General features: G+C 31.8%; 1 protein-coding gene, 1 long non-coding RNA gene and 2 other non-coding genes across 5 annotated transcripts; 3 read left to right on the top strand and 1 right to left on the bottom strand.

Annotated features, from left to right (window-relative positions):
• Window positions 1-1,066: 1,066 nt before the first annotated feature.
• LOC132729520 (uncharacterized) lies at window positions 1,067-11,394 on the top strand. 2 transcript variants are annotated; one of them, XM_060715296.1, is made up of 7 exons: window positions 1,067-1,187; window positions 8,845-8,912; window positions 9,500-9,649; window positions 9,787-9,876; window positions 10,133-10,295; window positions 10,855-10,875; window positions 11,240-11,394. In XM_060715296.1, exons 2-7 carry the CDS (start codon window positions 8,856-8,858, stop codon window positions 11,323-11,325), a joined length of 567 nt encoding a protein of 188 aa, XP_060571279.1. In that variant the 5' UTR covers window positions 1,067-1,187; window positions 8,845-8,855; the 3' UTR covers window positions 11,326-11,394. The 2 variants fall into 2 exon arrangements, with proteins under 2 accessions (XP_060571279.1, XP_060571278.1); XM_060715295.1 differs by lacking the exon at window positions 1,067-1,187 and adding an exon at window positions 8,283-8,390.
• Window positions 11,395-24,167: 12,773 nt separating this feature from the next.
• Window positions 24,168-29,415, top strand: LOC132729519 (uncharacterized). Its single transcript, XR_009625634.1, has 3 exons — window positions 24,168-24,294; window positions 27,858-28,012; window positions 29,014-29,415. It is a non-coding gene; the product is annotated as an uncharacterized LOC132729519 (long non-coding RNA).
• A 32,172-nt stretch (window positions 29,416-61,587) lies between these two features.
• Trnad-guc (transfer RNA aspartic acid (anticodon GUC)) lies at window positions 61,588-61,659 on the bottom strand. Its single transcript has one exon. It is a non-coding gene; the product is annotated as a tRNA-Asp (tRNA).
• Window positions 61,660-63,127: 1,468 nt separating this feature from the next.
• Window positions 63,128-63,199, top strand: Trnad-guc (transfer RNA aspartic acid (anticodon GUC)). Its single transcript has one exon. It is a non-coding gene; the product is annotated as a tRNA-Asp (tRNA).
• The last annotated feature ends 8,890 nt before the right edge of the window (window positions 63,200-72,089 follow it).

Below are 72,089 nucleotides of genomic sequence, written 5' to 3'. Positions count from 1 at the left end.
TTTACGACTAGTTAGCTCAATAAAATTGTTTCAACCATTTACTTAAAGCTTACACTCGTCAAAGCCAACACATTTTCATTCGACCTTATCGAATTCGAATCGTCATAGCTTTTCAAATGCTGTGTGTTTAATGATCCATATTTGGCGTATATTCAGAAGAAACATGATATAATTATATGGGCTATGTTAATGAATCTGTCCCTTATAAATGAGTTAAATGAAAATATCTTTTTCGTGTAATTCTTCTACATTTAAAACGCAATAATTTACTAGATGAATGTCAGTTTTAAAACGGATTCACAAGATATGTTGTTACTTCATGTTACTTTTTGTGCCCCCACTTAAGGGGGGGGGGGGAGAGAGAGGCATTTAGATTTACCCTTGTCCGTCCGTCCTTCCGCCCGTCCGCACTCACTGGACAGTAATAATGAGGCTAGAGGGACAATAGGTAACTGTTCTTTCTTTTTGATGTAATTCATTCCGTAATGTATTTATCTGGCTATTTTCTTTTGTGTGGCTAAAAACAAACAATAGAGAGAACAATAGAGTAGCCACATAATTACTCTCCTGTTAGAACTTCCGTCCTTCCGTCCGTTCTCTTTTGTGTCGCACATAACTCAGAAAGTATTTGATCTCGAGTCATGGAACTTAACAGGATTTTTGATCAGCATGTGCAGTTGTGCACCTTGGTATTTTCCTGTGGATTTATTCAGTATTTATAGAGTAATTGCCCTTGACTTAGTAAAAATTTGCAATTTTCAACTTGTGTCGCACATAACTCAAAAAGTATTTGACCTAGAGTAATGAAACTTAACAGGATTGTTGATCAGCATGTGTAGTTGTGCACCTGGGTATTTTTGTGTTTATTTATATGGTAATTTATTTAGTTATTGCCCTTGACTTAGTAAATTTTGCAATTTTCAACTTGTGTCGCATGTAACTCAAAAAAAGATTTGATATAAAGGTTATTGCCCTTGACTTTGTAAAACATTTGCTGTAAAATATAGGGAGTGTTTCATATAATGCAGGTTAAATCTGCAGGAAAAGGAAAAACTTTCAAGCTATCACGAAAAGTACAATTTAACTTCTATGGTAATCATTCCATCTTAATCAAGTCTCAATATACGAGTACATGTTAGAGGTGTCCATTTTGAAATTTAAGGGAATTAGTACACACAAGTAAACAGGTAAGCAAATATAACCAAAATAATTTTAAAGGTGTTCCTTCATAACAGGAATAGCGGTTCAGTTTTCAGGAAATAGTATAACAAGCACAAATAATAGTAATACTTCGTTATTACAACCTCTTCTACACATGAAACATCAATCTTGAAAAAATTAAATTAAATACTTGCTAAGGTAAAAAGCTGTAATAATAAGTATACTCGGGATACGAACGAATATTTTTTGTCGTCTGATTAAACGAATACTGCGTATGACGAAAGAAACATTTACAATCGAGAAAAGTCGAATAAATAAACATTTGTGGTCTGCTAGGGTTGCGCATGATACTATTGACTGTATACGAATGTATCCTTTAGTATATAAATATCATTTATACAAGGAACGATAAATATATAAATAGGATCCTTACATTAATGTACTAATACGAACATAAGCCGGTCGAGTTGCCATCTTGACATGTATCCTTCTTTATTTCAATTGTGGAATAATTAACAAGAAAACACATTTTACTTTGAAATCAGTAATGTAATTTGTATTGAAAATAAACATTTTAAATGGATTAAATCCTTCATTGAACAAGTGTCAATACAAAAAATCATTACCGTTACGCAACAAAAAATAATAAATAAATCATGTTCAAATTGCATTATAAAGAATTAGTTTTTAAAAAAACATTAATTCTAAAGACACAAAATCGTAAATAAATGACGAGATATATCTAATATTATTCTGCAGTCTATGGGGCATGATGAACTTATCAAAATTATAAATTCAGCAAAAAAGGTAGTGGAAGATTTTTTCTGTCAACACACCAAGTAGTCTCTTTCGAAAAAAAATCAAATTAAAACATATTGATCCAATCATTTGCAACATAAACGCTTTAAACTATGTAATAAGTGCATCTGAAATTTAATTTGTAAGGGAAAATATCATACGTGACGGTAATGATTTAACGTAACGGTATTTACATAGCACGTAACGGTAGTGAAATCAACAATTTAAACGAAACTGAAGCAATATAGCACATTTAATGTCCAGTTGATTATACATTTTAAATGTACACGTAATCAACCTAGAGGAATGTTCATTTGATAATTAGATTTTTTTTCACAGATTAAGCTCTTTCGCCACTAACTTCCACATTGTTGGTGGGATTTGGCAATGTCTTGATGTAACATGTTCCGGTTTGTCCGTCAGAAGTGTGAGAACTTGTTCTTTGTTATACCATAAGACATCATCGATCATAGGCCAAAAATATCTGTTATTACCTACTCTGTGCATTGCCTGAAGAATAAATAATATGAAGTATAAACATGTACATACATAATTATTACGTAATTTAGAATTATGTCAATTATATAAATAAGACACGAGCACATTTTGGTGCATTTTGGTAAATGAGAATTTTGTACCTTAACTTCTATTTCGTCCTCATCAACATCAAGAATAACTCCTGGGAAAGGGAGTCCATCGTATTGTACAACAACATATCGACCAATTAGATTTTCCTCAACAACAGATACTTTGTTCAGCTGCACAACATCAACATTTTTCTCTATGAGTTCCGACATTGTCACCTGAAGAAAACATGATAAAATCATAAAGCGCTGGTTGATGTCCAACAAACGTATATAATCATGACAACTTCATATTGGGACTTTGTTTGATAACTTGAGTTTACATGTGCAATGCTTTGCAAGCACTCTTCATTCTTCCTTTACAAATTCTAAAATATGTTTGTAAAAAAGTTAAATATTTCACAATAAATTGTCACAATTTTTTCTATCTTGTTTTGTCATATCTTAATTTAAAATATATACCAAATAATTGATCATACCTTAAGCTGAGGTACAGTATGAACATCAGGTTTGAAGCAATTGCACTGTAATTTGGTCGGGTGTTCACAGAAACACGACAGCACTCTAGATGTGAATGAATGTGGTTCCTCCAATACAAGCTGTAAATTAAATTGATTTTGTAAGTATACTGCATAAAATGAAAATAAGTATTACTTTATTACTCATATGCAAATAATTTACTACTTATATTGTTTTGTATTATTAACAGATTAGTTATTGCCATAATTAAGCTACATATGTATGTGTGTGTGCGTGCGTGTGTGTGTGCATTTATAAGTCTGTGTGTGTTTGTGTGCTATTGAATCATCTAATTTTCTAGTCCTTAGATATTCAAAATGCCAAGTATTTGAAAAATTAAGATATTTACCTGGTGAATTTTCATAGTGCCTTGCAAAGGGGATAGGTTTTCTGGAACATCTTCATCTATCTCACAGATCTTCTCTTGAGGTATAAGGAATAATTTAACTGACGTTGTGTCCTGTATTAAATTTATGAAATCTTTTGCACATGTTATGTCTAATTCTTTAACAATTATAGCTTGGTCAGCAGCTCGCTTCACTGCTGCCCCAATACCATCTGCAGGTCCCTTGCCATGTGCAGCTTCTAAAAAGTTCCATGTTGACATTTCAAAGCCATATTTTTGAATTTTTGTTGTCCAAAGATAGAAATTCTGTTTATTTCTATATTGGGTTGTAGGCCCGTCACTGACAAAATGGATGCGTTTGTATTTTTTGCCAGTAGTAACATGATTCAGCACTGGTTCAAGGTGTGCCCATATTGCTGCTGGGTCATGTCTAGGGCTATCAGCTACAGTGCAGAATGGTATTATGTTATCTTTAGTGTAAACAACACCTGTGTGAAGTGAAATGAAGTTTCGTGAACCACCGAAATGCATTGCTTGAATTTCGTGTGCGTATTTGCAAGCGTAGTTTTCAGAAAAATCAATATGTGCTATCAATTCTTCATGTGTAAGGTTTCTTCTCAGATAATGTAGTGCTTTGTACTGATTTCTTATATTAAAAATGTGCCTACACGCCCTTTGCATTTCGTCGTTTATTTCCTTTGCAAGAATTAGTCTGGTACCTTGCTCTTGCTGTTTTACAATTTTTGTTACAATTTTTGAGTTTTCATTTTCATTGACTTGCTCTCGCTTTGTCTTCCATTCATGCCAGGTGGTTTGCTTATATAGATCTGTTTCCTTCGCCATGGCTAAAGGTATTTTAAGATCTTTACATTCATTGCATTCTCTGTACATGCATTCTTTGCTTGTATCCTGGCATACAATCGTTTTGATTAAAACGTTTAGTTCTTTTGTCTGGACTAAGCCATCTTTGCATGCAGCGTGTAATTTCAAGTTTAAGTTATCATGAATTTTACACATACACGTTTTTCTATCCTTTTCTCGGGGTTTGATTACCCAGAATGGTCTAAGCTTGCAAAACAAACTGTATGACATTGAATTATTCTCCGATAGATACTTAGCGTGCAATGTTTTCAGGTCGTCAGCTAAAAATCTGATCTGTTTCTTTGTCCCGTTTCTAGTGATGGTTGCATTTTTATCAGCAGTAATTCGCGAAACATCATCTCTTTCAAAATACTCGTGTAATTTTCGTTTCATTCTAAGAGTTTTTATGTTAGGCTTACGAAGAGGTTTTTGTTCAAGATGTCTTCGAGATATTGCTAATGTTGTATTTGCAAATGTAGTTAGACCATATTGCTTTAATATTCTTTTCCTTGTAACATACCCTGCTATCAATCTTTTTTCTTTATTTGTCTTAGCCATTTTGTATCGTTGTCTTATATTGTTAATCATTGTATTGTACAGCAGGAAGGCCTTCACAGGAAATTTATTTTTTTCTTTATCATTTCTTTGTATCGGGTCATACTTATCAATGCCATGTACCTTATGTTTAAGACGGTTGTATCGTTTCTTGTATTTTTCGGTAAGGCGTTCCTGAAACTTGAGCTTTATTTGTAATGTTTTGTTTTTACGATAACACTTAGCTTTGTCATTTTTTCTCTTTCGTGCATATCGTTTTTTCATGCTGCTTGATCTGTTGTTTTCAAGATTTTCCGCTCCTTGGTCATTTTCATATAATCCATGCTCAGGAGAAGTTGGCGGAGTAATCAAGTTATTTGTAACATTTCTTCTTTGTCTGTAATATTTAGAGTTTTCCCTCCAGCGCTTTCGTGTGAGCCTTTTTTCACGAGCTGACATATCTTCTATTGTCTTTAACTTTCCCTCTTCTCGACGTCTTTTGTTACGCTCTCTCTCTTTTTGTTTGTATCTGGCATGGGCATCTGGGTCTGCCCGCTGTTTCTCGCGCCAACGCGCCATACGCTCTTTTGCTGTGAGTCCCATTGATGCAGTTGTTTTGTTTTTAATTTTATTAAGTCTTTAGTGTCTGCAATACAATCAGCTAAGTCGCAAACACGTTTCCCCCAGTAAATATCCTTTTCCTCGTCTCGAAGATTTAATAAGCTGTAGAAAATGCGCTGTGTGTTTCCTAAATACCGGTCAGTGCTGTTCAATATCACTTTGAACCCTGAAAGTATTGATGATATAATTTAGGAAGAAGGTAAACGTTATTTATTTAAACTTGTGTTATTTTCTATATCTATATTTATATCTGATTATCATTACCGTTACGTCAAATATCACTACCGTTACATACTACTATCACAATTTCTGTAACGGTAGTGATTGTAACGGTAGTGAGTATAAACAAAATATTCCCCGTTGTAGAGCCTCTCTATATCACAATGTTTACTATTATACTAGCTACGAGTTTAATTCGGTATGTTCAAACAACAGTAGCAAAAATATTATTATGTTACTAAAGCAACGATCTTAAACATATATAACGGTAATGATATTACTAAAAAGCACGTTTTATATGCATATATTTACCTTTAATTTTGTCATCTAGATCGTCCGCCATTCTGGTGGCATCTTCTCTGCTTTTAAAATATTCGCGCCAATAAACTTGTTTACGTCATCAAATGAAGAGTTATGAAAAGGGAAGTTACTTTGAGGTTGTTCTTTGGATTATTGTAACGGTAGTGACGCGTATTTTTTCTTGAAAGGGACATTTTCCCTGAACACTTTTTAGAATATTAGCGTAAATATATCATTTTAATCTCATAATATTCGTAAAATTTGTTGATAAAACATTAGAATTTCAACTATATTTCACGTTGACATTGTATATGCACAAAAATACAATCATTTTAATTTGTGTATTTCTAAATCGGGACATTTTTTTTCTATATGAAAAAAAGTATGAATGTTCACAATATTGTCAAATTCTTAAAATAAAAATATTGAAAGACATGTAAAATATTATCTTTCAGTAGAATTAGGATTACAAATATACCTTTGAGAATTTAAGTATTTATTTTTCAAATTATATATTTAAGGAAGATCAGGGACATCAAATGTACGTTTTTTGTATATTGACCGAAGCACGGAGAAATTTATCGTAACATTTTAAATAGAAAACAGGTAAAGACCATTTCAGCAGTGTACACTCGTCATAACACATGTGATCGATACGGCTTCGTATACGTAGGGCTGGCACTGATTAAGGAAGCTTAAACATTTATATTTATGCATGATTGTAAACTGTTTTATAATGTCAAGGTAAATGATTTTTCATTTATGATTTAAGTGACGACGGAACGAATATATATTTCAAGCTGTTTTTTTTTCTCTCTTATAAAAGCAAATGAGTACAATAACCATTTTAGATACAAGTCTGTATCCTATTTAATATTATTGGCTGGATTGCACTGGTGCAAACCCAGGTTATAGTATGGTGAATGTCGGGGCGGGCGTTGGGCGGCGGAAGGGGGAAAACTTTTCGTAACAGTTTTCTCAGCAACTACTTATAACAGCCTTTTAATATTTGGCATACAGCATTGACATGTGGTCCCATACCGTGGGATTTGATTTTAGGTCTGTTGCTCGTCCACTTCCTGTTTACTGACTTAGTTAAATTTTCGTCATTAATGGTCAATGGTAGGAAATTTTCGCAACAAGTTTTCTGAGCAACTACTTATCACAGCCTGTTGATATTTGGCATACAGCATTGACACGTATATATAGTTCCATACCTAGGGATTTTATTTCAGGTTTGTTGCTTATCCACTTCCTGTTTACTGACTTAGTTTTATTTTCGACATTAATGGTCAGTGGTAATTTTTTTCTTAACATCACAGCATCATGATATTTGGTATACAAATGCAACCCGGCCTTTTCTGTCTTTGACCCATTTTTGTAAAAAAATTAAGATTGTAAAAAGTAATGACCCCCTTTCATAATTCGATTTAATTTAGTTACGTCAGTTGTAAGAAATAATATATCACAAACTGTGATTTTATCGCTCAATAAAATCACTGTTTGAAATTCGGATGCAAGGAATTATATCACGAGGGCGTAACCCGATTCATATAATGATGCGCATCCGAACGATAAAGAGTTATTTTATCAAGCGATAAAATCACCGATTTGGATATATTATTTCGATTCTAACACGACATCAACAAAAAAAGCTGCCGTATCTGATTGTGATTTGTTTTCGTACTTGTTTTCAGCGCGACAAAGTTTTAGTGGTTACGTCACATGTATAAAATGATTACGTCACATGTCTAAATATAGAACGTCGACAGTGATTTTGTTACATAATAACACACACTTTCAGTTCTTCCATGTTCAATGGGGAAAATGCGAGTTGTGTTAGAATTTCTCGTATAGAATATGCATAATTTACCTCCCTCTAAATTGAATGAATGATCCTATCAACTCTTATTGAATGTTTCATTGTAACAGCTGTATGAAAACATCTACGGATTTAATTGAAATTACATTTAAAGTACTTAACATTAAGTATATTGTTTAACACTTGATCATTTTATTTAAAGAATACCAGTGTAAGATCGAATAATTTCCTGTTTTAATTCTATCTAGTTTAATATTCAGTTAAAAAAGGCAATTTATTAAATAAAATAAAGCCAAAAATAAGTGTTTATAATTGTGGTATTTCATATTTAATAGAATTTGATGGCATAATATACAACGCATTAATTATCATAACTAATGATGGCGCGTGTGAATGCGTGCTTATAGTAATTAGGTAATAAACACACTGGATTGGCACGTATACAGCTATGCTGCGATATTTCATGACTTAATCAGATGTTCCAGTCATGAGTTTAAGTATGGGCACCGAATTCTGTTAAGATATGACTTACAAATTTAGAATGTGGTCCTGACCCTTTCTGTAAGATAAGAAATATTTGTCTGTTTTGGCTTGAGTGTGAAAGTTACTCTTATAACAACTTTTGGTAAGTGCTTGAATAATATTAAACTAAAAAATCAAGCAAACTAAATTAAATACATATTTTATGCAACGTCTGTCACATAAGAAGAATAAATGGTTATAGGGTCCTGTCTGCTAATGTTTATTCACGGACATATTATTAGTTCTATTTTGTGAATTAAACGGATATCAACGATGCAACAGCAGGAAACACATAACCCGATAAAAATTCATTTTATAAGACTATATCACGTGCTTGACTAGATATCAATGACAAGTCTATTATAAATGAAAACATCATTTATTTGTAATTAAGACCGTTTCGAAGGATGCAATAACAAAATGACTAGCAAAAACGTAAAACAATTGAATATATATTGTATCAGTTATTTCGGTTTATAAAGACTAAATATAAGATAATTAATTTACAATCTAAGTCAATACATTTCTTACTCTCGATGTTATCGGTTCCTTTTCAGTTTGTCAACAGATGATGAGGCTTTCTGTTCTTACGGCTTTATTTGTACCTTGTCTCTCGCTTCAAGAGGTAATTAAGTCATCAAAAACTGTGTTATGTTAAAAATTACATACACACAATTCTATCACGTTTTTCATAAGTCGGTTGCGAAGCAGTAGACTCTTATATTATTTTGAATAAATGCATGAATAACTGCGGAATGAAACGATTTATTTTGCGAGTCGTCAATAAAAATACAAGTGCATGGGAAAATTTCTTCCACGAAGCTCAACAAAATTTAACAAATCCTTTTTTAGCATATTGGATTTTGATGCCTAACGGCCTTCATGATTATTTACTACAATTTAATGTTGAAACAGGCGTAATGAGCTATTTTTAATTTAATGTGAATCAACAAGATTGGAGAGGGTGAAAAACACGGTGTTCAAGTTAAATGTTGACCATGTGGTAAATGCTCATAGATTTTGAAACAAATTTTGCATTTTTGTTTTTATAGTAAAGAAAAGAAAATGTAAAGAAATTACTGATAAAAATATTAAGAGACATATAAACGTTCCTGTTAATATTACAAATTTGTTTATGCAAACTTTTTTTTCAGATTTGTAAATTAAATTTAGGCGGCTTTTGTATATTTCTACAAATATCTTGTTTTACAGACGCACCATTTTCTTCTGACGGATGATGGAAAGTCCATTCATCAGGATGTCATATACAATCAGGAGGACAATACTGTTTTGGTCATCGTGGGAGATGTATCCATGTACAAGAATACAATCCCAACCATCAATTATCATGATTATGATACGGTAAGAGAGCACAAATACCGTTTCTTATAAATAAAGTATAAATACTGTATAATCAAAATTGCATTATCAGAGAAGTAAGTTTAAAATTATACCAATCATTGCATTAACATATGATTATGTCTGAAACGTTATTTTAGGGATATGTTGTTTTCAAAGACATCAAACATCAAATGTGTTCATTGTCAAGGGTACCAATTCCAAAACCACCTCTTGAAATTTATAGACAGGTACGTATTTGTACATAAGAAAATTATATTTATACATTTTACTCACTTTGAATATAATATAGTTACACATATAATATTTGTGACATATTTTATAGGTATTTCTAAGACAAAATGTACATGTCCTACAGTTTATTATATACCGTTTATTTTGAACATTATGATTTTTTGTGTAACAAATAACAGTAAAGTCTATATTCGAATTATTTCCCTTATAAAAATGTTGTGATTGTTTAGTTAAATAGACATCTATTTATAGGGTGTGTCAAATGTAACACTGCGATTTACCGCAAAGCATGACCCAACTTCTCTAACGTACTCAGAAGTAAAAGAGAAAGCTGGATTAAAGATTGCGGAATTTTGCAAAGATTATGTTACATTTTACCAAACTTTGATTCCAAAGAGGAAAAACAAAAGAAGTGGTAAGAAAAAAATAGGTATTTTTTGAATTTATTTAGTGAATTTTATTGTTTATCTTTATTTTGTAAGGCGTATTTTAGTGGAACAATGGGCAATGACATGCGAAAACAAAATACTTTTTAAAACTGAATGAACTGAAATAAATGCTGTACTGAAATAGATGCTGAACTTTTGATAAAAATGTAACTGTATAAACCGAAATAAATGAGCACTGCAATTTTGATAAAAGTGCTATTGTTTGCACGTACATATAGAAAACATATGATAACGGAACAAAACTTTGCACCCGTAAGCTGTACCTTTTTATATATAATTTGCATTTTTAAAGCTTTTGAAAGAATTGATGGAACCAAATAGAAAAGTTATAATTTATACTTTTTAAAATTGGCTCTATCGGTAATATTAATTACGTAAAACACAACGCGCCGTATAATGTATGCTGTGGCAAAATTATGCTTGGCTTTATCATAATGATATGATCTTCCAACTTGCGTGCCATTACTTTGAATAGCCTGAATTATTTTTAAGCCTAATTCGATACTTTGCACATGTAATTTTCAGAGAAAATTGCAGAGTCTCCATGTAAGTACACACTATGTACATGTATAAAATGAATATCACCAACTTATGAACAATTCTCTTTATATGAAACTTAAAAATATTTTTATCAAAGAAAGCTGTTACAGTAATAGAATTAGATATACTTTAAATATTGAATATCTAAAACAAAATCACACGTTTTCTAAACAAAAATATAACACGAGGAAACACTTGCTTTTTTCCACTAATTGTTTTGTAAGTTGTCATTACATATACGTTAATGTTTGGAAAAGTTCTGTAACTGAATGTCTATTATTTTTCATATATAAAAATGCACTAAACTGTGAGTTTCTGATAAAACTCTATTTTGTATTGCCATTATATCGTCATATATTACATTTTGCAGGTCACTTTATTTGTGGTTTTTGTGTTCTGGACTCTGACCATCCAGACCCACACAAAAATAACAAAGACAAAATAAATTTTGGATAATTTAACCCTGCTACATGTATCATTGCTGTAACGTTGAAAAAAAAACAACAATAAACTGCATGTTTTTCATTTTGTTTATTTTGTCATCTATTCTATTAAAAATATGTTACGTAAACATGGCTTTTGAGTAAGTATCATTAGCAGAGGTTTTTTTTCTAACCCTTTTATGCCTACGTTACTGTTTTATTTTCAACAGTCAACCTAACATAAATAAGGCCTTTGCAAAATCATACCCAAAATTAGCATTGTGAAACTATTCATGCCCAAATCTTTATCAACAAGATTGATACACTTACATTTGATTAACTATGCTTTAAACTTATTAACAGCAGAAAAAATAAACTGAGAAAATCCCTTTCATATAAGCTCACCATTTCACTTTATATAGTGAGCAGTGACGAATTTCATTCATAAAATCCGATATTTTTTGGAGATGATGAAAGGCTAAAATTAGTTCACTCGGAAAGCTGATTCTACATGATCTTCACTAGCTGATCATATCTAATAATAACTGAGCTGTGCCAATGACCTGGACTGTTTCAAAAAAGAAATGTTGGCCAGATATACCAACCTAAAAACAGTACTTCTTTTCAAATTTCACAGTATTGTAGCTATTATTTATGTTTACTGTCGAATTTGCTGTTCATAAAACAATACATAGATTTTCGGAAATTCACAATGTTAAGGTCTTCTAGTTATTTATAGCTTTTGAATTCATATACAGCAATACTGCTTTCCTGTTCTCATTCACTAATATGACATGCTGCGAATCACCGAAGGGGAAACTTATATATGACTTGACATAATAGAAATCTCAAGGAGTTCGTGAATCCGAATTTATTTTTAGCTGTTAATCGAAGGGATTAATTGTTAAAAACAGGCCCATGGACAAAAATAGTAAACACAAATAGCTCCGCACCTGTGGGCGCGGAGCAATAAAAGCAATTCTAAAAAGATATTATAGTATATAGCTGTAAAGATATCGTTAATCAAGTTAAGATAAAAATGAAAGACAAACAACTTGGTTTTACTTATATATCTAGTTAATACAGTTTTAGATACAGTAATATTACATGTTTTTGTTTGTAAATATATGGAAAAAAGTTATCCCTCGGAAGCATTAAAACAGCAAAATTACATGAAGATTGCAGACTCGGTTTGATTGAGTCTGTACCTGAGGGATAATAAAAAAAATGCCATATCCCTCACGCTCCTAGTACTTAATTCTCAACACTTAAGAAGTCACAATTACACTTGTGTAGAACCACTGAATTTACGTGAGCTTACTAGATAACTTTTTGACCTCACAATCATGAAAATATCCAAAATCGGTCGGGATTTTAACATACAGCACTGAGGAGCAACTTATCTCTATATAGTGTCGATCCCAGAGGCACCAGATTAATATTACACTTACATTACACTAATGTTACTCTTTTTTGTATAATGCTAAGTGTTTGAAAATGAAATATGAATTATAGATGAATTGGAGAATGTTTCTGGATGTATTTGTAAAGGAATTATTGATAAATAAAGAAGCATAAAATAATTAAAGTATCATTATTGAAAACATGCTTGAGGCTGGAGCTTTACACCACATAGAGAGTGGTCAGATTATCTCATTGACTTGTAACTACAATGCTTTTACTAAAAACATAAAAATATTTTTAAATCTTTGATGATATTTTGTTGTTTAATGAGTTTTTATTGTTATATTTTGAACAAAAAAATGCAACAATTACATGTTTGACAATGGACCATAAAAAATACTTATCATTTATCGTGTTAGGGCGTGTTTGTTACCATAAGATATTAACTAATGTTTGTTTGTTTGTTTGGATTTTTACGACACGTCAACACATAACTGGCCATATCGTGTCGAATGCTATAATAGGCTTAAAATGTTATGTAAAGCTTTGTAAATGACAATAAAAATGAGCCAATTAGATCCTAGAATACAAGTTTATCTCTTTCAAAAAATTACTGATGTTTTTTAAAGAGTTATTTGAGTGAATTAACAGAATAAAATCTATAACGGGCCTGTGAAAATCATGACTTATGTAATAGACCCCATGAGTTAATTTTTCATTTCTCTGTTTCACTATTAAGATGAGAAGATATTACCGATTGGCTTAAAAATCATAACAAGAGAAAAAAGCTCAAATTGAAGCAGTTGTATCGCTTTAAATAACCTCTAACATAAAGATCATATCGAGGTGTTTCCCTTATGTCTTTATTGTCGACCCTCTTGCTCCACAGATCTGATACTAATTTTTAATCATTCCCATTGGGTCAATATATGGCCGACCAGGCAATCATTTAACTTCTATAGACTTATACGATAGGAAAATTATATTGTTGCAGACTGTCGTTTAGTCCAATTCTCCCCATACTTCACATGCAAACTTGCATTTGGCAAACACTAACATTGTTGTATTGAGTTTGTTCATGGGATATAGTGAAAAGTGGAATATTTTTTTTTGGCCCCAAAAACCTACTAAAGCGGGTTTCAATTCCCATCAGTGAAAGGAATAGAATCAATTCTTATCCAACAGAACCAGAAAATATAACAACCATATAAAAAAGAACGCAACAATTTTTATAATTGTCACATAAAACTTAATACTAACTGTTGTGAGAATAAAGAGAGAAAGTATGTCCAGTCAAATAAAAGACACATGTTGACTTGATTATGGCAAACTTACACACCTGAAGACATGGCTGATGATTTCTTTAAAACGAAATACTTTCATATAATATCTCTGGCATTTGAAACAGGTTTATACGAGACCAATAAGAAAGCCTGCAAACTCTTGTTTCATATGTTATAAAAATTATAAATCTAAGTTAGTATTTGTAATGATATTAATGTTTCATAAACATTGAACAATGAAAAACCTTCAAAGTTTAACATTTTTTATATTTAAAACCATTTTAAAAACATCGAAACCATTTTCACTTTACCTTAGTTTCATTTGTCCAACATGCTCTGAAATTTAACGTTAAAGAAATCTAAATGACACTCTAAATAGTGTGGATATCAAATGAACATTTCCTCCAAAGAATGACAATGCTCATAATTTATGTAAAATAAAAAATGCAAAATAAATCACTTGTGAAAAACAGAAACACAATTTTAAATATCAAAAACAAACACACCCACGGGCGCGTTCCCACATAAGCACGCACATACACAATGACGTTTGTGTAGAATGAAAACATCTCAACGTAGCCAATTTATTTTTCACTTTACAAATAAAGTCAAGAAGGAAAATTTGCATGCACATTGTAACAAGAATATTGCAGTCTTGTTATCCTGCAACGTAAAATATGTTTAAACACATCAAAACAAGTTAATTCAAATACAAATTCCGTGGTCGAGGGGTTAGAGTCGATGACTTCTGATCCAGTTACCTCTCTGGCGTGGGTTCGATCCCCGGGAGATGCTTTGGTAGTTAAGCGCGGGGGAAGGTAGTCTAGTACTGGTTTAACTCTCCAGGAACGATGGTTAGGAAACTACCCGCCTATATGACTGAAATACTGTTGGAAAAAGGCTTAAAATGAAACAAACGAACAAAACAAAACAACTTCACAACTTCGTGACAGCAAAGTGTGACCTTAGTGGTAAGTCATATAAATTCTATCACATTTTTATAAATACAAATTTTATATATAGGTATGGACATTAATTGCTTTTTTTCAGTGTGTACTCTTAGTATGTTATATTTTTCAAGATTTTTCAAGATATGGAGGCGCCATGGTCTTGGAAGCAGCGTAATTCTAGAGTGAAGTATGGTTTAATTAAATTGATGGGGTTCTTTTGTGTTAACTTGAAGCACCAATATGTGTTTACAAAATAAAATATCATATATTTGTAAAGCGTCCTTACAACTGATCGCTTAAAAAGGCTTTAATTCTTGCGAATGTTTCCAAAAGCTGATTTGACCCATTGTTTTAAGACTGGTTAAGAATTGAATAAATTTCAGATGAAGATGAAGATCAAAGTAAACCAAAAAATGTTCAAATCAGCATGTTGTGAACGTAATTTCAGTTCAAGATTGTACATGCAATTCTAGTACCAGAAGCATCAAATACGCGGCTCGAATGTTCGTACAAAAACGTATGATTGAAATTGAAACTGTGATACCTTTAATGGAGAAAAAGTGTGCGCATTGTGCTGTTTATACCATTATCAAATCCGTTTAAAAAATAAGAGAACAAGCTTGAAAAATATGGCATAGTATCGGTTAGTTAATGCGCCACCTTCAACTCCGTATCATTTTAAATGTTACAATAGAGTAACACAGAATCCCTAAAGGAAGTCCAACACAACAAAATTGAAAATGTTGCGGGCTCGGTTTGATTAAGCCTGTTCACAAGTCAAGTGGGATTGCATTCCTAGTAGACGCTTGGCTAGCAAACCCCCCCCCCCCCCGGTATTTTTGTACACCTATATAGTATTGAAGCTTAGGGTATGTGCTATCGATTGGCACTTGTTGTTTAGCTGAAACGTTTGCCATGAATCCAATAGAACAAGTTGATTATCTCCCCTTGAATCATATTTTTTCTATATAAGTTTTATAAGATTTCTTCAGATATCTTCTCTATGACAGAGTAAATTTGTGATCTAAACATTATTTTGAGTTGTAAATATATATGTTTTATGTTTTATACAAAAAGTTTTAAGTTTGAACATAAAAATAACATACTTAATGGTGTCCGCCATTTTTAAATGGCCGCCAATTATTGAACAGATAAACAATTCATAACAATATTTAATGTGTTTAAACTTAAACCCATTTATACATAGTTTGATGTAATAATTAATTATATATGATATGCTTAGTTAAACAAACTCTATTCTAGGTAGAATTTTAAATGTTGTGCTCTTGAATATTATTTTAATCTTATAGAGATATGAACCATAAATATTTGGGGTCGATTTGAGCTGCCTTCAAATTTTGAGAAGATACTTTTAATTGAATTTCATGCGAATATTGACATTTTGTCCTCTCTAGAAACTTAATATACTCTCACTTATATCAAAAACAATTTGAAAAGTTGGTAGTTGACTTCTGCGTTCCGTTCTATGACTATAATGAATTGTAAGACTAAGAGCTTACCCGCACCACAATGACTATTTGACAGAGGCTGCTCGTTGAGTTCCACCAAAGGAAACTATTCTTACTCTTATTTTATTTAAAATGACTTAAGTCTTTTGTTGGTAGTTTTTTATTATTATTAGAATAATAATTGAGATTTATATATTACATTTCATTATCATTGTTACTCCTCTTTAAAAAACATTATAAAGTTACTTCCCCTATTTTCATTGCGCCATTAGAAAAAAAGCAGATAACAGTATGCTTTAGTAATAGTATGCTTTTCCCTTAAAATCAATTGTTTTTGAGTGATTTTGTTGAATTAATCTTATTGAAATGCAATACAGCATATGACAGCATACGACACAGATGAATCATTTCGGACATTGTCAGGCATACTCCTCTAAGATTTTGGAGTCGGAAACTGTGCAACAGTACTCTTGATCGGGACATTGTTCTCCCTGATGCAATTTCTGTGAAAGCAATTTGAAAACAAATTTGTGCTGGGACCATTTCCATCCAATCCATCTAAATAACAACCCATACTGCACACAGAATTGTATTTCAAGAAAGAGAACAGCCGTAAGATGATGATGATGATGATGACTCTAAAAGAGAACAAACATCCACTAATATATCAAATATACAGGCGACTAAGGCATGCACTGTTTAATACAATCCTGAAGAATTGGCTGAATGCTTAATTACTGGGAAATAAGAACCATTTATCAATACTTATAAGTTTCGACAAAGGAAATGTTTCGGGTTTTGCTGTTTCATCTGACTTTCTCTGGTTCATGTGTACATGACAAGCAGATTGTTCCAAGTTGGACTGGCTGGATATCTCTAACATCTGAGTTGCATGATCAAACATCCTCTATAGAAGAATATGTCTACCAATGTACTTTAATTGCCCAAAGTACAAAAAATGCAACTGTTAAGAAAATTGTAGAAATTTCAAGTGTTTCAAGAGCTGTAAACCAACAATACACATTTGTGACCTTTGATTTGGCTGCTGCTAAAAGGCATATTCTACAGTATGGAAAATCCGATTAAGTACAGTGATACTATCATACATTTAGGGGCTTTTCGTTTGCTAGGTTCATACCTAGGGGCGATTGGCAAACGGCTTCGTGGAAGTGGTTTCTCAGAAATCCTGATAGAGAAGAGTGAATGTGTTAATGTGTTTACATTTGAAGCTCTCGAAAGATTGCTTTTTGAAGATTTTGTAGCACTAGTTATCCAAATCCACAACTCTAGTGCATTGGAAGATATCAACCAAACGTTAAATGTGCTAGCTGAGAATCAAAGACGTGAACACCTTGAAGATGTGTAAGCTAATGATTCTGCCATTGTACTTTACAAGAGGTATCAAGAGTTCAAGGAAGACGTCGGAAAAGGTCACTTAGGGAAGACAGCACAGATTTGAAGGGTTTTATTGTTAAGATTTGGCTGCTTCTTCGTTTTATGAGAGCAACGAAGGAAAATGATCTTGACCTATACATATCAACATTGTAAAATAATTTTTATGCTACAATTATTCTTTGCATATGATCATCAAAACTATACAAAATATTTATTTGTATATGTTCTTTATGTTGTATATGTTGATAAATTGATTCAACACACCGGATCAAGAAAGCTTCTTCAAAAAAACGGTTTCAGCAGATCCAATGTGTCTGGCTCTGTAATATGCTGTTAATATAACTATTAAGCAAATAATAAACAGATGTGCAAAGTCTCGTTGAGGCATAATAGGATTCAGCCGAAACTTTGCTGTCTACAACAGATGGAGTCAAACACAACACTCGAGAGCCAGCTAAGTTGAGGCTACATTCCGCATGGCCGGCATATCAGCGGATTCTTCTACACACATTGATACACAACCAGCAAATATAGCTGCATTTGAAAAAAAAAATGTCACGAAACTCAAAGAATCAATAACTAACTTTATGAATCCATTTGCAACAGATAATTGGGATGTGTTTATTTGTTTAAGTTTAGGGGCTCCTGCACCAGAGGAGATCGAAAAGAGTATGTTTGATGCCTACCGAAATAGACTTGAAGCACACAAAAAGCTCGCCCAAGAACGTCTGGTTAATAAAATTGTAAGTTTTTATGCTCCACTGAAGGAGCAATACTGAAAAACCTTTGTCGATACAAAGAAAGTTAAGAAAGTGACAAACTCAGAAACAATCTTGTTGAAGTTTAGGCAGCTGGCAATGTCTTCGGTCAGCTTATCATGTTATCAGAAGAAAATGACATTATCCTTGAAAAGACTCTTACATGTACGTACCCGCTTGGACCAGTGCCTTGGTCTCTAGCTACAGCAGATAACTACCAACAAAGACTGCCAAGGCAAAACTAATGCATGATCTCGAAGGTGATTATACAATGAACAGAGGCCAGGTAAAAAAACATAAGATTGATATTAGAGGAATTGTCTAAAGATAAATATGCAGGGAAATTGGACAGAAGGAGAATCTTGTACTTGTGAAGAGACATGTGTATGCCTCCAATGTAAAGATGGAAAAGTAGAAGTACATGTAATACAAATTCCAGATCTACATATGTCTCAGGAGGAAGCCGATACCAGAATTATGCTAAATACATTACATGCGGCTGAAAATGGTGACAAGGCAATACGATATCCTGATACTAATGTTATTTTACTTCTAATGTAAGCACAGTCTATCAACAGATTAATACTATTTGACACTGGTGTGGCTAATAATAATAATAGAAGACTGTTGAAAGTAAATAAACTCATTGATAGACAAGGAGAAGATCTTTGCAAAGCATTGATTAGGCTACATAGTTTCACCGGATGTGAAACCACGAGCCCTTTTTCACGAGGGGGAAAATTAAAGCCGTAAACATTTTTTTATATACATCCTGAATATATACTTATAACCAGTCTTCAAGAGAATGGGCAAGAGTGTTGATATGAGGTTTCAAAATTCTAGAACAGTTTGTTTGCATTTTATAAAGGAAAGACAAATAAAGTGACATAAATAAGTTGCGCGTTGACATTTTCAGACAAATTTTTAGACCAAATGCAGACATACTTACAATTACCTATGTTATTGACTTGCGTTCAATACCACCATACTTTTCCACATTAAAGATGCATATTTTTAGATCAAATTACCAAGTATATGTGTGGTGAAATGCCTTTTGTCAATTCCCAACTATTCCTAGTCCTGATAGATATGGTCGATATACTGGTACAACCAGAGGTCTCACATATACATTTTACCTGGACAGAGGAAAATATACTACCACCAGGATTAATTGAAGTCATAGGTAATAAAAATGCTAGTGAAGTGTTAGAAGATGTTTAAAATGAAGAAGGTGATCTAGAGGAAATTGAGATGGAAATTTATATTGATGTAATTTTATTTTCGAAGAAGATTTCGAGTAATAATTAATATGTGACTAAAAAGCTGTATTGCAAAACATTGGAAGGGGGGGGGGGGTAATTTATATTCTTAAATAGCATTATCATTAACCCAAATTGAACAACAAAAAGTCTATTTAACTTCTATAACATTTATACAAACAACTTTTATGATTAAGTGATGTTTTGCTTTTTTTAAAACAAAACCACAAAATTTATATTAAAATGTTAATAAAATAAGAGGAAAATGGCGGCCATTTTGAATTTGGCGGCCATTTTGAAAAGTAATGACATCAATTAATTATGAAGTAAATCATTTTGGAGACCTTGTCTATGATCTAAAACAAAAACCGACTACATAACAATTCATTTGGTTAAAAAATTTAATGGTTATTCTGTTAGGCTGTTTATTAAAAAATTGTGACAGGGGCAGATAATTCACATTGGCTTGTGTCTTAATGGTAAACGTTTCAGTCAGACAACAACTTGCAAATGTCTTCCTATATGTTTATCTTTAAAACTACATGGGTCCCATAAAATACCCAGAGGGGGTAACCTTTTCCATTTCCAGCTCATACTCTATAGTTTTGATCATATTAAATAAATTTGTACCAATTAGTACATGTATTAGATATAGTAACGAGATGTCAGTTTTCAAACTTATTATGTATTCCTTGGTAATATAAGTGTATCTTTACCTTTATGGGGTTAGTGCGGCTTGTGAATAAACCGGTTGTAACCACTTATAACCAGCCGTTTTAGGTTCTGATGTTAATTAACAGTACAACTACTGTTACTGCTATTTCTACCACCTTACATACATTTATATATCGACTACTGTAATAATGATCACCGCAAGCATTTATTAACTATTGTAAACATGTATATCTTTATAAGTGAGATGGTGATTACATTTGAAGGTGTGTCTTGTATTGTCACCCGATAGACGGAAATAAAGAATTAAACCAACCAATGAATGATTTATAGATGTATCATGAATGCCTGGAAAGCGTCACAAGACATGGACAATTTTGACATATGTAGTATAATATAAAAATTAGTGTTCCTTTTCAAAAGCTAAGCTATAAACATACTATAACTCATAACACAAACTTATTTATCGAATCTTTTGACCAATTATGTTACAAAAGATAATGATGTATTATTTAATTAAAAAATATTTTTGTTGATTTACCTGCGTTCTTCTAAGATGATAATCTAAATACTTTTCACAGTTAATATTTAAGCCTACTGCGCCTTTGTCAGAAGTAAATGGTACAGCTACTTTGATTTATAAGAAAAATATTTCATCTTGAAAATATTAATTTTACATGTACTATGCCCGAGAAGGGCGGCACATAGTTATCGCACTGTCAGCCCTTCTGTCCGTCCGCCCGTTCGGTAATCTTGTCCGCGCTTCATCTCCAAAACCGCTGAGGGAAAAGCAGTGAAACTTCACAAAAGTGTAATCCAAGCATTGCTAACATTTCTATTGTATCGAAAACTTAGTAAAAACATAAGAAAAACAAATTTACCAGTTTTGCTTCGGCCGAGTATTTTTTTTAAATACTTCTTGTTTATATTGTTCTTGCTCTTGGCTTTATTTTTAAGACTGTAACCACATATTTCCCAGGAAATTTCAAATGTCATTGATTTGAGCACAATCATTTTCATATGATGGTACAAGATCAGTGATTATTTGCATAAAATAAAAGGAAAGCATTTACATTTTCTCGTTTCCATATTGAATCCTAAAAGTTTACAAAAATTCTAAAGATTTCTCTCAATAAGCTAATTTTTTTAGCCCATGTGACTTTTTATGAAAGCTAATATCAATTTGTTGATATGTTAACTTAATAATCAACTGCATGGCAGTAAATATTTCAAGAAGTTTTGTCAAAATTTTCCACCGTTCTATTATAAATGGAATGGGCTTAAGTGATCATTTAAGTTGTACATGAACCACACATAACAAACGCATCAGCACAAAGTACACTTTTTAATCAACTTTTATCGTAAAGAATGTTCACATTAGTTGAATTATTCTTTTCTTCTTCTTTATTTTCATTTGTAATCACGAAGTTGAACTTTATCGTTATAACCATGTAACATACTGTATATTTTACCTTTATCGAATAGAGACCAAATAGTTGATACTATATTGTTCTAAATGTCATATCGGTATTGTACGTCACTACCTTGTAAGTGTAAAAAACTGTAAAAAAAGAGAAGTACGCATGCGGTTACCCCATGAAACAAATAAAATGGTCACGAAGTTTCGCCATTTTGTTGCGTATTGTTATATTGTTATGGGCAATATAGTAAAATGATTATGAAATTTTTCCAACAAGGTAAGGCGACGTGTACAGAATGTAACACCCGACATTACCAGGCCACACCTGCAAGCCACCCATCAAAATTTATCTGGTGCATATTGTTCAGATGCAGTGTTAGATTCAGTAATTAAAGATATTTGTGCCTGAAATCCAAATATTCTTAAAATAAATAGATACAATAAATTATTTACAAATAAAAATCACAACACGTTTTTGGTATTATCAAAATAAAAAAGGATTGTTATAAATATTTGTTTGCCGTTTTCATTGGCGGAAATCATTCTATGCTTAATTGATGTTTTTACATCAAAATGTGCAAAGTATTCACAGGATGAATTTGCCTAATATGAATATAAATTTTTAGGCTTATATTTTCTTTCTTTTTTTCCTTTAAAAAAAATAACACAAAAAATCTTGCTATAACATGCGGAAAAGAATAACAAGTATCGGCACAGTTTAAAGATGATGACAAAGGTGTTTAATTAACACTGTTGTAATTAAGTTTTGTTTTGTCAGCACCACTGGGTACTATTGATTCTGCCTGTTAGACAGAATGTTGTGAAATTCATAACAGTTCTCAAATGCTTCTATGCTTTCAAATTTTGAAAATATTTCCTTATGGAATGTTTTTGAAATCAAATATTGAAATAAAGTAATTTTAGCAAAGGGACTGACACGTTTCTTGAAATTCAGATGTCTGCCAGGTTTGTGTCTTGGATAATGTAATACAAATTTATCAGCCGTTTATGGGGAGCAAGGTAGAATCCCTTTTAATGTATTTCGAAAAATAACAATTTTGAAATATTGGAGAAAACTTATATCACATGACAACTTATCATTGATCAGATGCTTAGCATAATCTACAAGGGTTCCTTTGTTCTAATCGACTGATAAACTGTAAAGTGCACATATATACACACATGTATAATTTATAAAACTCCACTTAAAAGTATACTATGCATAATAAGATATTCGAAAATATTGATAATTGCTACACACATACACACAGTCTCTTTGTAAATATAAAACAAACATGCTTTGATACAAAGTAGATATGATATGTTTAAAATAGTACACATTAAAGGTGGTCACAATATGAATATATTGTGTCATTAAAAAAACCGGCAGTTATTTAAATTTTCTTGTCCTCTAATAGGTACGCATCTTTCAATACATTCTTTTAATCAAGTAAGACATATTCAGGAAGGATATTTTAGATTTCAATAAATTTCTGTGATCAAATATTGTACTCGAGGATGAGCATACTTTAAACACAGAAAGACAACGTGATGAATTGTAGAATTAAATGCTGATATTGATTTTGACAATCCTCGCACTATTGACGTTAGCGATGACATATTGAATATAAAACTGTTAATTATAATCATTAATGTGTGAACTTTGAAAAGAAAATTGAAAATGAAGGACATCCGGTAACTTCACTTTCTTCTGATAATTAAAATCCCCCCCCCCCCGTCCCCCCAAAAAAAAAATGACAACAGAAGCTGTAGCAATAGCAAACAAAAAACATTATTGTTGAAATTTACAACATACATTGTATATAAATTGACGCATTTGACTCTCCAAATATTTTTTATTATAAAAAAATGAAACGTTATTTACTTTCACGCATCTCTGCCTAATATATATCACAAAGTTACGTACAAAACCCTGTGAAGTGTTCCTCCATTACTGAATCAGGGTCTGAAAAAATTGGCCAAACTAACTCTCTTGAAATTTGTGAAATAATATCTTTAACCGTTTGCAAAACGATCTTGTAAAGTATTGCGTTAGAGTAGATTTAAATTCATATTCGTTGCAACGCAAAACACTCAATTATAAAAAATATCACATCTTTCAAACATTGAATAATATGCAACTATACCAATGCTTATATTGGTAACAATATCAAATCCGTATGTCTCTAGGAGGAATTTTGCTAGCAGAGGCAAGAAAATCCAATTGATTTGCAAAGAAGCCAATGAAAACTTGCCAAGGAAAAGACGTGATTGAATCTGATTGACAACGCGATGTGACATTCCGTGACGACTGTATATATAGCGTAGGTATTGAAGATTTCTTTCTTACAGAAGTATCTTTTACAACGTTTGAACAAAGAAAGGAATACGAGGTGAGTCGGATTTTAATCATTTTTACCGTGTTAATAACTCAAAAATTGTTATAAAGAATATATATTTTAATTTGAAAAACCTAAAATGTAATATTAAATCATTGAATGCTTTATCTAACTTTGAAAACATACATTGCGACGAAAACTAAATTATTTTCAAAATGTTTGTTTAAGATAAAAATATTAAAATATGTCAGAGTAAAATTTGCATACATTAACTAAGAATACAAAATTGTACAGATAATATTTTGTTTTTAATTATTTTTTTTTTCATGTAGGGAACTTTGTTATGCCAATTGATGTTATGTAATTACGTGTAACTCAAATGTATCATCATTTAGTATACAACAATTAATGGTAAAAAAGGGCAATCAGTAGAAAAGTTTTTTTTATAGTTATTAATGTAATACGATTCAGAATTAGCGTTTGAGTAATTTAGAAACCTTAATAATTTTTTTAAAGATGTTTTTTGTTATATTGCAATTATATTCCTTTCGCATTCAGGTGATTTCCATTGTGAAAATCGTAAGCATTATTGCCTGTTTATAAAAAAATCATTTATTGTGTGTATATATTACGTTTTATTCTAGACAACTTATGTAATTTCAATCTTTTTGCTTTTAAAATTTGGTTTTACGGGGAACGACAAATATTTTGGGCTTTTTTTGGGGCCACACAGAAATTTTTAAAAATTTTTAAATTTTCCCCTTTTTTGGTTTATTTGGGTTTTGGGGACTTATGTTTTTTACAAATCATTTAAAATTAAAATTTTTATAACCAATTTTCTTTTTCAAAGCTTGAACAAGTTACAGTCAAAGATATATGTTATTAAATAATTGAGTTTTATGTGATTACATTTGCTAAGACATATGAGCTACTTAACAATGGCAATAGTTTAAATTAATCTTACAAAATAACATACATGAAATAAACAGTAAATTACTTATACAAATATGCCATGAAATAATTCACAAATGATGAGATCTTTGTGGTGAAAAAGACATGTTGTTATAATAATGCTGCAGTAATTATTTATTGGCAATTACAGAAGTAAAATTTTGATTCTTATGAGAAACAGCTGTGTAATTTTCAAATAGAATATCTTCATAACACCAGGAAATAATATTCTTATGTTCAAATAGCAAACAGTACGTCTTTAAATTAACACAATTTACTATGTATGAAAGGAAATAAAACGCTCCCTAACAAAATATATTAATATTATAATTTAAGGAGGTATGATTTCGCGCATGCGCCATCCACTCTGTTGGACATTAATGAATATTCTCTTTTTTCAATTTAGGTACTCATATGCTTTTTTAAAATTTCTTCATAAATTTGTTTTGGCTATATTATATTATTTTTTCTATTGTATTTTTCACTGCAATTGAAGTTTAAACTTGCTTCCAAGGTTGTGTCTCTTGATGCGGAATCACAAGTTAGGAAATGTATAAACTAAATGATATATGCGTTAAAATTCTGAAAGATATCAACATGGTATTACATATCCTTATACACATGTGTCAATTACATTTGTCATGGCGTTGACTCCAAACCACTTGCCCCTCACCGCTGTGGGTTCGAATCCCGACAGGGACTTTGGATTCTTTCATGTGAGGAAGCTATCCAGCTAGCTTACGGAACGTCGGTGGTTCTACTCAGGTGCCCGTTCGTGCCTGAAAAAATGCTCGGAAGGGCACCTGAGTTCTTCCTCCACCAGTAAAGCCGGAACGTCGCGATATGACCTTTACTGTGTCGATGTGACGTAAAACCCAAAACAAACAAACAAAAAACATTTGTCATGGGTTCTTTTTCAAGTTGTCTTGTACTACACAGTCTGATAAATGACACATTTTGTAAATGTTTTCCGTTAAAATAGTCAAGAATACGCAGATTTCTTTTAACACTTTTCTTTAATCTCAATAATGGAAAACATCAAGAATACGCATTGTTGTATAACATTGGTATGTATTCCATTATAGAGAATAAAGAAAAGTGTTGAAATCAATCGGCGTATTCTTGACTATATTTTAACGGAAAACGTGTACACCTTTTATATCTAAAACGGAGACACATGTCTAGCGTTTTTCTAGGTAAAAAAATCAAATAAATTGAGATAATTAACATGATTGTGACAGTGTTTAGGATGGATTCAGATAAGGTGTACTGGGAAAAGGCTTTTCAAATTATTTAGATATATATAAGTTTGAAAATAAGATAAGCAAAGATAGTCAGTATCATGCAAACGAATGCCAAAATTTTTAACTTTTTTTGCCCCCAAACCGGGTGGAATTTAAAAAAATTTTAGCAAAACATAATAACCCAAATTTTAATTTATTACTATTTTTTGTCAAAATTTAAATTTGCTCCAACCGAAATTATAAATAATTCAATTATTAACAAACAAATATTGTTTAATCCTATTTTCATTTTCTGTATTAGTCAAACAATTTATAAATATGGAAGGTACTAAATAGTTTTATGATATAATAAAGCTGTTTTTAGACTTCTTTAATATACCTGTTTTTTCACTTGACATTGCTATAAAAAGCTACGTGTAGTTTGTCGAGTGATCATTACTGTAAACTGTAAAATTGTCTTTATGCACAGACCGCTATAAATCACTTAAGCAGTAAAAACGTACCAAAAGTACAAGACTTCGTAAAGAGTTTACATGTAATAAACAAAAAGAACAAAAATAATAAGATGCAATAAAAATCCATGTGCATGTCTCCTCAATGTTAACTTATATCAATGTTAACTTATATCAATGTTAACTTATATCAATGTTAACTTATATCAATGTTAACTTATATCTAACAGTTAATATACAAATAATTATATTAGTAAAGTCTGGTCCTTCTAGAATCGTTATAAATACAACTGTTATCAATTAAAAAAAACACGTTGACGAATAAAGGACATGTAACACTGATATTATTACAAAATTTAAAGTATTTTTCAAATAGTATCGTTAAAATTACATTTAAATGCGCTAGAACAAATAAATCATATGTTTGCTTTATTTTTTCCGTTTAAGTGTATAAGTCTAGTTATCTTCTCTTTTTAGTTTAAAAAAAATATTTTTTAAAAAGAAGAATTCAAAAATTCTCTTTCCGACAGAAAAATACTGTCGCATTCTATCATAAGAATTAACAAAATCAATGCAAAATGGTTAAAGTGACTTTTTGTCCCGGAACTTTTTATTTTGTTTACAATATCTATACGTGATAAAATAACAGCTGTATTCTGTTTAAGAAATCTTCCGGAAATCGACCATGAAATCATATACATTTGTAAACAACATAATTAAACCTTTTGTAAATCTTGTAAAATATTTCATTAATTATAACTTTAGGTCGGTATACCATCTATACGCAAACGTAAAACGCAAACGTAATGAAATAGTGTGTCCGTAAAAAATCACTCTTCATGCTCACGCATTTCGTTCACGTTGCGCTCACGTATGAATGGAATACAGGCTATATATTCTTAAATGTTTATTCACTTCAAAAATCTTTATATTGCTTACCAATTCATGAAAAATCGTTTGTTCATTTCAGAAACAATGGATTCCAAAATTATTGCCGTCTTCTGCGCTTGTCTTTTGACAACAGGACTTGTATTGTCAACGCCAGTCTATCCTCGATTTTCTTTGAATCACTTCTCGCCAACAGATATTTGCCTATTTATGTGCAACATATGTTTTGATAGCATGGTGAGTGTATATTTACTGTCTAAATTATCTTTTAACATTTTACATAACCGCCTCCGTGGTCGTGGGGTTAGAGTCGATGACGTCTAATCCAGTTACCTCTCTGGCGTGGGTTCGATCTCTGGGAGATGCTTTGGTAGTTTAGCGCGGAGGAAGGTAGTCTAGTACTGGTGTAACTCTCCAGGAACGATGGTTAGGAAACTACCCGCCTATATGATTGAAATACTGTTGGGAAAAGGCGTAAAATGAAACAAACAAACAAACACAACATAGAATTCAACATTATTGTCACAGGCATTATATAAATTTCTTGGTTCAGGAAAAGTAAAGTAAATTAAGATCGTCAATATCGAGCGTCATCTTTCATTTTGGTCCCAGGTGCTAAGTTTTGCAAAAAAAACACTAACCATCTTTTTTAAAATTTATTTACATTTGTATTCTGTTCTTCTGATCCCTTTTGTTCATACCAACCAAAGACCAAGGAAATATTTGCCGAATATTACATCGTTCCATTCATGATATTTACCGTTTTAGGACATTAAGATTAAAACACTCCTGGAGCAAAAGTATTTTACGATAAACATTTAGAACGGAACATTTAAGTGAAGTTTTCTTTCTCAGATTAGGCTCCGAATTGGATTCCCGCTAATACTCCAATAAGCTCATGTCAATCCCATTAGGAACCTCTTTATAATATCTTAGTTGTCTTCAAGATTGATTAAAAGATTATCATATATGTTTACATCAACGTCTTGAAAAGAGTAAATCCTTGAAGACATTTTCTACCAGTAGTTACTATAGATTAAAATGATGCTGAATGCATTTACGTCCAGACATATAAATCAAGGAGAAAAAAGTACAATGTCACATTGTCCATTGAACAGAAATTCTATTTAAAATCTGCAAATTATTTAAATCAGTAGAAAACATGACAGTGGCATCGTAAATTTAGTCTTTTGACGTAAATTTTATAATTTTCCTAAATGATTATTCTATCATTTCAGGATGCACAGATGATGGATTGCGCCAACAATATATGTATGGCCGAACAAAAATCTGAAATGAGCTTTGGTCTCATCAGGCTCGGCCATTCATGCAAGAACTACAAGAAACTCGATGACTTCGTGTTCGGCAACGAAACAGATTAATACCACCGTCGATACTGAATAGATGCAAACATTGTATATATTGCATGGCATGTCTTGTACAGTTTTGAAACAAAAAGGCCTTTTTGACAACTTAAATCAACAAAAATATACATATTGCTATTGATTAGTTAAATCATTTTTTAAATCAATCATTTTGATACATCTTATATTTTCTCATATCTGTAAGGTAACATTGTTTGTCATTTCTTTTGTTGGGGAAAATACAATAATTGATGAAAATACATTTTTCGAACACAATTTATATGTCTATTTTCTTGACCCTTGTTCCAAGAACAACAGTTGCAATTACACTAATAACCTGACATAGTTCTCATTGGTTTAATATACATTGTAAAGCTTATTCCTTTTTTTATCTTTTACATGTAATATACTCAAAGACTTCTTTTGAAATTTATAGAATTTGATTTTTACGGAACGCGAATGCTGTTCACTGAATCGTTAGTTGCCTTATAATTTCTTTTAAACAATCCTGCAATTTAGTGAATTAAACTACCTATTTACTAAACACACACATCATATATTTGATGTTTAGTTTGAAATTAAAGTAAAATGGTCTTAAAACGCAGTTACTTAGAAACGCTCTATGGATTCAATAAATTAAAGAAATGTACCCCCCCCCCTCCCACGCACAAAAAACAACTAACATGTCATCGTTAAGTATTCCCTGGTAAATAAATTTTGTTTACGGTGGTTTAAGCAATATATGTCAACATTCAGTAGCATAGTATAAGTTTCTTTATATGAATCAAATTACGATTTAAGGATAGAGTGTTTTTCATGACTCTTAGGATTAGAATGTACTCAGCAATCACGCTGAACATGCTAATATTTGTATTTTCATTAAAATAGCTGTGTGTAGAAAAAAATTATAAGTCATGACTTTCCATTGAAATGAAAATTACAACCGTGCAGCATTATTTTGATAATAGTTATTAAGATTAGATCAAAACCAAAAGCAGTGATTAAAGTTGTAAACTTTAAATACTTTTATCGTAAACACTAAAAAGTATTACATGTATTACATATATTTTTTCTTATGTAAGGATTGGTCAAGAAGCAATAAAGGAAGATAATTGACCGCTATCGACATTCTAACTATCAACAATGCTCATACGTGCCAATAAATTTTAACAAATTTATATAAATATTACAAAACATAAAAGAGTTAAAAATTTTGAATCGAAAATGAATGGCGTAAATTTAAATAAAATATCGTTTAGCAATCCATGGTAGAAAGAAATGTGGAATCTTTTAAAACGCCTAAAAACTGAAGAGGTGGTTTGAGCACAATAAAAAAAAATATGAAACCCTTAAAAAACGCCAAAAACTGAACTAAAAAGGTGGTTAGATTGAACTTATTCATCGACGGTTAAGACAAATGCAAGCTACAGTCCAAGGCACCAGCATAATTTTACATTTTAACATGAAAATGGTGAGATTTTGAATATAAAAATCAGCGGATATGAAATGTTCAACAGCAATTATCAATTATCATCGAACCATTTCATGGAAAGTAGCGAATAGCCCCCCCCCCCCCCCCCAAAAAAAAATCCTTGCCCCTTAAATGAGAAAAAAATGGGCGGAACTAATAGTATGATTTGAAAGGTTATAAAGGCTGCTTATCATGGACAGCTGCTGAAAGTTAAATTCAAACATCCTAAACGTGATAATAAATCAACACTCACTGAAGACAGTCAAAACAAAAAAAATACATTTCAGCCTTAAACATACTTAAACATTATCAGTATGATTTAAGAAACAAATCTTATTCATGTGTTTATTCATTTGCAATTGCTTTATTTTTATATAAACTAAAGATAGAATATTCGGTTCCCGTACTAGTACATTGCCTTATCATCGGAAATAGTTCAATTTGTTTCTTGCGTTCTGAAAATATTTTATCTAAACCAATTTACAGTGTTTAACCATGTTCTACAGTTAGTTTCTAATGATTACGAGGTTAAATGAATCAAAATAGAAAACATATCATCATCTTAATTTTATCAACACTGAAATGATCTTAACTTTTGCAGATAATGATGTGTTTTGGTTAGAAAAGTGTGCCTGATTTAGCAAATGACCATATTTTGCAATAAGCTAAATGTCAACATGAGTTCGTTTAACGCAACATTATGAATAACAGTCATTAACACATGTAAAATGTGACTGTTGCCACCATTTCGTATATTTGTCTCTTGAGAGGGACAATACTACCACTCAATTTCATTTATTATCTATTTTAACGAAGTTATACAGTCTTCTATTTCTAATAACTACGATTAAAGTAACAGAATTTCCTATTACATATTGTGAAACACAAAATCTTGGGGAAAGTCTGTTGTTCTAAGCTGAATCTAATGATAGAATGAAAATGTTACAAAGTATATATTTCATATCTGATTCAACTTTTAATATATGAATATACAATGTTCCATATATTCAGATAAAAAGCTTTAAAAATTGAGAGAATTATGGTTCAAAAAAAGTATTCCTTTATCCTCACAGGACTAACAGTTCTATTAACATGTTTATTTATATAATATGCTCATTCAATTATGAACACCTGTTATAAATATATGAACAAGTGGACATGGTCTACATGAACACGATTTCATTATTTGCATCCAAATGTGTCCACCGGTTGAAGAGGATATATTATTTACAGCTAATTTTCAGCTCTGGTAGCCATCTTGTTCAGCAGACATGGGCGATATTAGCAGTTTATGTAAGGAACCTAGCAATGATAATTCTAATTAAATTAACTTCCTACCATTATTTTGAAAAACAAAATCAACAAAACATTCTTCTCAAAGAAACAATATGCTCATTGAAAATTCATTTTAAAATGGACAGTTTAATATTTTTAAGTTCTTTTACCAGAATTTGTAATAAATTCGTATAATTCAACGATGGTATTTTAGGTTGAACCTCACATTCTTAAGTCAGAAATCAAACAAGTATGAATGCAAAACATTGAAATTATATTATCTTGAAATAACAAATAATATGACTATACTTAATAACAAATTTTATATTTATATGAAACATATTGCAGGAATTTACTTTCAACTTTATGCGAAGTTCGTTTTTAGTTGAATATCACGAACATAATTGACAAAAGTTCAATAGCTGCAATATGACCGCGAATATAAAGGACGGTTTAAAGATGTAATATGAGTGGTACGAACAGGAAAGTGTACAAAACAAACATGTTGCCAGTGTTTCGGAAGACATATATCAGATTATCGAAAATGATATGATTTGTTCTATTTTGTCGATAAAAAAGTGTTATTTTTCCTGAAACTAAACATAAACACTTTCACTGCAGTGGGTTCATGTTTCCGAGTATATTTTACATGACAATATAAAATCATACATGAAGTACACCAAAATAATTTCAGTTTTTCCTAACACGTGATAGTTGTTAAGATCTTCAACTCCTTGAACTGTTTGCCTTGGCAAATTGGCTCATTTCTTCTTTGTTAAGGATGTCAACGTTCGTGAAAATTGTTCCTTTTGATCAATGTTATCTTCTGAGGAAAGATGTTTGCTTCTCATCTAACATTTAAAGCATGTAGTCCATCACGAGGAGATTCATTTTTTTAATCCATAAAACAAAAGGTCTGTATCCTTGTGTTTACCAGTTGTGGTGACAAGCGACTGTATGTTGGTTTACCGCTCTTTTCCCCCATCTGCATCAGTGACAACCAACAATGCTCATGCATTGCTGGGTGGCTGGATATGTGACCATCTGCCTGTTGTTTAGATTTCTAACTTTAATTCTAACGTTCTTGGTGTATAAACTTATGCGAAGACCTCGTTTGGGATCTTTGTGCCTCCTAGTGTCAAAATAAAGGTCACTGTTACTTCAAATAAAAATCGGTTTCCGGACAATAACTAGAATATGGATAAAACTTGCTGTATAACAAGTTTTAGTAAAGACATCGTTTGGGATTGCTTTTTGGCCCCTGAGGTCAAGGCCACAAAAATAGAAAATCTGTTTCCGGTCAATAACTAGAATTTGAAATGAGATATTTTAATCAAACTCGGTATATAGCAAGTGCAGGTGAAGACCCCCGTCTTCTACATGCATGGCGGAATTTTGATATAATTTTAGCAAAATGTTTTCCAAAGTGAGGCGGAGTGTCGCGTGAAAAATTCAGGTGTCTGTGGCAAAGGTCAATGTCACACTTAAAGATCAAATGTCAAATAACAACCTAAAACATTCATTCGCGAGTATAATTTCCATATACATGCATGCATTTTAATATAACTTGAGTTGAGTTGTCTTGCGCAAAATGTAGGTCAAGGTCACAAAATGCCAAAGGTCAATTAAAAATATTAGAACTAGCTTGTTTGGCAATGTATTTTGCTTATGCTTTAAAGTTTTGAAGTATTATGCTTAATGTATAGTGGTGAGTATCTCGCCTGTCACGTCGGAGACCTGGATCCAATTCCCGTCGGGGAAGTTTTTTTCTGTAAAACAATTATCTTTCAAAATTAGCTGTTATATTACTGTTGTAAAAATAAAAACATGACTCTGAATAAACTGATGTGTACTTTACTATTTATCATTTAAACTTGTAGCAAAGAAACCATCTAGTATCAAAAAAGAAAGAAATAAAGACTCTTTAAAGAAAGCTCAACAAGACAACAAGTCTCGGTTTGATTGAGCAAGTTATGGACGGTAAAGGAAAACATCCTAACTGTCTTCAAGATTGAAAGATTATCATATATGTTTATATCAACATCTTGAATAGAGTGAATCCTTGAAGACATTTTCTACAAAAAGTAATAGATTAAAATGATTCTGAATGCATTTACGTCCAGACGTATAAATCACAGGAAAATAACACATTGTCACATTGTCTATTAAACAGAAATTCTATTTAAAATCTACAAATTATCTAAATTCGTAGAAAACATGACAGTGATATGGTCTTTTTTAACATTTCACAATTTTTTTTTGATTTTGGTTAACGATTATCGTTTCATGAGAAATGAAGCTTTGTTCTCATCAGACTTGGCCATTCGTGCAAGGAATACAAAAACCTCGATGACCAACGACACAGATTAATACCACCTTCGAAACTGAATAGATGCAAACTATAATTAACAAAAATATAGATATTGCTATTGATTAGTTCAATCATTTGATACATATTATTTTTTTCATATTATTTTTTCATATTATTTCTTCATATCTTTAAGGTAACATTGTTTTATCGTTTCTTTTGTTGGCGAAAATACAATAATTGATAAAAATACATTTTGCGAACACAATTTATATGTTTACCTTTTATTGAACCTTGTTCCGAGACAGAACAACAGTTACATTAATAACTGACATAGTTTTTAATAAAAATACAAATAGTTAATCAAATATATAATTGGAATATGTTAGGTTTTGAAGACAGTGTCTTTTATCGAGATCGAGAAGTACATTGATGATAAACATATTTTTACGAAAAGGGAATGCTATTCACTATATTCATTATGTGTCTCATAAAATTTCTTAAACAATCCTGCAAAGTAGTTTAACTTACCTATTTACCAAACACATTATGTCATATATGCGATGTTTAGTTGAAAATTAAAATGTTCTCAGGGTCTTTGTGTAATATATCCAGCAAACGACAAAAGCAATTTCTTAAATAACGCTCCCTTCGAAATCACAGAATTGAAGAAATGAAACTCACAAACCCAGCCCTCGCCCCCCCCCCCAAAAAAAAAAAACAACAACAACAACAAACAAACATGACACTGTTAAGTATTCCCTGCGAGATGAATTTTGTTAACTGTTCTATGCTTTGTGTTTAAACAATATTTGTTAACATCTAGTAGCATAGTATAAGTTTCTTTATACCAATCAAATTACAATTTCAGAATAGAGTGATATTGAGAATTCTTAGCATTTTTAAATATCCTTAGCGATTACACAAAGCTTAATAGCATGCCGATATTTAAATTTGCATGGGTTATTTTCTATTAATATCACAATATCACAATTTTGCAACAGCCGTGTGTATAAGAAATTCATACGTCATGACTTTCCATTGAGATAAACATTACAGTCGTGCAGTATTATATTGATAGAAGTTATAAAGATTAGAGCAACAACAGTGATTAAAGTTTTTATCTTTAAATATATCTTATTGTAAAACATAACAACATAACAAAGTATTAATACAGAAATTTATCTATGTAAGGATTGGACAAGAAGCAATAAATGCAAATAAATTCCCTCTCAGTATCAACAATGTCCATTTAAACATCATGGCAAAAGATTTCAAAAAGTTTATATAAATATTACAAAACATAATAGCGTTAAAAATTTCAAATCGAAAATGAATACCATGAATACACGGATTTATTCCATGAATGAACATTGCAAATACAGAATGTACATCTAGGTAGCACAAACATATATATTCCAATTAGCGAAATAGATTAGAAACAAAGATTTATGTTTGGTATAAAAAGCCTTAATATACGTATTATTTCCTTAAAAAGGTTAATATAGACAAGTGTGAAACCCTTAAAGACCGCCCAAAAATGCAGGATTTAAAGAAAATGCAGAGTCGTTTGATGGAAGTTTTTCATTGAGAGTTAAGGTAAATGCAAATGATCGCCCAAGCCCCAAACAGCACTTAACATTTAAAACATGAAACTCGTTTTTTTAATCATTCGCTGATATGATACGTTGATACAGCCGTTTAAATCGTACCATTTCATGAAAAGCAGCGAATGATCCGAATATAAAAGAGTACAACTCCCTAAAAGAGAGAAAAAGCGGCACAAGTAGAATGGTTTGAAAGGGAATGAGACGTTATTAGAGTTGCTTATTACAGACAGCTGCTGTAAGTTAAATTCAAACAAACTAAAGGTAATAACTAATCAACACTGAAGACGGGCAAACAAAAAGAATAGATTTCAACCTGAAAATACTTAAACTTACACAGTATGATTAATTAAAACAAATCTTATTTATGTGATTATTCATTTGCAATTTCTTTATTTTTATACAGTTTGTATAAACAGAAGATAGAATATTTGGCTCTCGTAATGCTACACTGCCTTATCATCTGAAATAATTCAAGTTGTTTTCCTGCGTTCTGAAAATATTTTATCTTAACCAATTAACAGTGTTTAAATATGTACTATAATAGTAATTTTCCTATTTATTACGAGGTTAAATTAATCAATTCGAAAACAGATCATCATCTTTATTTTATCCTAATTTTTTCAACACCGAAATGAGCTTAATTTTTGTAGATAATGATGTGTTCTGGTTAGAATAGTGTGCCTGATTAAGCAAATGACCATATTTTGCTTTAAACTAAATGTCAACATCAGTTCGTTAAAGGCAACAGTATGAATAACTGTTATTAATGCGTGTAAAATGTTGCTGTTGTCGCTACTCTGTATATTTTACTCTAAAGAGGGACATAACTTCCACCCAATTTCCTTAATTATCTACTTGAATGAAATTATATCATACAATATTCTAGTTCTCAAAAATCTCATATCGGCGATGAAAGTAACAGTATATCGTATGACATATGATATACACACGCAATCCATGGACAATCTCATTGATCTATGCTTAATGGAACGGTGGAATGAAAAAAAATATATATATAAATATATAAACATATATATATAAATATATAAAATATATATAACAAGGTATCTATTTCATATCACATTTTAATATATGAATATATAATATATCATGTACTGAGATAAAAAGCTTTGAAAATGTCAAAGAACAGTTGATGAAAAGTAAATTGATTAAAATTGCAGACATTCCTATTTCCTCACAGAACTGACAGTTTCATTAACATGTGTAAAATTATATAATATGCTCATGACATTCAAATGTGAACACATTTTATAAATATATGAATAAGAGGACAAGGTTAACATGAACAAAATTTCATTTTTTGCATCAAAATGATTCCAGTTGCGAATGAGGAAATGTTATTATTTGCAGCTAATTCTTTGCCCTGGAATCCGTCTTGTTCGGCAGACATGACAGATTTTAGCAACGACCTGGCAATGATGATTCTAACTGAATTCACCACCCTCGTATCAATGTTTTGTAAAACAAAAAGCAACAAAATATTCTTCCCTTAAAGAAACAATTTGCTTGTAATAAATTCGTGCCAGTCAACGATGGTGTTTTAGGTTGGACTCCACATTCCCAGTCAGAATTCCTAGTTTATTATCTAACAAATATGAATGCAAAACATTTGAATTAAATTATCTTTAAAAAACCAAATAATATGACTATATTTAATATTAAATTCGACGATAAAAGCTATAAATTATTTATATGAAATAGCTTACAGGAATTTACTTTCAGATTTATGTGCAAACAAGCCTTTTTATTTGAATATCACAAACATAATTGAGAAAAGTTCAATAGCTGTAATATGACCGCAAATATAAAAGACGGTTTAAAGAGGCAATAGGAGAGGTACGAACAGCAAAGTATACTAAACAAACATGTTACCAGTGTTTCAGAAGTCCAAAATGATATTTGTTCTATTTTGTCGAGAAACAAATGTCAACGTCTGTTAAACTTGATCCTTTTGATTAATGTTATCTTCTGAGGAAAGATTTTTGTCGTTCATGAAGTTAATAACGTATATTAAAGTCGATTTTTCGCAGATAACATACATTATATACTGTGATAAACCGCTTCTACAAAACGAATTTCAATCTATTTGTTAACAAAAGAGCACTTGTCAATGTTTGTGGTTTAATTTTTTGTTATTGAAATAAAAGGTCATAGTAAGTATCTATCAATTGAGGATGTGTTCATTGCAAATTAACAATAGCTGAATACGCGTTAGATTACATGTATTTATATACATATATAGGCAATGAACACATCTCGATAGTATCGTGGTGAATATCTTCGCCTGTCACGCGGGACACCGGGCGGGGAGTTAATTTACGGTGCGAATTATCCTTTACCGTATAATCTTTTAAATGTTTATTTTATTGATACACTCAAAATAGAATATTGGCTGTTTCATGAAAATACGGCAAGATACTGTAAAAAACAAAACACTTCCGTCGTGGAGATATTTGTTTTGTTGTGAATCAATTACTTTATTTCAAAACATATTGTCATCGTAAAATATAGAAGGGTTAAAAGTCAAAACCAATGTGTCACAAGGGTTGTTTCGTTACAAGAAAGATTACAGCAAGGCAATCAGCATGACCTAATTCAAATGTAATTGAAGGAATAGAATATACTTGGCAAGTTCTTTTAAGTCTTCGGGACCAATAATTCCATAAGGTTAAAATTTAATACTCGTACTGTTCATGTGTTAGTTGGGGCATATTATGAGATATTATGTTACACTCTCCAACACACCTTATGAACAAAATCTTTCAGTTTTAAACTTTGTTTTCATTGCTCTTGATGGATCTTCCCTTTTTTCAGATTTTAATGACCTCTGTTCTCCGTTCATTATTCCATTTCATTTGGTTCCGACCATTGCACATTCGTTTAAGGAACATGCATTCTTTTACTTAGGGACTATTCGCCGCTTTCACGAAATGGTATGAAAATGTCACACTGAAGATTCCATGATCACCACTGTTAAACACATTTCAGGATGTTTGTAAATTTTCACGGATGTGCTGATATTCCTATTGTAAGTATGATTGGCGGTATTGTAGAGATAAACCGTGACTGACCTATTATTAGGAGTGATGTTTTGTATAAAATTCGAAAATTTAAAAATGCGAATGAAATAATAGTAGCTGTATCATGTTCATACATATTTATCCTGACCTGGAAGTTGAACAATGGTATCGTAGTATATTGAATGGAACTGACATACCAAACGTACTGTTTGCCCTCATGAAATTATCATAGCAAAATATTATCTACACATATATAATTGTTTGAATAATATAGGTTAAAATATTTATTGATAGAAGATCAAATTAAAAACAAAACACAAAGCTGATTATCATAATTAAGTGTATGCTTCAAGGCACATTATTTCTCAGAAACCACTGAATATCTTTTTATAAAAGACAATTATGAGTTTTATTACTGTAAATAAATTTAAAAGCATATAAGTTCTTTATCACGCTAAATGTGAAAAAGCAGCAAATTGTTATCCAAGTAGTATTTTGACTTCCATACAAAATATTAAATCAAATATTAAATCAAATTGTTTAGCGACCGTAACGACACATTTATGCATACCGGTGTTAATGAAAGTATAAAACGCCGAGGGTGCGAAGCGAAAACACACTAATTAGCGAAACAGTCGAGCTTTTCAGGAATAATTTAGCGTGGGCGCGAAACATAAGGCCGCTATTCCATTTATACGTGATCAGTGGTCCGCGTCAGTGATCCGTGTCCGGGCATGTCCGTGGGTATTATTCCATAGGTACGTTATTTTCTATATACTTTTAATTGAAGTATAGCGAACAGAGGATAATAATTTGTAGAATATAATATAATTTCATTCTAATACCAAAAACAGTTGTAACATCAAAGCATTAGGTAACAAACATTGAATATCAGTTAGGTTTTCAAATAACATCTCTTTAGCAACCGATGACCAGATGTTGTTTTTTTTAATCTGTCATTGCTGCATCATAAATTTATATGTTCTCCTACACTATTTTGGTGACTTCTTTAGTATTTTCTTTCGAAATCGATAAAGTATTTAATTTCGTTCGAGGCATTTTGTAGGGATGAGACATGTCAGTGACTGTCCGCGTCCGTAAAAAATCGCTCATCCTGCGAAACGTCGCGGATGCCGTCGCGGAAGCGGATGGTAAACGGACAAAAGGAATAGATTCAACGTATTCTTTTATTAGCGAATCGGTAACGGATGCGGATGACGGACGCGGACCACTGATCACGTATAAATGGAATAGCGGCCTAACACGCTAATAAGCGTCCTATAACAACAAATATTTCGCTTCGCGGCCCCGCCGTATAACAATGAAATCTCGACTTTTCGACCCGCGCCCACGCTTATTAGTGTGTTTTGGCTCCATATCCCCGCCATTTTAACTTGTTACTTCTCGACGTTTCGCTTGGCGGGTTCGCGGGGCGAAAACAAATCAGCCACAATACATTCGGGATAAATGACTTAATACCGCTTCTGTAGATTGAATACCACTCAAGCTGATGATAGTGGGGGTGAGAGATGTTGCATATATAAATTATTTATCATAAACAATGTCTGCAATTTTCATATTGTTGTTTTCGTTGCTTCCGATGAATCACCCTTGTTCCATATTTTCATACTTCACAATAACAGGTGTCAAGTGCCGTGCGGCAACTGTATAATCTTGCCCCTTACTTCAGTGTTGTTATATTTTTCTGCTCCTTCGATATCAATGATAACAGCATTGAGGATGAAGATTGAATACCTTTCGTCAGAAGCGGTCTATAGCATTAAAATACCAAATGAAATTATGTTAGTTGCAAGCTTGTCATGCTATTTATGATTAGATACATTTTATAGGTTTCTTAAATATATTTACTGATACAATACTGACTTTAGCTCCTGAGGGAAATGCATTGTTTACTAGATATAGGGAAAAGTGTATCGACACTTTCTGTTTTCGTGAAAGATATTTTTGTAAAGACTTTTACCATTCATAAATATTATATTGAATAAAAGTATTTATTGTAGACAATATTATGGTAGATTTACTGTAACACAAAAATTTGTACCAAGACAGAAAATATATTGCATAGAGAAAGTTAAAAAATACTACACATATCATGATTAAATCCTTATCATTTGTATTGGTAAGGTGAAATTCCAACTAGATGGTTTGTATTAATTCGATCGTCGGTCTTGTCGCCTGCGACATAACCTTTTATACAACATCCCTACTTCCTGTCGGAACTGTATGTCAAAGCAGCTGTAGATAAAACAGTTTACCACGCTGTTGATAAATACACAGGTCATTGTAATGTGTTCTGCAATTTGACTATATATACTGATGTATGAGGAGGTCAATCGCCTCTGTTTAATAATGATTTCCAAAGATAAAAATGGAATATAGCTAAAACAAAAGAAAACTGTCACTAATATAAAAGCTAGTGTTATTTGTCGAATTCTGTTCCTTCTCAGGTGATTGTCATTTGTTGTCTCTGTTTTGATTTGATTGGATGAGCAGGTGGCTAAAATCTCGCTATTATCTCTTGTCTTGTCCTCAATGTTATCTGGATTATATCCGACTTCTGGCGAATCAATGATCTTTGAACATGAGGTTGATAGTTCTTTATGTCTATTTAAAACATTTAGTTTTATATGCTTCAAGCCTGTTACACCACTTTTGTGAACATCACCAAACCTTACTTTGGCATTTAATCTTGATGCTGCTTTTAAAATACATGCATACAGTGATACCAAAGCGCATAAAGACACAAAAGCCATCAGTGCCAAAAATATATAATAATAAAGGCCATACTTTCTAGTCCCTTCAACTATACCGCACCTTGTAAATGTTTCATTTTTCACGGATTTTGTCTTTACCTCACTGAATGCAAGTAATGGACATGAACAAACACAGGCAGATATCGCAACAATAAAGCAAAGCAGTTTAGCAACTCGTTTTTTTTATCTGCCATCCATGTGGCCGGCATAACTTTCTATACCTGAAATGAAAACAGAAAAAAGACATGATGTATTAGTAATAAAAAGGAGAAAAGAGAGCCCAACACGGTGAAATTGAAAATGTTACAGGTTCGTTGTTTGTGCCGTGTGGAGGCTGTAAAAAGTCGCCCCGTACATTCAATCAGAGATGTTATATTTCCGATCCTTAAAGATCGTTCAGCACGACATTATTGTTGTGCTTGTGGTAATTTAGTTCTTTCTATTCGGCTATTTTCTTGTTGGGTGGTTCCAGTATTCCTCACTTGAATACTGTTGAATCACCCTTAGGATATGTGGCCTGCTTTTTAAATTTGTCTTTTGACGTCTTATCTGTGATATGCAGGCTTCATAACCTCTGATCCCCTTTCAAAATTCCATTTTATTTAGTTCCGCCCATTGTTTTCTCGTTTAGGGCACACGCATTTTTTTACTTGGGGACCATATGCCGCTTTTCATGGAATGGCACTTACGTGTCACATTGAAGGTTCCATGATAACCGCCATATGAACACATCTGCGGATGTTTCAAAATTCAAAATTGTACCAGTTCATGTTAAATGTTGAATTCTGCTTAAGCCGGTGCTAGGGGTGTGGACGGTAGTTTGCACTTGACAGTACCGTCCATGAACAGGCTCAATCAAACCGAGTCTGCAACATTTTCAGATTTGCGTTGGGCTTTCTTTAGGGATTCTTATTTTCTCTATTTGATTGAGCCTGTGCATGGACTGTAATGGAATGTGCAAGTTGCCGTCCACACCCCCTAGCACTGGCAAAAGCAGATTCAACATTAAAATTTTGAAACATCCACAGATGTGTTCATATGGCGGTTATCATGAAACCTTCAATGTGACACGTTAGTGCCATTCCATGAAAAGCGGCAAGTATTACATGGGTCTCTTTAGCGTCACGCACCAGTGGCTCATTTCATTTACGAGTTGGGCATTGAGGGATAAACATCGGTAAAATCAAAGGGCATGAAATATGTAGTATAGAAGTAAAATTGAGACACTTAAGATGTAAGAGAACAAAAATCATTCCTGTAGAACATTGCCGATATCTACTTTACAAACGGTGGTAAAATAGTCAACTTGGGTATCAACCGAAATGTTTTTGGACGTTCTATCGAACGCTTATGATCGATCGTGAGTAAAATCACTCGTGCGTAAAATCCGCATTTTTCCCGTCTAGATCCGGGTCCCTGACCTCAAATGGACGCGGACAAGCTCTAAGTCAGCTCTGTATGAGATATGATGTCATTTGTTGAAAATTAGAGTCCAAGATGGCTGCCGCTCACACATTTTCGCGCCCCGTACCAAATATGGCCGTCGGAGTGACTCTTATCCGAGATGTTGTTCGCGCATGCGCGGTGCGTGACGCTAAAGAGACCCATGTACTACTGCGACATATGGTCCCCAGATAAAAAAAGGCGTGTTCCCTAAACGCGAAACTAAATAAACGGAATTTTGAAAGGGCATCAGGGTTAAGAACTCACGTTTAAGTCCGAATTTAAGCACATTTTCTCAAATTACCTTGTTAACACTGTTTTTCCAAGCAAATGACATTAATTTACTGGAAGATTAATATCAGAGTGTCAGTCAAGAATAAGCTTATAAAACAGAAAGTATAAGTACATCATAAGTACATTTTAGCAACAGTTATAGCAAGGTCTACATAATTTAGACTATCCACAATATAGACAATTTTCATGTTTATTTGCAATCTGGAACACCACTTAAAGATCATAAACAAACGCTATAAATAAATTGTTACTACTTTGTTATTTTATTTGTTTTGCTAAGTAAAATTATAGTATTTTTTCAACAAACAATAGCATTAGCGGTGGCTGTAAAATATGTTATGTGTAAATGTTTTTATTGACGCCAATGATGTTCTATGATAAAAATTACTTGCCTGTAAACAGCTACTAATACTAGGGTGAAAACTGATCCAGTGAAAATTAAACCCATCAAGAACTTGTGGATTCTACACATGAAAACACTGCCAAATGTCCGTTGATTGATGTACATGTATATCATGAAAGGAATAAGAACAATACAGGCACTGATATCATAAATGCTCAGAACTATAATAAAAAGTGCATGGTTTGTTAGCTTTAACCTGAACGCATATACGAAAATAACATGCAGATTACCAACAAATCCAACAACCATTATACAAGACAGAATAACCACAAATGGAATAACACTTTCCGAGATTCTTTCATCAGCCATTTTATTTTATGTAAAACTAACAAACAGATGCGTGGTGATACAATTATTAACAATAAAATGAACTTTGTTGAAATGTAATCGATAGCAACTTATAGATCGACCATGATAGTGATAATACAGCGGAAAACATATTAAAGGATGCAGTACAGGAACACAAGATCGGAAATGTGCAGCTATTGTGATAACAAATTATAATCAAAAGAATCGTTCATTTAAGGAAATGTTAAATGTTTATTAAATTAAGCAAAAGTATTCTCTATTGCTAAACAAAGAAATTTGTTACAGTAATTTATCGTCGTATTAACAGGAACGTATTACTAACCTGCATGTAATTACTATATAATATTAGTACAGTTAAGGTAGACCATGGCTAATGCATTACCTCCACTTGAAGAGTATTCAAATAGGCTAGAATCGCTTGTAAACTACATTGAAATTGAGGGGCGTGGGTTCAAACCACAGAAGGGGCAATTTTTTTTTCTTTCCTTTTTTTCTTTTTAACATTATATATGTATCTCTCTGATCCCTTAAGGAAGAAAAAAAGTTTGATTTAAATTATATATTTATTTTAGGTATTTTTTTTTGCTAAATAATGCCAAAATTTATAGCAAATATGATACCAGATATTTTTAAAGTTCGATAAAATAAAAACTACACGGTAAAAGTATTTTATATTTCGCATAATCAACTAATATACCTTTGAGAAAATTTAGGCAAACTTTGAAAACAGACCCTCATTTCGATAAATTTAAGGGATATTTTGAATAAGGCATTTTAGATAGGAAAATGGTAAAATTAGTGTTAAAAGTGGGTGGGGTAGGGTAACATTTTTATAAATATTAAGAACATTTTGTTCAGAAACAAACATTTTGCTTGTGTAATGTGTTACCTGAATGTTATTATTTGTTTCTTAACAATGATCAATAGAAAAACATTTTTATAATGATGATATTACAGATTTTTTACAGTTTCCTCATTTCTGAAAATAAGCCCTTCTAATGGCAAAGTCTTAGTTCAGAAATATATCCATAACTCATAAACCACACGGTAAATTTTTTTTAAATTTTGCACACAGGTGACCATGAAGACATATAACTGTCCTATGTTGTCAATTTTACAGTTCCTTATGGTGCCCATTACCCATGGTCTACCTTAAAACCATTTTGAACAGGACTTATCAAAGAGACATTGCAATATATTGTATATTAAAGTACACTATTTGAATAATAAACATGTACATGCATGTAACAGCATTTCAGTGATTTAACCTACATGTACATTTGTTTTTAAAAGATGCATTACTTAATACGGCTAAAAAACTCATTATAAGATTGCTGAAAAAAATGATTATAAACCTTTCATGAAAATTTCTGAAAGAATGTATAACCAAAATACAAAAAAACAACAACAAAAAAACGAAACGAACAAACAAACAAACAAAACAAAAAACAACAAAACCATATAGATGTTAAGCATAGATTAAACGTAATAAAATAGATTTATTCATCACATGTATTGTCATAGGTAATCTCTTAAAATATTGTACAATCTTTTCTTCTAGTCTTCTCATTTTCACTTTGAACGGATGATTCTTAGGTTTTCATAAATATTTAGATTTGAACGTATCCTGTGACGACGATTTTATGTTTTCTTCGTGATAATTGATCAGGGCTGGGAATCAAAACCGCGTCGTATCCTGAAAAATGTAAACAAACGCCGCCATCTTGGAACGAAAAACGTATGTTTTGTTTATAACTCTTTTTGTTGGAAATAACTGAAAACCAAATATATCTTTAACACGCTCCACTATTTTCCGCTTCGTTCGGTATATGTTGCTTACACAACTATTTTGTAAAACAAAAGTTATAGCGAACTTGCAACTTGAAGCGGAGCAGAATTTTTATGAAGTTTTGTGGATACGACGCAGTTCATATTGCTTTATCTATCGTTTTTTCCTTCAAATTAATTATATACTAATCAAAGAATACGCCATAAACTTCAAAATATAATTTTGCATCACGTACTATGATTTCATTAAAAAATAAATGTTTATTTTCCAAGAAAACAATAATTTATACGAAATGATACGACGCAGTTGAAAATAAAATATGATACGACGCAGTTGTATTTTCATTGCAGGCTGCATATTGGTTCAAGCATGCTAGTAAAGTCCAACAACATTTCTTGTTTGCGAATTTTTGATCATTATAAATGCGCACAAGTGACCTATACAACTTAAGTCGAGAGCAAAAGTCACTCATTGGTCCCACGAAAATGGAAAATTCTATAAAGGCTTCATTTCCCGGTCGCATTTTTAGCACCTGTCATAAGCATCCACAAATTCCGAAAAAGGTGTATCAAATACATTGAAACACGTGCTCGCACACCCATATTACAACGTACGTGTTTAATTAAGTGCTGCCTTAGCATGCCTATAAACTTGCTCCCATGAGTTCGAAACTAAAGGGGGTGGTTACATTTTTATATGCGCAAATTGCATTATTTTGTATAATTTTCAACAAATTGCGACAATTCCGTTATTACTCATGTCTTTTACGCGCCGATTTTATTGAATTAATTTTCTTAATAATCGATGAGATGAGCTATTTGAAACTTAAATCGGTATTTGAAATAAAATATTATTCCTCTTTTAATACATGATCAGGAAAAATGGTCATTTATTCTGAACAATAAATTTTTAAAATTATTATAAATGGTTAAGGATATATTTTTGCAGTACTGCATGAGTTTCGTTCAATCATTTTTATGTTCAGCGCCGTGGAACTTTACCGCTGATTTTGTCGTATTGCATTTCTTTATCGACGATGAGAACAGTCTACGGAATATATTTTCTGGATTCGCACTATAGTGTCATTCTTCTTCATTAAAAACTTTAAATTTTCAAATTCGGGTTAAAAAAGACAAAACAAAAATTATTTTGTAAAGTAGCTAGGTTTCCGTTTTGCAGAGGTATTTTACTATTTGCACCGATAAATTTGATATGTACAGATATATGAACGACATGATGTTTATAGTATTGAAGAAGTTTTCCTATATTAGATTAAAGCCGGGATGAGAAAACTTATGTCAGATTATCGCACTGAATTTTCGACAGACTAAGGAGAAGGTATCTTAACGTACCTTTATACTAACGTGTAATTTTTATTTGATAATGAATTGCCTGACACATAAAACATTTTTTTTTTTTCAGAAAATGTCTTCACTGAGGATTACCCCCTGTTTACATTGAAAACTTTTCTGCTATTCACGCCACTGACATATCCTTTTTTAAACGAAATATCAAAGTAAAAAGTGATCTTAAAGAGTTAGGAAATATTTCATTTTAACAAAAAAAATAAATGCCATTCTCTTTATAATTAATTTAAATATTTGTAATCTTCAAACTTCATGTCAGAAGTTTATTAAAAAACTACTTACTTGTACGGCTGGTTTTCAGCCATTTCCAACAAAAATACTTATAAACAAAAACATGTGATTACCTTTTTCGTTCCAAGATTTGTTTACATTTTGTAGGATACGACGCAGTTTTGATTCCCAGCCCTGTTGATGCCAGCACTATTAAGTCTTGAGAACTGAGTACCGTTCAAGCCGTTGCTAGGGGGCGTGGGGGATGTTGGACGTATACATTATCCCATACATTATCCCTAATGTATAGACTCAATCAAACCGAGTCTGCAATTCTCTTGTAATTTTGTTGTGATTAATGCTTTCGAGGGTTCACTTTGTTATACAGATTTTTATTTACTGAACATACGAACCCAAGTTTTGAGAGAAATACACTTTATATACAAAGATCTCTATTTGTATGCAAAAATATATACTTGTCTGGCTATAATGAATTTGGAAATCTATTTAATTTTTACTAACAGAGGAATAGGTATAAGAACCAGATAATTATGTTTTTCTAACACAACTGCCGGGCGAGTGTGGAATATTAATTCAATTTTGATCGGTGGACTTTATGTCCACCTTCTTTGGTAAAGTTGACCGTTATGCACAGGTCTAACGAACAAGTTTTATCTTAATTTAAACCTTCACTCTACCACATAATTCATGGAAATAATTCATGGACATTATTTAAACACGGGAAACATTGACTTTGGCACATAAAAAATGGCAACTGATAAGTTTCTCATGAAGCATGTAAAGAGAACAATAGTTGTTTTCCGTTTCCTGATGGAGAAAGTCTGACTAATGGTTAAGGAAAATACAGCAGGATGTCTGTAGCGTTTTCCTTTTTTCAAATTCCTTTAAGACCATTATATGCATCATGGAGAAAAATAAATGATGAGCTTGACTGACCTATAAAATTATGCAACTCGGACTAATACCTGACACATATTGTCCGTATGAATGACTGACATGCACGAGCATTCTTTCCAGGTTTTAACAGGCGAATTTGGAATGAAATTTTAGCCAAACATTAGTTTCTTTTTCATTTTTTTATAATAATCATAATGAGAATATCTCAAAACTGGTGAAATATTAAATACATATAAACACATAGTAAGATTCAGCAAATGATATAGAACAGATCATTTTTATATTTTTTGCCTTTTTATTGAAGGTAGCTTTAGTCAAAGGGGGTCTTGACTCAATCTATATCAGACAATATGACGTTGACTCATATGACTATATTTGTTGAGTTGGTGGCCAGGTATCGTTCATATTCCTAGGAATATGTCTCATATGGGGTTGCGATGTGTATTATTTTGTGGCTTGTCCAACTTTTTGTTAAGTTGGCTCATATGGGACCTGTGGGGCTTTATTTAAATTGGTCTGTAGGCATACTTAAGGGCCTTAAAGTGTCCAACCTCATATTATCCGTTAGATTCTTCTTACAAAATTAAAAGTAAACTTCAAATTAAAAAAAACAACAACATGTTATTTTGGATTGTAAATGTTTTCACTAGACTGACAGAGTATCATGCTATCAGGTTGTTACCACACTTTTGTACATGTTTGTGTATAATTATGCTTCTAAAACAAATTTCAAACATCGAAGAATCTGTAGTGCAATTATGTTTCCACATTATATGTATATGCATTCATTTCTTATTGAAAATTGAAAAAATTGACTTAGACCTGAAATGTTAAATTCGGTAATATTTTTATAAATAATGCTTTTTGGAACTTAAAATATTGATAAATCTTAATTTTAGCATCATATTTATGATAAAAAACATAGAAAAAATTTGTGTTACAGGATCATTTTAACAATATCATGCAGTAAGTCTTCTCTATGAAAAGTACGATATATTATTCTCACTGTTGAGGAAGAACGTGTTACCTGATCAAATTTTCGCAACAAAATTAAAATTACACTATGTTCAGAATTATAGCGTTTTTTTTGTTTTTTGTTTTTTTTTTTGTTTGTTTTTTGTTCACTCGTTGAAACTGATTAAGAGGAATGTGAATGCTTACAACATAATCGAGCCGCGCAATGACAAAACCAATATATAGTGCGTTTGCGACCAGCATGGATCCAGACCAGACCGCGCAAACAGGATCCACCAACCTTATTACAAGTAGAGAAACTGATAGCGAACACTAGCATGGATCCTGATCAGGCTGCGCGGAAGCGCAGGCTGGTCTGGATCCATGCTGGTCGCAAACGCACTATGTTGGTTTTGTCATGGCGCGGCTTATTTGTACTTAGAAAACTGTCTTAAATATTCAACGATACAAAATGGCAAACTATGATCCAACTAAGATCTTCCTCACTTACAATCTAGTTCTCTAAAACAGTAGAAACTGTCAGAAATCCATAAATAACTTATATACATTACAAAACATTGTCATATCAATAATGATATTCATTTGTAAATGAAAGCAACATGATTGGTACAAATTACGGAACAAAGTGTCTTTGGTCTCGATTAGAGCCTGCTTAATTGTTATTTAGAGCATAATACAGCGTTCTTTATTGAATTGTTTTCAATAATTTTATCAGTAAATGTGATAGATATGTAAAGTACATGTAGATACCAGAAGTTTTATAAGTGCCTTGTAAAAACACGATATATAGGCCTATAAAATCAAATACATGTAGTTCAATTTGAAAATTCTAATTATTCTTTTAGGTATTAAAAAAGTGTGCAAAACATTTAGTTAGATTTTTTAGGTTTGAGGGAACAATAGCCTCCTTTAGGCCCTATCGTTTTTACTGCGTTTGCACGGCATTTATTTCATTTAATCCAGCAATCTTACTGCATATTTTTCTTAATCTTTATTACATTGAAGCTGTTAAGCCCGCCCCCCACTTTATTACATTGAAGCTGTTAAGCCCGCCCCCCCCCCCCACACACACACACACCTTACTATATACTTATGCTGTACATGTCACGGTACTTTGTTTTAACCGTAATCTTATTGCATATTTTCTTATAAATTTACTACTTTAAAGTGGCCCTCATTTTCAAGGGGGAGGAACTGTTACACGAAGGACGAAGTTCTTCTGATAATTTTTCAGGAGTTCTTAAGATAGCTGTCACGAAGTTTCTGGAAAGTGTTACGGATTTTTTAGGAAACTTTATTGTACTAGGAAAACACACGTAAAAATGGTAATTTTAAACTTTAAATGGGGAGTTTGAGATGCTAAATTAAACTTTGGTGATTAAGTTTGCCTTACATATTGTATTTTGTGTCAGAAAAAACTTAAGAGTCCATTTTTCGTCGCCTCTTGTTTTAAAACTGGTAGTTAGTTTTGAGTAAAATTTCCAAATAACTTGCTCATTCGTATATATTGGCCTGTCGGGAAGTCGCCCGGTTAGCTCAATAGACGTACTCTGGAATTAAGAATATTTGGGGGTTTTCCAGCTTATCTGTAGGTACAAACTATTTACAGTTTCAGCTTCGAAAAAAGCGAAACAAGTTGACTTATCTATTGTGACGGGTAGTGCAGCGTAAAGCTATAAAGGTAAAAGTTAGTTTACAAGTTGTACCGGGGAAAAACCCACATTTGCAGAGTTCCAGAAAACGTCTATATAGGCAGAGCGTTGGATTGTAAATCGCGCTACCCGGGTTCAATTCCCGGATAGTGCAGGTCACTTTCACCATGATATCTTTTCTACGATCTTTTGCATTGTACCTCAATCTGCTCTAGCATGTTCAGAATTTTCAGTTCCTTGTGAAAGTGGAGGTAACAGAACGTACTATATATAGTACTGGTAAACTGCTTGACAGCATGCCCAGGAACGATGTGGTGGCTAAACTGTGCTCGGGTAAATTCATTGTGACTTACTGTCGTGATCCGGAGTGAAATCTACCAACATCACCATCACCAACGGATCAGGTTTTAAAACAGGTCTATGAATGACGAAGTTGTCAGGAACCGAAGTTAAGTCACCTTTCGTGTAGGCAGTTATCTTATTCAGGCTTATCTGATTTCCACTTTAGCCTCGTTCTGGTTCATTTGTGCCGAACATGTAGGTTTAATCAAGAAAGCAGTTTAAAGTTCTACAGTTAAAGGCGGTTTAGTGGTTACTTTAGATATAACAGTGTTAACATAAAACATTTGCAATTATAAAAACAATGGTTGTAAAATATCGTAATAAAACTGGCTTAGAATAAATCCCTACACGAGCAGTTGGAGCAGTGATCTGACAGCCGCCGCACGCGTTCGGCACATTTGCCATGCCAATAATGGTCAAATTATCATAAAATAATCACCCCTTGATCATCAAGAACAAAATTACTATCCAGCACCCGTTTTCAATATTTATATTTTATACAGTAAACGGGTGCTGGATAGTAATTTTGTTCTTGATGATCAGGGGGTGATTATTTTATGATAATTTGACCATTATTGGCATGGCAAATGTCCCGAACGCCTGTGTCAGCCGCTGTATGCTTACCGTCCGCATTCACGGTCATATTTGAAAATAGCAGTACAGTATCCTATACAGTAATTGATTGTCAATAAAGACGTACGCGCACCTGCTAAAGTAGCAAGTACCGAATAACGGCTTGTGTATTGAGCAATTGTGAGACCCCTCTCATTGAAATTGAGTTTATATCGGCTATATAAGCCATTGTGGACGCATTTTGAGTTGGCTTCGCGAGAAAAGGGGAAGCCCACGCTGATTTTTTAGCATAGTTATACGGAAATGACTACCCCAAATTATGCCGTAAGTTTATATAACATTTATTTGTGCTCTTAACAAGTACAAAAATATGGAAACAGTTTTTCTCGTCAAGGTGCGTGAGAAAGCCATCTTGACTGTCAATTGCTTTACTAATTGAAAGCAATTGATTGAGCTAGATACATTATGGTTATCATAATCATTCCGGCCTATGATATCAATATGGCACTTAGAATATTTTGATGGGTACAAAAAATATGACTGAATTATGTATCTACATAAAATTATTGAATGACACGGTTTGGATAAAGTTCATCCTGCCATAATTTATTTTTTAAATTTTAGAAAATAAAGAACTGACCTTTTGATGTATTTGATTCTCATGATATTTGAAATCAACTAAAGGTTCCACCATTAGTTACATTGAAAGGGGGTAGGATTATGTATGTGACACAGCTAACTTTCAAACGGTAGACTAATTTGCCAAATATATTCTATTCTATTTGAATTTGGAGTTAAGTTATTATAACACTATGATGATACTATTTCAATATGTTAAAGTGTCTAAACCCTGTAAGCGACCACAATCATCTTCTAGTTACGATCACTGTACTTGTGTATGGAGCCTTTCTATTTTTACTTGTATCTTTTTTGCGAAAACAAAAAAAGAGACTCATTTATCATCTGTGTGTCGATATTGGTTTACCATTCAGAATGTTCATGTATCAATGTTTGCAAAATTATTGTCTATTACATTTGAATTGAGCAATTATACCTCTCGACGGGGAATTGAACCCCGGTCTCCAATTTTTTATTTTTTATTTCAACATATAATTTTAAATAAATCTTCAGCAAACAACATTTTCATGACGGCCAGAGGTAAATTTGATAAATTTTCTATGGTACTTTTGTTTAATTTTCACGTAAGGGTAAACATGTATGTATATGATTGTTATGTATGCAACATATTACATGTATATAATTTATATCTGACCAGTTGGTATTTCCAATATTATCATTGTTCTATTTTTAGAACATTAACTACATGTATGTACTAGAACTTTTGTAGAAAACTCATGCATTATATTTAGATAGAAATTTCTGGAATGATCTTTATTGTTGAAGTTGCTAGATTATGATAACTGTAGTAAATGGAAGACTATTCTAGAAACTTCTTAGCTTAGTATATATAGGAGACATTTTTCTTTCGTATTACCTTTTGAAGTCATCAGTGATCTTTAAGTCATCAGTTACCTTTTAAGATATCAATATATTTGGAGTATTATTCAACTTGGATATTAAGTGATTTATTGGAGCTTGGATTATTTTAAAATAGTTAAAATTATTCTTGTGGATTTTATTGTGGGAATTTATTCTAAAGTGTTCTTGGATTTAACTGTGCTATTCAAAAAGGATCATTCCAGGATCAGATAAGACATTTGAATTTTACATTTTTATTTGGACTTCAGGTATTTGTACACATAATTTGTTATTTTGATTTTCTTTATTAATTTTTCTGTAATAAATTTGTTATTGTTACAAGTTTGTTGCTGGCTTTTCTTTCTCGTTACGCCTGGCTCGTAACAATGATACACATATTGTAATTTCATTGGCATGCCAAATTGTATTCAAACAAATTATTTGTCATAAAACGTGAGTTACGGTTAAACCAGTCCTGTATCACCGTTTATAATGACCGTTCAAACTGGCATAATCTAGTTTACGCAACAAAATGAAACTTTCTTATTTTTGATTTGATATTTGTCATTCCACAAGAATCTGAAATGTTTCTATATAAAAATCAAACATATACAATGTATGTAGTCAAATATAACCATTTCTGTTTATTTATTTTCTCTGTTACGTTTATTTGAAAAGTCGAACTATCTGAAAAAATACGTACATACAATGAAGCAAATCAGGTAAAATTGTAAACTAAATGTATGTACATTTATAAAAACGAGAAAGAAAAGGGGAAAGTTAGGCAAGAAATTAAATCATTTAAACAATGCCATCAAAATTATATCCTTACCGACCACCGTAGGGAACGTATTACAGTATCGCGTTTTCCGGTTACAGTATAGAATTTTAAAGATGGAGGATTATTTGTTGGGAGGACAGGTAGGTGATTTTTATTCCGGTCCATTCTACAAGTAGTTTAGTTTCTAAAAGATGTTTTTGTGCTTTGCTTGTAAGGAACAGAATCCGGTATCTAGTCATATATTTCTTCAGACCCTGCACCGCAGATTTATCTCTATATTGTCTCATAAATGTGTAGATTTGACGGTTTAAAAATTTGAATCGAGAGACTAACGCATTTTCTCCCATTCAGACATTATTTATGCATGCCTAGAAAAAGTAAATCTGCAAAACATTAGTCCTTTATGTTAGGATGTTAGGAAACGTTTATAAAAGTAAATGACCAGTTGAACCTATTTTCCTGTTCGTTAAATGCGTTTGAAAAAATAAACAATGTTACAGTATAGAGAGAGGTGATTTGAACAGGGTTACAGCATAGACTAGCGATTTTTATTCGATTTTGTTACAGTTTATACCCAGATTTCGGTTACAGTTTAGACTTCGATATTTTCTATATACACTAGGTAAAATGTATGAATGTTACATAGACTTTAAAATCTCTGTGAGCTTATTGGCCCGATGGCTATTCGTCCGTCTGTCGTACACGTGTGTGTGTGCAGTCTCATCCGCTCAGTAACTACTTGACTAAATGTGATGAAATTTACATGACTTTCTACCAATTAAGTTGTTCAAATGGTTTCGGTTGCAATCGGGGATACGAAAACCGAAAACATAGATTTTGAAAAAGGCAATGTTTAAAGACCCTTTTCATCTCAAACCAAAAACATTCAAATCAAATCATGATCATGGCGTCATTTCGAATGCTTCTTTGTTGAAGTTACGATTATGTTGTCATTATTAAATTAAAAGTCGATTATTTTTATTTCAGACATCCTGTATAGAAAAAATATCGGAAAACGCGATACTGTAACACGTTCCCTACGGTGCTGACGCCCCGCTTCCTTTCACTTGGGAATCGTAAGCAATGATATGATTTTAAGAGCTTGGAATTTTAACCAGTAGTCTCGTGAAATGAGCGGATTTTGCATTTCTGTATCGCATATAACAATTATTGTTCTTTTTTTTGTAAAATTCTGTAAAATTCGTAATGGCTCGTATTTACTTCTGATTACTGATTATTGAGGTTACATTTTACTTTTTTTATTTGGATGAAATTCCAAAGTCCTGTGGTCATACAAGCTTCTTTCACTACACGACACGCTGTCTAATATAAATTTGTTACACGATTAATATTGGACTTACACAATAATATTGGACGCCTACCTGTTCTGTATTAAAAATACAGTAGGACAAAGGAATGACGTCATAGTAGTAATTTAATGAATGATAATTTTAAGAATACATCGACTATTGTATGAGGTCAACGGTTCCCTAATTTTAGACGACGTAAGAAATTAGATCACTACCTTTGATTAATCTTTTGACTGACAAGAGATCTCCCAAAGAAGTTAAAATACACTTTTGTATTTCTGAAGTTACCAAAAGAATATTAAGAACGAACACTTTTAATAAGACTAGTAATAACCACTAACTCGAATGATACCTTTTTGATTTTTATTTAAAAAGTTTATTTATAGTATAAAGGTAATGTAATAAAAATATATCAAACAACTTTTATTCAGGTCTATGTTTAATAATTATGAGCATATTGACGTAATATATATACAGAACACACTGCATATGAAATGTTTTTTGACATATTGTAATCGTATGAAATAAAAAACGTGAAACATTTTACTGTGCAGTATTAACAATGCGTAAGAATTCCACGAAAGTGAGACGTTTATCAAACAACACATATATCACAAATACACCAACCCTCTATTTGTAGCTGTCTATATAGGCACTATTTAAGATCTTGAAATACATGTTAGGGGCAAGCTTGTCATGCCATTTATAATTAGATTCATTTTAGTGGTTTCTTATATATATTTACTGATACAATACTGACATTAGCTCCTGAGGAAAATGCATTGTTTACTAGATATAGGGAAAAGTGTTTCTGCACTGTCTGTTTTCGTGAAAGATATTTTCGCGAGACCTTTGCCATTCACAAATACTGTAAATAATAATAGTATTTATTGTAGACAATATTATGCTAGATTTGCTGTTACAAAATTCTGACCTTTTGATGTATTTGATTCTTATGATCATTGAAATCAACTAAAGGTTCCACCGTGTGTTACATTGAAAAGTGACTAGCGATTTAAGCTAAACATTGCTACATGTTACTCACAAATCAAAGTTTTAAACGGAATACTAATTTGCTCTTTTTGAAGCAGGAATCGCGTGATTAAAACACACGTAATGATATTACCACACGTACCGTAAAATTATCTCGCGTGAGCCTTAGGGCAGATCAAATACTTTATTTTCAACTTGTACACATATACATAGTCAAATACATAAAACAAGCCAATAGAAGCTATGTAATATCCATATACATAAAACGCAAGGAGCAATCATGTTCTTTTTAAAACACTATTTAGCATTTATTACATTTGTACCCTTTAAATAAAGCTAAGATATAACTGATATCTGAAGACGTTCTCGCAACAAAGCAGCTTTAGGTTAAGTACAAGAATAAATCTAACCGAAAGTTTATTTTACTAATTTCAGCATAACAATGAATTTATGCTTCCGAGATCTTTTATAAGAGAACAAATATTTTAGCAATATTCTCGCGGCTTAAATACATAAACATATTCTTGTATTTTTATAAAATCTGATGAAATCGTTTTTTTAGACTGTATAGCATAATTGTTTGATTTGTTTTTGGTAAGTTTATTTTTATAGTTATGCATAAAATGCCTTAAAATTTGTGTTAAACCTTCAGAAAAATTTAGGTCAAAGCATTACCAAATTTCGTTTGATACATAAGTTAGTCTGTTTGTTTTTTTAAATAAAACTTCAAGGATTTGTATCACATCATGTTCTCATTTTGTTTATTCAGAATATGGCTTTGGTTTCTAATCTCAATAACTAAATCATCCCGTGTTATAAATTTGAACTGGAAAATCAATTATTATTTGAAATAGCACACAAGACAAATGTCAAAGAATCTTAATTGTTTGAATAATATAAATATATATATCATTACCTTAAGGTCCGTATAACAGAATTAGAAACAGGACCCTTTTATAAAAAAAAACTAAAAGCATTAATTTTTATTTATTTTCACTGAAACATTCCGTTATATTTTTGTGCAGGAAAATGTTTATATTAAAGAGCACTGTCTTTAAGTCACTTAGAATATAGTGTACTTTCTCTTCTTAAAAGATACCAGACACTTAATTCGTAATTATAATTAAATGAGATTCACAGTGTTAATGATGAAGATATTTTCATTACTTACTGCCTCGGTTTGCCTTTATATTAAATTATTTTCTTTTTTGTAGTTTATAGATAACAAAAATAATCTTACCAACATTTAAGATCAACATCATTTTTTTAAGATTGAAGCGCTCTACGACAGCCGACTAGAGGCAGAACTCTGAACAAGAGGCAGGTAGTTGCACAAAGAGCCAAGCTTCAAAACATGTGTCTTAGTGGTTATGGCTGATGCAGAAGGGGGAAAGCGGAAAAATCTAGAAAGAGGGTGATCTCTAGAAGGTAGCGAAAACAACAAAAGATATGAAGATTGCAGGACTCGGTTTTATTGCGTCTGTTTATGAGAGATAATGTAAATGTGCAACATTTCTCACGTCCCCTAGCACCGGCTGAGCGGTATTCAATCTTCAAGAGCAGTATCCGATTCTCAACACTAACAAGGAGGTGGCACATTTCTGATTAACCAACCAACGCGTGTAAGGAATAACTGCAATAACAATGCTTTATTTTCTTAATGTATAATCTTATACTGTAATGTAAATTTATAAAAAATACTCGGAAAACATGCACTGGTTACAATAAATGAGTTTATCTCTGATTTCAGGAAAGATGAAAAAAATGTCATCGACAAAATGATTTGTTTCAAAATAGAACAAATCATTTTAGATGATCTGAAAATGTAGGAGAAAAAACCCACACATCAAAACCTAACACCTCAAAATTTTAAACAGTGGGAGTTGACAAAACCCCACACCTTTAATTTTATAGAGTGGACATAACTAAACAATTTCTTATTACTTGTTATAAAACCACACAATTCATATGACTTTGATCAAGTTATAAGAAAAGAACAAACAAATTATTTAATACAGTTTTGTAAATGTTTGATATAGTTACTTTAATTATTTTATATACTAGTGCCTTTCATTATGATAATTAATGCTTTCTTATATTATATATCAATATACAATACAATATGACTGAATAATAATATACTATACAAATATTACAAACTGTTAAAATAAAACTCGAAGGGAAATATTCATGAATCAATATTAATAATTCTAAGTGTCAACAATGTCAGTTATTCTATTGTCAATCAAAGGTTTTTACAAATGTGTAATTAAGTGTGGGGTTATGTCCACTCTATAGAATTAAAGGTGTAGGATTTTGTCGACTTTATGAAAGCCATGGGTTTTGTCCCCTCTATAAAATTTTGAAGTGTTGGGTTTTGACATGTTGGGTTTTGTCTGTCTTCCCTTAAACACGGGTAACATGAATAATTTATATACATTGCTATAAGTATCATTCATAATGTCTCTATAAACCACCTTCTATATTTGCGGTCATATTACATACAATGAACTTTTCTCCATTGTGTTCGTGATATTCAACTTAAAAGGCTTGCATTCCAACAAGAGCTGAATCTGAGTTCATGTAAGCTATTTTCATATATATCTTTTTACAGTCAACAGTTAAGCCTTTTACATATCTTGTTTCAAGACAATTTAATTAAGATGTTTGTTTTTTTTTATATATATATTCGCTTTATTATTACTAGAAATTCTGACTTTGGGATGTGGGGTCCAATCTTAAATACTATTTATGCATGGCACAAAAATTGTTGTAGGTTATATACAATAACTTTAAAATAAACTGTCCATTTGACTGGTAATTACAAAGTAATTTTTAATAGAGGTACTCTTTCCTTGAGAAAATGTGTTGTTGCTTTTTTATTTCAAAACAAAAGGTTTTTTATTTCAAAACAAAAGGTAGGTGGTGAATTGAATGGGAAGTATCCTTAGTAGGTCTTTTATCAAAAAAAACCCTGCTAAAGTCAGTCGTTCATGTCTGCCGGACAAGATGGCTAATAAACCCGAAATTTTACATAAAATGAAATCTCTTACCTAGCCCTGGACACATTTTGATGCTAAGAATGAAATTTTGTTCTTGTAAACCATGTCGTCCTCAGGTCTTGATTATAAATTTATTTCCGGTGTTTATATTTGAATGTCATTATCATATCATTTAATGATGCATATCTTAAAAATACTGTCCGTTCGATTCTGCTAACAGATTTTTGAGAATTTGAATATACTATATGATGTAACTTCGTTCAAGCAAATATTTAATGAAATTGAGTTGTAATAGTTCCCCTTTTTAGAGATATATTTACAAAGTGGCGTCATCAGCAACATTTGTCAAGCGTTAATTACATTTATTTAATCTGTTGTGTTTAACATTTAGTTTATAGCAAAATATACTTATTTGCTAAATCAGGCACACTATTCTAATCAGAACACATCATTATCTGCAAAAGTTAAGATAATTTTGGTGTTGATAAAATTAAGATGCTGATCTGTTTGCTATTTTGATTCATTTAACCTCGTTATCATTAGAAAATAACTATAGGACATGTTTAAACACTGTTTATGGGTTAAGATAAAAGTTTTCAAAACGCAACAAAATCAACTTGAACTACTACAGAAGATTGGGCAATGTTGCATTTACGAGAATCACATATCTTTAGATTATACTAATATGGAGGAATTACAAATAAATAATAAATAAATAGGATTTGCTTATAAAAGCATACCGATCAATTACAGTAACTAAATTGTAAGTTGATTTACAATTGCATGCAATGAATAATTACTCTAAGAATAAATTGACTAGCTATTGCATGATGTAAACGGTTCCCTTATCTTAGATCACGTAACGTTAATGTGTCGTTACGGAAAGAAATTAGGTCATTTCCTTTGCTTCATCACAATGATATCATAATTTATCAAAAGATTAAAAAAAATTCTGGTGAAGCGAACAGAAATATATAAAGAACAGACCTATATGTTAATAATCATTTACTCCATGTGTTGACTATTAAAAAAGAAAGTTTATTTATTGTCAAATCTATTGTAGTGCAGTTATGACATACAAAATCATCTATTTAGTTCTAAGTTTAATACTACTGAGTATGATTAATATGACATAAATATATACATAATAAACATATCAAATATACTTTGGCTTTGGCTTTAGCATTCTTTTACTTGGGGACCATACGCCGCTTTTCATGGAATGGCACTACTGTGTCACATTGAAGGTTCCATGATAACCGCCGTATGAACACATCTGCGGATGCTTCTAAATTCAAAATTTCTCCATTTTCGTGTTAAATGTTGAATTCTGTTTAAGCCGGTGGTAGGGGGGGGGGGGCGTGGACGGTAACTTGCACTTTCCAGTACCGTCCATGAACAGACTCAATCAAACCGAGCCTGCAACATTTTCAATTTTGTTGTGTTGGACTTTCTTTAGGGATTCTGTTTTTCGCTGTTTTATCATACTCGTATCATACAAAACGAAAAGCATTGGGATCAAAAGGAAACACAGTAAAGGATGAGAGGAAATGTTTTCCACTGTTAATAAATCGTTTATTAAAACAAATTTAAATTGTCAACACACGTAACGCCAACACACCAACCCCCTGTCAGCATCTGTCTAGGTAGTATTTAAACTTTTGAAATACTATATTTAATTGTGTTTGCTGCAAGCCAGTCATGTCGTTTTTAATACAGATATAATTTATGGATTGATTTATTTCAAATATATCCTTTATTAAATAGATGTTTACGTATCATTACACTTTTATTCATTGCCAAAGGTTGGAGTAGACGTAAACAGCAGGTGATGTTGAGCACTTTGTTCAGACATGAGAATAAATTCAATTTTCCTCAACGTGTCATAATTATACAATACTGACATAAGCTTCTAAATAAGAAAAGCAATCTTTACTAGATATAAGTAAAAGTGTTTGTATACTATAGATTTTTGTGTAAAGATATTTTATAAGGCTTTTAACATTCATAAATACTATATACTATAATAGACAATATTATGTTAGACAATTGGTATGAATGTTTTATATATTTGATTGCAAAAGTGTCAGATAGATTGCAGTACATTTTAAGACATGTGTAAAAAATACCTCCCCGACGGGGAATTGAACCCCGGTCTCCCGCGTGACAGGCGGGGATACTCACCACTATACTATCGAGGATTCGTACATACCAATTATCAGTAGCTACAAGTCAGATATAACTTACGCAGATATACGATATGTTTATAGAGATCTATTTACAATAGCAAATTGTTTTAATATACTAATGATAGCGAATGGTGTTATGTTATCTCATGTACATTGATATTACCCTTATTTTTTTCAACATATATTATTTTAGATAGATCTTTAGCAAACTAGCCGTTTGTGAAATTGAAAACATTAAGGGTAATATTTATTTAAAGCAAACCCCACTATTCACTATCATAAGTGAAGGATTTACACTATATTAAAACATTTTGCTATTTTAACATGTGTAAGGAGATCTCTATATCTATAAATACATGTTTGTGTAAGTGCATACTGTAATATGTTAGGAACGAATCCTCGATAGTATAGTGGTGAGTATCCCCGCCTGTCACGCGGGGGACCGGTGTTCAATTCATTCCCCCTCGGGGAGGTCTTTTTTGGTGTGAAACATCTTGTTTCTTTATCACATGATCTATTAATTGTCAGTATTTATAATGAACTCACAAATTTAATATTGCTTGTTTCAATTGAAAACTGTTAAAATGAAATCAGAAATTGTGTTTTATCATTTTTACACAAAACAATCAGTCTGGTGTGTGAAACAAACATGCATGCATTAGCTATTCCTAGGACGCTATGTGTTATACTCGACATTGGGAAATCATTGAAATATTCAAAGGAAACAATAATATTGCGCATGTGTATGTAGTCAAACCTAACAACTGTACCATAGTATCCAAATATTTGAAAATGCTGCTGCCTATATGTAAAATTGTAGCTAGAGAACTAGACTAAGTGAACAATTTGCTCTATCACATTTTCTACTTAAATCAAAGAAATGTTGAACATCAAACCTTTACGATACAAAGGTTGTTGTCAAACCAAACCATCTATAGATATGATTTTAGTAGTAAAGGAGCTAGGGGGCGTGAGATTTGTTAAAGTGTTATGTGTATTTAGCTACTGTTAAGTCATAGTAAAGTGGTGAGTGTGTCACACTGGAAACCGGTTTCAAAAGGTATAATTGATTGTTTAAACTTACTCAATTGATAGATTCCTGCTATGACCTTTTATTTTAATAACAATACATTTTATCACAATCATTGACATGTGCTATTTTGTTCATAAATTTGTTGTGGTGAAATTCTTATTGTATCAATTATATGATTATTAAAATAGGGTAGGTCAGGGATCTATGCATTCGAATGTTATTGAGATTTCTTTTATAAAATTAATACATGTACATTCAAAATGTTAATTTCAACAATTAAGATAATCAATATCGACACATAGTTAATAAACGAGTTCACTTCTTGTGAAAGATACAAGTAAAAAGAGAGAGGCTACACAGAAAGCACAATGATCAGACTAGGTTATTGTGGTCTCCTATAGGATTATAAAGTTTAATGTAAGATATTGTTTAGACATTATGCACAAATCCTCGATAGTATAGTGGTGAGTATCCCCGCCTGTCACGCGGGAGACCGGGGTTCAATTCCCCGTCGGGGAGGTATTTATTTTTTACACATGTCTTATAATGTACTGAAATTTTCAAAAACAATCTGACACTTTTGCAAGCAAATACTAGTACATTAAACATTCATTCCAATCATCTAACATAATATTGTCTATTATTTTATATAGTATTTATGAATGTTAAAATGCCTTATATAAATATCGTTACACAATAATCTATAGTATACAACACTTTTACCTATATCTAGTTAAGATTGCTTTTTGTTTAGAAGTTACTGTCAGTATAGTATTATGACATGTTGAGGAAAATTGAATTTATTCTCATAATAAGCTTAGAGTGTCTAAACAAAGCGCTCAACATTACTCGCTGTTTACATCTACTCCAACCTTTGGCAATCAATGAAAGTGTAATGATAGGTAAACATCTATTTGATAAAAGATATATAAGAAATAAATCCATAACATGTATCTGTATTAAAAAATGAAACGACATGACTGGCTTGCATTAATCATACTCAGTAGTATTAAACATAGAACTAAATAGATGATTTTGTTTGTCATAACTGCACTACAATTGATTGGACAATAAATAAAATTCTTTTTTAAATAGTCAACACATGGAGTAAGTGATTATTAGCTTTATCTTAAAACAACGTGTTTGTTCTTTATATGTGTCTGTTCGCTTCACCGGAAATAAAAATATATTTCTATTCTTTTAATAAATTATAATGTTCACTTTTATCATTGTGATGAATCACAGGAAATGACCTAATTTCTTGCCGTAACGACACATTAACGTTACGTGATCTAAGATTAGTGAACCGTTGACATCATGCTATAGCTAGTCAATTTATTCTTAGAGTAATTATTCATTACATGCACTTGTAAATCAACTTACAATTAAGTTACTGAAATTGATCGGTATGCTTTAATAAGCAAATCCTATTTATTTGTTATTTATTTGTAATTCCTTCATATATGTATAATCTAAAGATATGTGATTCTCGTAAATGCAACATTGCCCAATCTTCTGATGTAGTTCAAGTTGATTTTCTTGCGTTTTTAAAATCTTTTATCTAAACCCATAAACAGTGTTCAAACATGTCCTATAGTTGTTTTCTAATGATAACGAGGCTAAATGAATCAAAATAGCACACAGGTCATCATCTTAATGTTATCAACACCAAAATGATCTTAACTTTTGCAGATAATGATGTGTTCTGATTAGAATAGTGTGCCTGATTTAGCAAATGAGTATATTTTGCTATAAGGTAAATGGCATCAACAGTTCGTTAAATGCGACAAATAGAATCAATGTAATTAACGCTTGATAAATGTTGCTGATGACGCCACTTTGTATATTTGTCTCTAAAGAGGGGCAATATTACAACTCAGTTTCATTAAATATTTGCTTGAACGAAGTTACATCACACAGTATATTCCAATTCTCAAAAATCTGTTAGCAGAATCGAACGGACAGTATTATTAAGATATGCATCATTAAATGATATGTTAATGACATTCAAATATAAACACCGGAAATAAATAGATCAAAAAAGAATTGAGGATATGGTTTACATGAACACAATTTCTTTCTTAGCATCAAAATGTGTCCAGCGGCTGTAAAAGAGCTTTCATTTTGTGTAAAATTTCGGCTCTGGTTGCCATCTTGTCCGGCAGACATGAACGACTGACTTTAGCAGTTTCTTTTGTAAAAGACCTACTAACGATACTTCCTATTAAATTCATTACCTACCTTATGGTACAACAACAAAACATTCTCCACAAGGAATAATTATCTCTTTTAAAAATAACTTTGTAATTGCCAGTCAAATGGACAGTTTATTTAAAAGTTATTGTAAATAATCTTTAACAATTTTGTAACATGCACAAATGGTATTTTACGTTGGACCCGACATCCCAAAGTCAGGATTCTTAGTTATTATAAAGCGAATATATCAAAAGCAAAACAAACATCTTTATTAAATTGTCTTGAAACAAGATATGTAAAAGGCTAAAATTAATATCATTTTGACAGTAAAAGATATATATGAAATAGCTTACATGAATTTTCAGATTCAGCTCTTGTTGGAAATGCAAGGCTTTTAAGTTGAATACAACGAACATAATGGAGAAATGTTCATTGTATGTAATATGACCGCAAATATATAAGGTGGTTTAAAGATACGAATAGCAATGTATATTGATTATTCATGTAACCCGTGTTTAAGGGAAGACAGACACAACCCCACATGTCAAAACCCCACACTTCAAAATTTTATAGAGGGGACAAAACCCCATACATGAATTTTATAGTCGACAAAACCCAACACCTTTGATTCTATAGAGTGGATATAACCCCACACTTTATTACTAATTTGTATAAACCTTTGATTGACCATAAAATAACTTACATTGTTGACACTTAGAATTATAAATGTTGATTGGTGAATATTTACCATTCGATTTTTGTTATAATAGTTTGTAATAGTTGTATAGTATATTATTATTCATTCACACTGTATTGTATATTGAAATATAATATAAGAAAGCATTAATTATCAGGATCAAAGGCACTTGTATATAAAATAATTAAAGTAACTATATCAAACTTATACAGAACTGTAGTAAATAATCTGTTTGTTCTTTTCTTATAGAACTTGCATGATCAAAGGTGTGGTGTTTTATCAACTCTATAAAATTCATGCGTGGTGTTTTGTCAACTCTTTAAAATTTTGAGGTGTGGTGTTTTGATGTGTGGGGTTTTTCTCCTACATTCGTTTTAATTAAGACGTCACATTTTCAGATAATCTAAAATGATTTGTTCTATTTTTTAAAAAAAATATTTTGTCGATAACAATTTTTTCATCTTTCCTGAAATCAGAGATAAACATATTTACTGCAACCAGTGCATGTTTTTCGAGTACTAATATTTTGTTAAGTTTACATGGCAATATAAGATTAAACATTAAAGAAGTAAAGCATCGTAATTGCAGTCATTCCTAACACGCGATGGTTGTTCATCGAAGAAGAATTTACATGATTTATCAAATTGGCACTCTTTCTTTGTAAAAGATGTCAGCGTCCATTTAACTTTATCATTTGAATCAATGTAATAGTGAAAGGAAAACAAGTCTGTCTTTTATAACGCAATTCATTAAGGTTAACATACATCATATACATAGTATATACATCTACTGCATGTAGTCCGCCTTCATAGAGGGATATAATACTAAAGTTTATAAACACAGGGTGGAACGCATTGGTCATCAGTCACTGTGTTTTGATTGCATATTTACATTATCTCTCATGTACAAAATCAATTTTTATACTTCAAAACCTTAGGTGTCAGGTGTCATGTGGAGGATATAAAATGTTGTCCCGTACTTCACTTCTGTTCAGTGTTTAGTTCTCCGGGATTAATGATTCGAGCTTGTAAGTGTTAAGGATTGAATACATGTTTTGTAGGGTGGCACTTTGTGCGACTACCTGCCTCTTGTTCAGATTTCTGCCTCTAGTCGACTGTCATAGAAAGCTTCAATCTAACAAAAATTGATGTTGATCTATAATTGTTGGTGAAATTATTTTTGTAATTTATATATGACGTAAGGGGAAAATAATTTAAGATATAGGCAAATTGAGACAATGATTAATGAAAATCTTTTCACCATTAAAACACTGTGAATCTCATTTAATTATAATTACGAACAAAGTGTCTGTTATCTTTTGAAAATAAAATACAATGTTTTGCAAATGCCTTTAAGACAGTTCTTTTTAATATAAAAGATGAAAAACATAAAAATTGAACATGATGTGATACAAATCCTTGAAGTTACATTTTAAACATACTTGTACACAAAACAGACTAACATATGAATCAAACGAAATGTGGTAATGCTTTAACCTAAATTTTACTGAACGTATAACAACAACTTTAAGGCATTTTTTGCATAACTATAAAAATAAACTTACCAAAAACAAATCAAAGAACTATGCTGTACAGTCTAAAATAGAGAACGATTTCATCTGATTTTACAAAAAAAATTACAAGAACATGTTTATGTATTTTGTAGCCACAAGTATAATTAAATCCTCTACTGCTAAAATATTTGTTCTCTTATGAAAGATCTCGGAAGCAAAAATTCATTGATATGCTGAAATCAGTTAAATAAACTTTCGGTTAGATTTATCCTTGTACTTCACCAAAAGCTGCTTTGTTGCGAGAACATCTTCAGATCTTCAAACAACGATCAACAATCAAGCCATGATAACGTGTCCGAATCGGAATCGATTTCTGTTACAAATACACTATCTCCTTCGAAGCATAGCACATACGGACGGAAACAAACAAAGATAAGTTATCGGCAACGTCGTGGCCGTCAAACTTCACGTCATCGTCGAACACGTCTATCGATCAGTTCTTCAAGGTCAAGGTCAACCACCAGAGGTCACGGATCCAAATACCAATCCATAGATACATCACGAGAAAACTCGCCACCAATTCCCAAAATGTTAATGACTCACCACCTGTTGAATCAAGACAACGCAATGTTAAAACCTAGGTTACACACAGGGTCAGTGAATTATCGGTGTTTAAAAATTGGTACTCTTAATGTTTGTGGTATAAAGAGTAGAGTAAATTATCCAGAATTTGTTGATCTTGTATCAATTTGATATATTCTGCTGTGTTGAGTGTTAAAATAGACCAGTATGAACGATATATTTATAGATGGTTACCAGTTTTTTAAACAACCTAGAAAACAAGCTTTTAATACGAAAGTCCGGTGCGTTTGTGTATTTTTGTAAGACCGGTCTACTATGAATCAAATAGAAATTATTGATTTCTAGCTCCGATTATATTATGTGGTTGAAAATTATGAATTGTACACCTGTAAGTCGTAAACATGTTATTATTGGTGTTATGTATATTCCACCAGAATCTTCAAAAATATTTTAATCAAGATGAATTGTTAATTTTTGAAAATGAAATTAATTGATATGTGTATTGCAAATGAATATGTGCTTTTAACCGGTGATGCTAATGCCCATATTGCTGAATTAGAAGATTTCACTGAATCGGAATGATTTTTTAACAAAAACCCTTTTTGATTTTGATAATGACTTCGTAGAATTTTTTAATCAAACAGATATATTAAGCCAGTTAGGGTTGAGCATTCTAAGGACATCTAAAGATCACAAGTAAAAAATTGCTGGGAAATGCAGCAATATGATTGTCACGGCGAAAAAAAACCAACCCCCACACAAAAAAAAAAAAAACAAAAAAAAAAAAAAAAAGTTAAATATATTGATAAGGTATCTCCAAATAGCATTGTTTTGAATTGACATGTTAACTTGTTCAGAAGGTTTTTAAAATATCATAATCATGTAACTTGTTACAAGAGCCATTTTTATATGTAGTAGAGCAGAATAATTATCATTCTTGTGAACTGCATACCTCTCGAGTGAGATTTATCCACCTATGAAGGTTCATGTTGATATCTCAAAGGCCTTTGTAGTTATGCTCTGGACAAAAGTATGAAAAATAACAAAGGGCAATAACTGAAAAATAATGGAAGGGGTAGGTTAAATGTCTTGTGTGCTGCACTCCTCCTCAATGAGATCTATCGACCTAATAAGTTTCAATTGTTGGTACCTCTAACACCTTCTTTGAGATTATTATTATTTAGTAGTATTATTATTATTATATACCACATTTTCTATAGCACTCTTTTCATAAATAATAAATGTCAAGAGTGCTTTACATAAATCCGATAAAACATAATATATATATATATAAGACATAATGAACAACATTAATTAAAGTAAACCTATTAAACAATAATGATAATCTAAAACCAGTAAAGGATGTAAGAAAATACAGACACATTTAGTTTAAAATCAAGGCTCAATTAATAATAAATTGAGATAAGCTCCGGACAAAAAGTATGAAAAATAACAAATTTAATGGCAATAACTAACAAAGATATAAATAGGGTATTATTCTTGCGGTCACAACATTCCTCCCCAAATAAGATCTATCCACCTATAAAGTTTCATGTTGACATTTCAAAGACTTTTTCAGAGATATGCTCCACTCAGGTGAAAAATTTAGTATGGAAAATAACAAAGGGCAATAACTCTCTAATAATTATTAAGGGTAGAGTTATCACTCTTTTGTACTGCATACCTCCTGAGTAAGATCTATCCACCTATGAAGTTTCATGTTGAAATCTCAAATGCTTTTGTAGTTATACCCTGGACAAAAATAAAAGTTTGTTTTTTTAGTTAATTTATGCTCCACTCAGGTGAAAATTTAAGTATGAAAAGTAACAAAGAGCAATAACTCAAAATTTAAAAATGGTACAGTTATCACTCTTGCATTGCACACCTCCTGAGTGAGATCTATCCACATGAAGTTTCATGTTGATATCTCAAAGGCTTTTTGAGTTATTCTGTGGACAAAAATTGAGTTTGAAGAATAACAAAGGCAACAATGAAAAAAATATGCAGCGTAGAGTTATCATTCTTGTGCACTGCACTTTCCTAAATATGATTTATCCAAAAATGAAGTTTCAAGTTGATACCTCCACCCCATGAAGTTTTCAAATTGAACTTTTTGAGATATGCTCCGGACAAAAATGTAGAGTGACGGACGGAAGGACAGACGGACGGACGGATGGAGACTAATTCTATATCCGTCTTTTCGGCGGGGGGTAATAAAAACATTTTCTTTGCTCATATCTAAAGGAAACTCAGAATTTTGCTCACAATAACGTGACATGAATTCTGAATGAAGTTTGTTGTTGTGGTAAAAACTGATTTAAGGACCAAATTAAGTTATTTTACAACCAGGTTGCTGGTGAATGTTAATTGTTGAAACGCATATAGAAAAAACAAGTCTCATTTTAGAGAATTGCGCAAGAAAAAAAATGAAATTATTAACAAGAGGGCCATGATGGCCCTGAGTCGCTCACCAGAAAAACAACTGCTTTTCCAGTGTTGGAAATTATTTTTCAAAAGAACTTGCTGAAATGCAAGTCCAGCTCTTTCGGCAGTTCAGCTCGATCAACTTTAACTTGCCCCTTTAGTAATATACTTTCACGACACTGATTGTTTTAGCTTTTTTTCTTTTTAATAAACAATAGGACCACTAAGATGGCCCTAGATGACTCATCTATACCCATCATTTCATTATTCCACTATAAAAATTGTAATATTTCGCCCTAATATTTTGGAAAGGATTTGTTTAAAATATGTATGTTGCAAGTGTGTTCATATGAGACTATGTAGAATAATAATGCAGAACAACTAACCACTAGAGCAGGATTAATTTTTGATTGGACAATTTTTTTTAAAAAAACTTTTTTTGAATGAAAACACAAAATGTCACATGCAAAACATGTAAGGTGTAGATGTTTGAAGTTCACAGTTTGGGACAAAATTTTTTTTTTATACATTCTGTATGGTAACATAACTGTACCTCAAAAAAAGACAATAGGTCAAAAACATTGTAAAAAAATATGAAAAGTAGGCCAGTTAATAAAATTCAATTCAGCATCAGAAAATTACACCCTAGTCCAAATTTCAAGTCTGTATGTCAAGAACACAAGAATGAAGTCAAATTATATCAAAAATATCAAAAGTAGGTCAGTTTGATATCAAAATTCATTTCAGGCATCAGAATTTACAAACCTGGTCAACATTTAAAATCTGAATGTCAAAATACAAGACAGTAGGTCAAATGATGTCAGTAATACATAAAGTAGGTCAGCTGGTATCAAATTGAATTCAACATCAAAAATTACACAAATTACACCCATAGTCCAAATTTCATGTCTGTACATAAAAGACAAAAAAAAGTTAGGTAAAGCGCGACATCAAATATATCAAAGTAAGCCAGTTTCATATCATAATTCAATTCAGGAAACAGAAATTAACCCCTTGTCCCTTGTTTATTCAACAAAAAAATGAACAAAAAAAAACAAAAATTCAATAAGAGAATTGAGCAGATAAACTCATCTTTGATAGTAAAGTACAGGAGAAACAAATTTTATGTTTCTTTAGGCCTATTGTTTTCCTGGTTAATGACCTACAACTGACCTTTTACAATGATGCAATAGTCCGAATTCCCAGAGCTGAAATATATTTACACATCATAAACAGGTCATGACCTAAAAGCCAGTGAAATTTATAAAATTCTTGCTGAAAATGTCTTATTTGGATAAAAGAATGAATATACTATGTACAGGAAACTGCATATGCTATTACAGGCAATGTAAAGATGGTCTTTTCTATAAAAAAAAAAGAAAAAAAGTTTTTGTAATGACACTATCATTATTTTTATACTGTGACCACGAATAGTGTTAAGAGTTTTAAAACATAACTTATCTACTTTGTGTGAAGTCAAAACACGTATATTTCATATTTATATTATAAGGAGACGTGTATCCATTGTCATATTTTTTTTTTATATTAAAAATTAGAGCTTAGAATATCTTTAAACATTAATTTAAAGAAATGCTAGTGCATTTAAGCTTTAGCTTAACAGGACCAATCAAATTAATATGAGCAAAACTTGATTAAAGACTACCTAGAATGCTACTGACAAAGTTTAATGATCATCTATCAATTAGCTCTGCAGATGAAGATGTCTAAAGGTTTTTTCTATTTTTTGCCCTAGAGACCCTTAAAAGGGGCCAATCATATTAAGATGAGCAAACTTGATAAAAGACTACCAAAGAAGGCTACAGACAAAGTTTGGTGATCATTCATCTATTAGTTCTGTAGAAGCAGATGTTTAAAGGTATTTCTAGTTTTAGCTTTAGCGGCCCCTACAAGGGGCCAATCAAATTAATATGAGCAAACTTGATAAAAGACTACCCAAGAATGCTACAGACACAGACAAAGTTTGGTAATCATGCATC

This window comes from Ruditapes philippinarum, unplaced genomic scaffold (assembly GCF_026571515.1).
Source record: "Ruditapes philippinarum isolate M1 unplaced genomic scaffold, ASM2657151v2 ctg1928_1_1_1_1, whole genome shotgun sequence".
Taxonomy (NCBI): Eukaryota; Metazoa; Mollusca; class Bivalvia; order Venerida; family Veneridae; genus Ruditapes; species Ruditapes philippinarum.
Note: the sequence above shows the minus strand (reverse complement) of the source record. Positions and strands in the feature narration are given on the sequence as shown.

Excerpts from the sequence above, each read along its gene's own strand:
- LOC132729520 (XM_060715296.1), top strand. The coding sequence starts at position 8,856 with ATGATGAGGCTTTCTGTTCTTACGGCTTTATTTGTACCTTGTCTCTCG. Across the intron at positions 9,650-9,786 it reads ATTATCATGATTATGATACG|GGATATGTTGTTTTCAAAGA; the intron begins GTAAGAGAGCAC and ends ACGTTATTTTAG. Across the intron at positions 10,876-11,239 it reads GAAAATTGCAGAGTCTCCAT|GTCACTTTATTTGTGGTTTT; the intron begins GTAAGTACACAC and ends TACATTTTGCAG.